Here is a 72,089-nt window from a genome sequence, read left to right as displayed (position 1 = left end):
CTCGCTCTTGCAGCACTAGACTGCCCTATCACTGACAGCTTCTTACATGTATATTTGTTTTGGGTCAGTGGCCCCAGAACCAGATAACTAACAATTTTAAATGGGTGAAAAGTACACACAGGTAGAAAAGATAGAGCAGTTCTTCAACCTTAAAACAGAAAAGTAAAAGTCAGGGGGGCAGATTCATCAAGAGATACGACGGCGGATCTCCTGATCCGCCATCGTATCTGTGAGAGCCGACGGTCGGATATATGAGGCTGATTCATAGAATCAGATTCCTCATAGATCTCCCTTAGATCCGACTGGTGTAAGTGACTTACACCAGTCGAATCTTAGGCTGCAATCTACCGCCGGCCGCTAGGTGTCGTCGCTTTTTTTTACGCGTCGGATATGCAAATGAGTAGAACCGCCGATTCAAGTCCGTACGCCCGCCCGTCGCTTTTTTTTAACGTCGTTTGCGTTCGGCTTTTTTCCGGCGGATAGCTACCCCTGCTATATGAGGGGTAGCTAATGTTAAGTATGGCCGTCGTTCCCACGCCGAGATTCAAATTTTTACGTTTTTTGCGTAAGTCGATCAGGAATACGGATGGCCGCAATTGACGTACCCGCCGCTAACAATGACGTCCTAGCGACGTCATTTGGAGCATGCGCACTGGGAAATTTCGCCGGCGGCGCATGCGCAGTTAAATCGGCGCGGGAACGCGCCTGATTTAAATTGTACACTCCCCCTAGCCGCGGAATTTGCATTCCGCCGGGGGAGTTACGATCCGACGATGCAATTTTCGAGGTAAGTGCTTGATGAATACTGCACTAGCCTCGCTAAATTGCACCGGCGGATCGTAAAACATGTAGATCGAGCGGATCTAAAGATCCGCTGATCTACATGAATCTGGCCCAGTAGCTACAAATGCGATAGCTGCTGACTTTTAATAATAGAACACTTACCAAGGGATCCAGCCCTGTCCTCACCCAAGCTGGCTCTTCGGCCATCTTTGGGTCCAGGCACTGGCATGTTTACTTTGGAAAGCCAGCTGTGACTGCTTGTGGCTTCACAACCGGCTTCTTACTACATATGTGCAAAGGTCCCACGGCTTTCTGGGACCTGTGATGTGTCCCAATAGGCTTTGGGGAATGGAGGGGGGGGGCGGTGATCCTGTCAGAAGTGGGAGTGGGTACCTGTCCAAAAAAATCAAGTGCCAAAAATTCAAGAGGAGCCATGGAGGACGGAGACAAGTGGAACTATCCTTTTGGGGAAAGTTCTGCTTTAATTGAATATAACCGTAAATTAAATGCAAGCCAAAAAGAAGTTCTTGCTAGTATCAAACCAATGAATTAGAATCATATTAAAGTTTTCTTGAACAAAGCTGACCTATATTTGTGCTCTGATTGAAGCAACTGTATCTTCTTTTAAAACAAATAGCATGGAGAGCGGGAGCTTTGCTGGATGGAGAGCCATACTTGTGGCAAGGCAGGGGGCATGTCAGATTGCTGGAGATAGGCTTCTGTGTTCACACACGGCACTGTGGCTCTGTTATCATCAGCCTTCTGCCAGGATCCTGAGGTTTGGGATGGTGCTAAAGCACAAGCACTTATGATAAAAAGAAGATCTAATACTCTAATTTATTATTCTGTTTTATTTTATAAATTGGATTTAAAGCTGATTAGTGTAGTTTAAACAGTTCATTAAGACCAAGCTAACTAATTATTTCACCAAAAATGCAGTGGCTCACAGCACTGTATGAACTGTAGGTAGCCACAGTTACATACAATATACACCGCTGTGTTTTGGCAGTGGGAAGGGGACTTCTCTTTCCAAACCCAATAAAAAATTGGGTCGAGCTTTGTATTTTCGGAATAAATACAAATCTTCTTGTAATTGGCTGAGGTGGAGAGGATGGTGCATGAGGTCTCTGCCTCAGCATCTCTTAGTAAAGTAGTTTGTTTGGAGCAATTATTTAAACTTTACTAGTCCATAAGAGTTTTAAGGGCTTTTCCACAGTAGACCTCTCTATCTGAGCTCTTCTGCATTCGATGGTTTCAGACATGTTGAGGTAAAGTTGTTCTCAGATATTATAGGGCAGCCAGATTTTCAGGCAGGAACTTACCACAGTCAAGCATCTGTGATGGCATCATCAGTAAACACATGTTTAGGCCTCGATCACACAGGGTGTACTATAGTGTACTCCCCTGGAGGGCTGTGTTTACCCACACAGTTGTTCCATGCATCCATATGAAGGCAGTTTCAGTGCTGCTTCTCCCAAATTGATATCTGCGTGGGTGCAGTTGCGTGTCCCTGAACACACACTGAAAATTAGAGGACACACACACCCGCACTCACATGGATGTCAAATTGGGAGCAGCGGCTGTGTCCATGCAGTCATTGTGTCCCAATTGACATCAATGGGACTGCCTGCACAGGGATGCACAGAACACCTGAGGTAAACACGGCCCTCCATGGCTGAAACAGCAGTCCAGTTAGAACAGTGGTTCTCAACCTGGGGGTCGGGACCCCCTTGGGGGTCAAATGACGATTTGCCAGGGGTCCCCCAATCCTGGGCTGTTCCTGAAGCCTGCACCGCTCTACCAGCCTTTTCGCAGCTGCCCAGCAGGGCTGTCCCTGGAGTCTGTGGCTGTTCAGCTTGGCTGTTCCTGGAGCACGCGGCCGCCCACTTAGCCTCATCGCAGCTGCCCATTCAGTTCACGGCATGGCTGGGGGGCAGAGACTAGAGGTCAGCTGACTGGTGAGAAAAGTGAAGTGGGAGGGGCTGGAGGTGACCCTATCTCCTTATTTTCGGCATAGGTGTCACTGCTACGAGACACCACACAGTGAGAGACACAGTGAGTAACACTACCTTTGATTATAGTTGCCATTAAAAGCCCCTACTACAGTTCTCGGATCAGCAGATGACCTTGATCAAGAGCACCAAAGTTGGCTGATGAGAACTCCCCCCAGCACTGCCACTCATCCCATTCCACCTACCCCCCACCAAAAAGTAAGAGAAGGAATAAAAAATAAAGAATACATGAAAAGAGGGGGAGGAACAAAGGAAAAGGGAGAACAAGACGGCTCGAGAGAGAGGGATGGGGGGGGGGGGGGGAACAAAAATTAGGATAGAGAGAGATAAAAGGGGAAAAAAAGGAAAACAAAGAGAAAGAGTGGTACATCCTAAAATGTACCATAAGGGGTTTTAATACTGTACGAGTGGAAGGGACTCTGGGAGCGATAATGTCTGTGGGTTAGGGGCGCAAATTACTTGTCTTGCCTTGGGTGCCTACAACCTACGCTACAAAAATAATTTTACTGTTAGGGGTCCCCACAACTTGGGAAATGTTATCAAGGGGTCACGACACTAGAAGGTTGAGAACCACTGAGTTAGAAGGAATGTAGAGGTATCATGATCCTCAAATAACCCCAAATCTTTGAAGGAAGTCTAATGAGGCCTTGTCATAAATGGTCTGGAGTGCAATTTAGCCCCTGTTCACACCAAATCCGACTTCACTTGAAATCACACAATTTCAAAGCCACAGGTCAGTGCAACTTAGGTGCGACTTGACTGACTTTATGTACAGATGTCTATGCAAGTCACACCTGAAATCACAAACAAAAATGTATAACCAATAAATATATCCGCTTATTGTTTTTTTTAACAAAAATATGTAGCAGAATTGGTCTAAATTCATGAAGAAATTCAGGGCCAAATTCCCAAAAACGTAGCCTAACTTAAATTTCAGCAGTTAAGTTACACTGACTTAAAATCTCTACCTAAGTGCCCGATCGTCAAAGCACTTACCTAGAAATTTCAGGCCGTGTAACTTAAGTGCCGCCGTCGTAAGGCGGTCCTCCTCTCCTGGGGGCGTTTAAAATTTAAATGAGGCGCACTCCCGCGCCGGCCGTACTGCGCATGCGTGTGACGTAATTTTCCCGACGTGCAGCGCGCGAACGTAATTAACGCCGGGCGGCTTTGAGAATTTCGACGGGTCACTAAAGTTGCGACGGGTGAAAAAAAAAAGACGCGCCGGGAAAACAAATAATTTTTTAAAAAAATGACAGCGTCGCTCAGCATGCATTCCTGAGAGGGAGAACTCCATGCCAATTTTCAAAGAAAAAACCGGCATGGGTTCCCCCCCCCAGGAGCATACCAGGCCCTTAGGTCTGGTATGGGTTGTAAGGAGACCCCCCCACGCCGAAAAATCGACGTAGGGGGTCCCTCTACAATCCATACCAGACCCGTATCCAAAGCACGCTACCCGGCCGGTCAGGAAGGGAGTGGGGACGAGCGAGCGCCCCCCCCCCCTCCTGAGCCGTGCCAGGCCGCATGCCCTCAACATGGGGGGGTTGGGTGCTCTGGGGCAGGGGGGCGCACTGCGGGCCCCCCCACCCCAGAGCACCCTGTCCCCATGTTGATGAGGACAGGACCTCTTCCCGACAACCCTTGCCGTTGGTTGTCGGGGTCTGCAGGCGGGGGCTTATCGGAATCTGGGAGTCCCCTTTAATAAGGGGGTCCCCAGATACCGGCCCCCCACCCTAAGTGAATGGATATGGGGTACATCGTACCCCTATCCATTCACCTGGAGGCAAAAAGTAAAAGTTAGTAAACACACAACACAAGGGTTTTTAAAATAATTTATTATTCTGCTCCGGAGGCCCCCCCTGTGTTCTTTATTAGCTCTATTACCAGGGGGGGCTTCTTCTTCCACTCTCCGGGGGTCTTCTTCCACTCTCCGGGGGGGGTTTCTTCTTCCGCTCTCCGGGGGGGGCTTCTCCGCTCTCCGGGGGTCTTCTTCCATCTTCTCCCCTCTTCCGCTGTTGACTCGGCGAACCCCGGTTCTTCTGCAGATGTCCGGTGCCTTCTTCTTCAGCGCTGGCTGCCTGCTATCTTTGTGTGTTAGCTCAATTAGTAACAGGCAGCCGGCGCGGTCTTCTGTGACGTCAGGGTCTTCTCTTCTGTTCTTCTCCCCTCTTCCGATGTTGCCTCGTCGCCTGTTGTCGCTGTAATGATGGAAGCGCGCCTTGCATCCCATTTATATAGGCATCACCGTCCCATCATGCTCCGGTAGGTACCCACGTGGTGGGTGCACGTGGGTAGGCACCCACCACGTGGGTACCTGCCGGAGCATGATGGGACGGTGATGCCTATATAAATGGGATGCAAGGCGCGCTTCCATCATTGCAGTGACAACAGGCGACGAGGCAACATCGGAAGAGGGGAGAAGAAGAACCTGACGTCACAGAAGACCGCGCCGGCTGCCTGTTAGAAATTGAGCTAACACACACAGATAGCAGGCAGCCAGCGCTGAAGAAGAAGGCACCGGACATCTGCAGAAGAACCGGGGTTCGCCGAGTCAACAGCGGAAGAGGGGAGAAGATGGAAGAAGACCCCCGGAGAGCGGAGAAGCCCCCCCCCCGGAGAGCGGAAGAAGAAACCCCCCCGGAGAGTGGAAGAAGACCCCCGGAGAGTGGAAGAAGAAGCCCCCCTGGTAATAGAGCTAATAAAGAAGACAGGGGGGGCATCCGGAGCAGAATAATAAATTATTTTAAAAAGCCTTGTGTTGTGTGTTTACTAACTTTTACTTTTTGCCTCCAGGTGAATGGATAGGGGTACGATGTACCCCATATCCATTCACTTAGGGTGGGGGGCCGGTATCTGGGGGCCCCCTTATTTGAGGGGACTCCCAGATTCCGATAAGCCCCCGCCCGCAGACCCCGACAACCAACGGCAAGGGTTGTCGGGAAGAGGTCCTGTCCTCATCAACATGGGGACAGGGTGCTCTGGGGTGGGGGGGCCCCGCAGTGCGCCCCCCTGCCCCAGAGCACCCAACCCCCCCCATGTTGAGGGCATGCGGCCTGGCGCGGCTCAGGAGGGGGGGGGGGGCGCTCGCTCGTCCCCACTCCCTTCCTGACCGGCCGTGTAGCGTGCTTTGGATACGGGTCTGGTATGGATTGTAGGGGGACCCCCTACGTCGATTTTTCGGCGGAGGAGGGGTCTCCTTACAACCCATACCAGACCTAAGGGCCTGGTATGCTCCTGGGGGGGGAACCCATGCCGGTTTTGAATTTAAAAATTGCCGTGGAGTTCTCCCTCAGGAATGCATACCAAATGCCGTCGCTGGAATGGGCCTTTACAATGTGTGACTAACTTTCCACATTATAAAACCAGCCCTAGTTTTGCGCAGGCAAATTCGGAACTTAGGCAGAAATCACAGTGATGAAATGCTTTGAAAATCTGCTTAAGTCCTCATTTGCATACGCAAAGCTGCATTTCAATGAGAAATGCCCCCAGTGGCGGATGCGGTACTGCATCCTAAAATCTGACCGTGTAAGTGTCTTACACATGTCAGATTTTCTGCCTAACTTTGGAAAAAGCCTTTTGAGAATCGTTTCCAAAGTTAGGCACAGACTGAACAGCAGTTAAGTCTGCGTATCTCTTTTGAGAATCAGGCCTTCAATTTTTTTTATAGGGTATGTTTTATGGCAGAAAGTAAATAATATATATTTTTTTTTCCAAATTGTCTGTTTTTGTTTGTTTATAGCAAAAAAAAAAAAAAAAAAACGCAGAGGTGATCAAATATCACCAAAAGAAAGATCTATTTGTGGGAAAAAAATGATATACATTTTATTACGATCGTGCAATTGTCAGTTAAAGTAACGCAGTGCCGTATCGCAAAAAATGGCCTGGTCAGGAAGTGGGTAAATCCTTCCTGGGCTGAAGTGGTTAATTAGTGACCTTTGAGAAATCAGATTGGACTGAATCTTCAAATGATTTAAACTGTACACTGTACCATAGATTAGGTGGACTTTACTTAAAGTGATATTAATTTCTAAATTTTTAAGCACTTTATGCAGCTGATTTAATCACCTTCTGAGTATGCAGCTTATTTATATTTTAATCCTTGCCTATGTTTGAGTTTAAGCTAGTGCCATGGTCCCAGGTTTCCTGTTTCAGAGTGGCTCCTTTCTGTAGCAGCATCCTATGGAATCACTCTTGCATGCTAGGATTGAAGTTGTGTCTCTCCATACTGTTTGCATCAATTTAAACACACAGCCCTGTAGCCTAGGACAGCAAGGCACTCCCCTTCTACTCCCTTCTCCTCCCCCTTCCTTGTCCAAGCTAACAGATTTGCTTGAGACTGTTTTGTCCACTGTTAACTCCTTTCCTGTGAAGACCGGAAGTTCAGGGAAGCAACATAGAGAGCTAGTGGCAGAAGTATTGATGCACTTAATCATTTTGTGAATTACATCATTGGGATATCTTGTCTCTGCAAAGAGTCTGTGATAACGTATAGCCTGCAATCCCAACCATTTAACATTAATTGGTAGTTGTCTAAAAAAAAGACCATTGGACACAAATCTATACACCTCATAGTTTTTAAAGAGAGGCAACATCTAATGAGGTTCATTTCCAAAGCTCCTTGGACAATGGGTTCTTCTGCACCTCATTTCTGACTTATGAGAATTCCCAAAGCTTGGCTGAGAGCGCTTTGCATTTGGACACAAAGAACCGAATTAGAGAGAAAGAAAGACGGACATGAAAGATGCTAAAGCTCACCACTGAAGCCTCCAACCTTCTTTCTGATGCCACAGTTGACAGTCACCACTAATAGGCATAACAATCTTGACAACCTCAAGGTTCGCACTGCTGTGGGAGTGGAGGAAATTGAGTATGTTTGTGCCGCCTGCTGCTGGAGATTCAACACCTTATCTCTTCCAGAGCACATCCAAAACATATGCGCTGATGGCTTTAGCTGCCTTGTATCAGATGTTTTTGGCCTACTAAAAGAGCAAGATCAAAGTCTATGAATCACCTCAAGGCAAATAGAGATGGGATGAAAGCCATTACAATGATGAGGAAAAAGGGGATGGCAGAACTGATATACTGTATCGAATATGCTATTACACTGTACATATAAACATTTTATCTTTTGTGTATGTAGAAATATGGATCAGTGGCTTGTAGCTGCTACAACTGGCACTGAAGGGGGTTAAACAATCCTACAGATAGAAGTCCTGAAACCTTTTCAATAAATACAACTTCTCTTTTGTGTGCACTTTTGCTTTTTTAAATATGGCCACCATTAAAAGTTGATTGCAGCAAGTTATCACAAACCTTAAAATCCAGCAATGCTTGCTCCTATAGATCAGTCTTTATAGATTACAGAGCATCGTAGTTCACACTTATCTAAAACCTCTGTAAGAACAGACATTCATCCCTGTTTCAAGGCTTATAGATCTGGATCACAACCTGTCTACTTGGAAATAAATAATTCACTGTTGGTCAACAGATACTGATCACATTGTTCCTTAGCTCTTTCCAAAGTTTCTTGAAAGCCAGAGTAAATAAGACACTCACTTTCTTATATAGGCTGTCAAGTCAAATAGAATTATAATGCATACATGTGCATTGTGACTTGTGAAGAGTATGTAGCACCTTGCGCCCAATGAGGGGGCGCTATGTGTTAAATTATAGTTGTCTGAACGGTAGTTTGGCTCAGAAGGATTGTGTTAAATTTACAGTTCTGTTTCAGTTCTGCTGGGTTGCATGATTTTCACTTTGACGGTGGGTGTCGCTGTCAATGCATGGTCAAGGTTGGAAAGGCAACAGGCTGGATGCATTGGGTGCCTCTTTCCAGAAGCAGCCCAGGGGGCGAGGTCAACCTGCTGTGCATTCTGAGGGAGGGTACTTAAGAAACGGACACCGGTTTGGCGGGGTCTTCCGATCCTGACCTGATGGCCCTCCTGGCCTCAGGTGATGCGTGAACTGTCTTATAGTCTCGGGGGCCGGCTTGCCTGAGGCTATGAAACTGAGAGTATGCCCTGGAGGTTGCTGGAGCCTACTAGTCCAGGGATGGTCCTTCACTATCTTGCCTACGTCAAGAACGGAAAGGCTGATGCCTTATCCCGAATGTTCCCCGATACTCCAGAAGAGACGATATCTAGCACAATCCTGTCACCTCAGAACTTTCTTTTGATCCAACCCGATCTAAGATCTTCCCTTGAACAGGCTTCCCTCCAATGCCAGGAACCAGAAGCATCCTCTCTAAGAAACCATGGGGGGTATCTCTGGCATCAGGACAAGATCTTTGTTCCGCAACAAGCCCGAATTCAGGTCCTAAAGACATTGCATGACCACCAACTCGCTGGCCACTTCGGAGTGCGGAAAACTATGGACCTTATCCAACGATCCTTCTGGTGGCCTACCTTGAAATCTGACTGTAAGGAGTTTGTTAGCTCCTGTACTACTTGCCAGCGTAATAAAGGGTCCAACGTCAGGTCTTGGGGTTTGTTACGTCCACTGCCAGTGCCAGAACAACCATGGAGAAATATATCTATGGACTTTATAGTAGAGCTGCCCCCATCCGAAGGATTTACAACAATCCTGGTAGTTGTGGATCGCCTATCCAAAATGGCGCACTTCTTGCCCATGGCAGGAACTCCTTCTGCTGCAGAGACGGCCAAAATTTTTGTAAGGGAGATAGTCAGACTTCATGGCCTTCCTGACAGCATTGTGTCTGATAGAGGGGTGCAATTCACCTCCCGATTCTGGAGAGAGCTCTGCAAAGCACTATCAATTGAAGTGTGCCTGTCCTCAGCCTATCACCCCCAAAGCAACGGTCAAACTGAAAGGACTAACCAGACCTTAGAACAATACTTGCGTTGCTTCTGCTCCTTCTCCCAGGACGACTGGATCTCTTTACTCCCTTGTGCAGAGTTCGCTTACAACAAGTACACTCAACCACCAATCAATCTCCGTTTTGGGCCAACTATGGTTTCCATCCTTCATTTCTACCTAACATCATTCCGGAAGCCTCAGTCCCAGCAGTTCAAGACAGGATAAGTTCCATTCAGGCTAATTATCAAACCCTCCGGCTAACCATGCAGAAAGCGCAAGAGGACTACAAGAAACAATATGACAAGAAGAGGGGAGAGAGTCCTAGTTTTGAGGTTGGAGATAAGGTCTGGCTCTCTTCAGCAAATCTCCGGCTCCCTTGTCCCTCCCGGAAATTGGGTCCAAGATTTATCGGCCCATTTGAAATTAAACGAAAAATCAACCCAGTAGCGTTTGAACTGTTACTACCAAGTTCGTATAAAGTGCATCCTGTGTTTCACGTGTCTCTTCTTAAATCTGTTGTTTCTAGTCCTTTTCCAGGAAGAGAAGAAGACCCTCCTCCTCCAGTCTCAGTGGGAGATGAAACCGAATTTGAGGTAGAATCCATCCTGAACTGTCGCAAGAGAGGTAGGACTATTCAATTTCTTATTAAATGGAATGGTTACTCAGCAGAAGAGAATTCTTGAGAACCTGCAGGCAATATACATGCTCCTAGACTTCTCCAGAGATTTCGTGCCCGATACCCTGAAAGATGGGCCCGGTTGGGCATCCGGAGGCTGCCCCTTGGGGGGAGCACTGTCAGGGAAATGGCCGTGGAAGTACTGGCAATCTTGCCAGTAGAAGAAATGGCCAAAGGCTGTGTCAGGGAAATGACCATGGAAGTACTGGCAATCTTGCCAGTAGAAGAAATGGCCACCAGAGACACATCATGTGACAGGAAGATCCTCCTCCTGCTGGCCTATAAAAGGCTGCCACTGTCTGATCCAAATTGCTGGATTGTCGTCAGCTTCCTGTGTCTGTTTACCTTGTAACTCCTGACTTGATCTCTGCTTTTGGCCTGACCTGTGATCCCGATTATCTCCTCGCTTTGACCTTGGCTTGGCTGACTATTCTTCGATCCACTGCCCACTGTATATGACCTGGCTTGCTCTTGTTTGCTCTCGGACTGTCTCCCGGTATATGACCTCTGGCCTGGCTGCGAACCCTGCTCCTGGTTTATCCTGCATACGCCTACTCAGGACTTCTTGTTGCACGGCTACTGACATTACTACCCAGCGCACCCCAGGTACATTCTGCTTAACAGCCTGTTGCAGCACTACTGGCAACCCGTGCACCTTTGGGCACCGTATCCCCTGTATCACTCCCAGGGGAGCGCTGCACTTAGCCGCAAGGGGCGCCCTCTCTGCCACTCGGCCTCACATCAGAGACGTGACACTGGTGCAGTGGGTCCTGGGTTCTTGCTGGTGCACGACAATACCCGGCCTCATGTGGCGAGAGCATGCAGCCAGTTCCTGGAGGATGAAGAAATTGATACCATTGAATGGCCCCACGCTCACCTGACCTAAATCCAAAAGAACACCTCTGGGACATTATGTTTCGGTCCATCCGGTGCCGCCAGGTTGCACCTCAGTCTGTTCAGGAGCTCAGTGATGCTCTGGTCCAGATCTGGGAGGAAATACCCCAGGACACCATCCGTTGTCTCATTAGGAGCATGCCCTGATGTTGTCAGGCATGCATACAAGCACTTGGGGGCCATTTTGAGTTGTTGCAATGAAATTTAAGCAAAATGTACTAACTAGCTTGCTGCCTAATTTTTTCACTTTGATTTTCAGGGTGTCTTTGAATTCAGCCCTCTGTAGGTGGATAATTTTCTATTCCATCAAATGATCTGCCATCCTTTCATTCCTAACACATTACCCAGTCCATATCAGTATAGATATCCAGCATGAGAATTTTGCCCGTTGAGATCTGATATGTTTTCAAAGTGTTCCTTGAATTTTTTTGAGCAGTGTACGGTACTTGCTATTCTGTGTCCCATTGTACATATAGCAGAATAGACAACCCTTTTGTATCTTATTGAGGTGGCACCCGACCTTTTGTATTGGCTCTAGGATCTGGTCCGACCATTCCCCATTATATATTACTATAATATGCCTCACATACCTGTGAGTACTCCCTGCTGGCTTTTTAATGACACTCTTCTCGCAGAGTCTATGGTCCAAAATGCACTCTCCACAGAAATTATTAATTACCCCGTGTCCCACTCATCTGATACCACTTCTGTCCCCATTAAATGGGAAGCCCTTAGCCCCGGCTTACATATATGCAGTGTGGGAAATGCAGCGAATCTTGAAATTGTACTCTCCTTGTGCATCCGTGACAATGTTAAATTGATCACACCCTGAAACATGTTGCAAAATGCAGTGCGATTGCAAGAATCAGATCACATGTGTGTGAACGTGGTGTGGCAAAAAAAAAAGATACCTGCACCTTTTTTGTGCGGTTGCGGTGCAAATTGAGCCATACAAAACAAAAGGGCTCAAATTGAACAGCAAAGAATCCTGTCTGATTCCTGTCTGAATCACATGGGATTTTCCACACCTCTGTCGTGTGAACCCAGGCTTAAAGTGGTTGTATACCCTCCAATACAACTTGTGCTTTTTCAAATCTGGCTAGCACAGACAGCTGATCGCTGCCTGTGAAGCTGTACTCACTGTTGAAGTTTCCATAGTAATCGCCCTGCAAGAGTGGGTGACATCAGGCACGATTGCGCAGTAGGTTTATTATTTAACGGCACACTGTGTGTGCCGTTTCTGTCCCCCTCTGGATGCCGGTCATTATCACTCATTCACTTCCTTCCTGAACGGCACAGAGGGAAGTCTCGCGATGCTGCTGTTATCCCCTTCCTGCTTCTCCCCCTTGTGACAGAAAAATACGTCACACAGGGGAGTGAATCAGAGCAGCATGCGCACGATTTGTAAAGGGAAATGTAGTAAGGGCGGAAATTACGTCAATACAAGATTCAAGAAACAGCAGTAGAAATGGCGCGGACGATACCCGGAAGTGAAGAGATACAAGATATGAAAAATAAGGTATTTTCCTGCCTCATTTTTTGCCAATATTGATGCATATAAAGTTGCAATACTATATAGTTTTTAAAAATGGAAAGAAATTGGAAATTCGTCCAGGGTTTACTTCCTCTTTAAGTGCATGTTGTGAGGTGTTCTGATAGCCCACGGGTCTTGTATTAAAAAAGAGAAATCATTAACTCTGACTAATCTTCTTCTTTTGAGAGATCCATATACAAGAACTTGCACATAAAGTCAGACTCACTAGGTCTGTTTGTCAGGAATTATTGCAGAAATGTACTGCTTTATTGGAGCTACTTAATCAAAGTGCCCTGAAACATAGAGAACATTTACAACATCTTTACGAACACTGGGAGGAATGTGTCCCATGCACTTATATATCCAAAGTAAGAACGACTGCAAACCAGCTTGTCCATCAGTCTGATTAAACTGCCTAAGCATTCAACGCCTATTACTCTGATTTCTATAATATTTCATATTGCAGACACTGCCCACCCCACCCTGGACACCCTAGATCCTTATGCTGTGGATTCTCTGGCAGCCCCCTTCACCAAAAATATTCTCAAAGATGTGAAATCACTCCCTGCGGGTAAAATCCCTGGCCCTCGTGGGTTTACCGTTTTTTTCTATAAATCCCTTTGTGCAGACCTTACCCCCATGTTGACAAAGCACTTTTAATGCCATTCATCTGGTTGTCACTTTACTGACCAAACCCAAGAAGCCCATATCACTCTACTTCTCAAGCCAAATAAAGATCCTGTCCAATGCTCCAGTTATAGACCCATATCTCCTATTAATGTAGACCTGAAGATTTATGCTAAACTCACCCTATTTATTCCCTGATTAATCCATAGAGAACAGGTAGAGTTTATCCCCAGTCAAAAACTTTGACACTTCTTTGATACGCTCAACTGCATAAGAATTCTTTGTGTCTTTTATCTGTACATGCAGAAAATACATTTGATCGTCCCAGTTGGTCCTTCCTGTTCTTCACTTTGGCCCAAATAGGTATACTCCCTTTTATGCTCTCAAGGATTCAGACTTTTAATCACCATCCAACTGCCAGGATTAAGGTATTCACCTTAATCCTAGCAGTTGGATGGTGATAAAAAGTTGTTGTCACCTCATGTCCATATATGTAACGGGACCGACCAATGCTATCCACCGTATCTTTATATTCTAGCTATGAAACTCTTGGCAGTTGGTTGTCAATGTGTAAAAATCCATATATCTGTGGACTTGCCATTGAGCCATTACATCACAAAATGGGTTTATATGTAGATGATCTGTTGCTATATGTTGCTAACCCTCTTGTTGCTTTCCAACAGTTATTGGTTGAATTCTCTAAGTTTGGATGAACCCTCTGCACACTGCTATACCCTCTCAAGCAAACTTTGCAATAAAAAATAGGGATATTTAGTTCACACATATTGCAATACATGTTGAAGCTGGCCAACTTCATCAAAGTAATCCCTCTTTGGCCAGTCCTCCTCTGCTTTGTTACTGCAAATGCTACTGTGAAGACAATGCCAATCTGGGAAAAAAAGACACAAAATGGGGGAGAGCTAGGACAGTCTGGACACTGACCTGCAATTTAACAGAAACAAGATATACCTGGGCTCAGGTCACAATACCTTGTCCATGCATATAATCTACCAGGTGCTAAAGGGCTGTGATCGCATTAAGACTAAACATACTGGATGAACCCTCTGCACACTGCAATATAGTACCCTTTCAAGCAAAAATAAGGATTACTTTGACGCAGTTGGCAAACCTAAACATGTATTGCAATATGTGTGAACTAAATATCCCTATTTTTTTTATAATAAAATTTGCGTGAAAGGGTATAGCAGTGTGCAGAGGGTTCATCCAGTATTTTTAATGTTAACATGTGGTCACACCCCTTTAGCACCTGGTAGATTATATGCATGGGCAAGCTTTTTGGATCTGAGCACAGGTATATCTTGTTTCTCTAAGTTTGGGATGCTAAGTCATTTTAAGGTCGACTACTCTAAATCGGAAGTGTTAAATGTGCCTTTGGCTATGGGGGGGGGTCAGAGATATGCAGCAGAGCGTTGTTTTTTTAATGGCAGGATAAGGTTTTTACATACTTGGGGATTCAGAAATCCAGAGACCATATTGTCTATATTCCCTAAATTATCTGCCTCTTTCAGAAGGCACTATTAACACTTTGAAAACTTGGGCCCATCTTCAGCACTCATGGTTCGGGCAGATGGCATCTTTTCAGATGACAATTGTTCCCCGTTTTTAAATTCATTTCAAGCAGCTCCTATTCTTTTCCCTCAAACCTTTTTTGCACACTTACTCCATTATATTTAGGAGGAACAAGTCCCCTTGCTTACACTATGATATTCTAGTCAGGTGTGTGGGGTTACAGCATACTATATTTTAAACCTTCATTACTAATGCATGTGGTTAATCGACATCATAACACACCAAACAAAGTTTGGGTGACCACTGAGAAGGTTATCTCGCTGATTTTACCATAATCTCTCCCTTGGATATGACTGACGGAATATCCTAAGTCCTCTATTCTCCCATTTAGCGTCATACTGTCAATAAAAGTCGGGCATTCCCTGCTAAAGTTATCCACGTATATTAGTCCCCTGATTCCTATACGGAGTATAAGTTATCCCCATGTATTCCAACCAAGGTTCCCAGATTTCATAGAAAAGAGTAGACTTATCCAACATGGAGCAGACCCTTTTCTCTTGTTCCATAATCCATGTGACCTTTCTTTTCATATATAGGATGGAAACATTAGTCTTTTTCCATGCAGCTGCGAGTGTAATCCTGGCACCCGTCATAATATATAAGATGAGTTTTCTGGTAACCTTAGAAGTTAGAGGTAACATTCCGTTAAGTAAAGCAATAGTAGGAGATTGATGCAGGTTACAGCCTGTGACTCGTCTGATTATATTGAACACCTTATTCCAGTAACCCCGAATTTTGGGACATTCCCACCAAATATGTATCATAGACCCCAATCCATGGCAGCCTCTGAAACATAGGGGAGAAGTTGTCGGATACATAGAGGTCAGTTTGACGGGAACTAAATACCATCTAGTATAAATTTTTATGTTCGCTTCTATAAGAGAGACATTCACATAACCTTTAATGGATCTGGTATAATTCTTATACCAGTCCGGCGACAAATCCCATTCGTTATTAAGTTCCTTTTCCCATGCCAGCATATGCGGCAATTTGGTGTCATTAGTAGCAAGTGAATTATATATAATTGAAATATTCCCCTTCCTGGACAAACCCTGATCACATTTACTTTCATAGGGTGTCAAAAGTCCAGATATCGAGTCGTTATCCCATAGGCTTTGAGCGTAGTCATGTAGTTGAGAAAATCTTAGTTTTTCTGAGACAGGAAGGTCTAGCTTGTCAATAAAATGTTGCTCGGGGAGGGGACCCGAACGAGAAAAGAAGCATCCTATACGATACAACCCCTTATCATGCCACCATTTAAAGGAATCTTTATCAATTTTAGAAGTAAAGAATGGGTCTATGAAAATATTCGATAAAGGCCTACCTTTAGAGATTAGAGAGGGATTGTTTTTAAGTGAATCCCATAAAACTAAAGTTTGAGATAGAGTCGGAGATAATATAGAAGGCCTTTTCTTGGTATGACTCCACATTAAATCCTCTATCGTTAGATTCGGAATCGCCTGTTCTTCGATGTCTATCCAATCAGGACGTTCATTTTTAAGAAAAATTTCTGATAATTGCGCTAATCTCGCTGATTGGTAGTACCATATCAAATTAGGCACACCTAGACCGCCTTGTTCAGATAAGTTATAGAGAGTGCGAGATGGAAGGCGTGGACCCTTGTTGTTCCATATAAACTTGGTAATTTTGCCTTGAAAGGATTTTAGTTGACTTTTGATTATCGGTATATGTAATGATCGAAAGAGATACAAAAGCCTAGGGAGAAGAGTCATCTTGACCGAATTAATTCTACCAATCCAACCTATATTCTGAGTACCCCAGTCTTTCAGATCCTTCTCAAGTTTTCTATACATAGGGGGATAGTTGGCTAGATATAAATTCTGAATATTGGGGGTCAAATTAATGCCTAGGTATTTAATATAAGAGGCGTCCCATTTGAATCTATAACGTTCTTTCAGTAGAGAAACAGTGGACTCAGTAAGTGAAACATTGAGGGCCCTGGATTTGGCTATGTTTACAGCAAGACCTGAAACCAGAGAAAATTCGTCCATAAGAGAGTATACTTCGGGCAGGGATGTTTCTGGTGCAGTCAAAAAAAGTAAAAGGTCGTCTGCAAATAAGGCGCACTTATGTTCCTTTTTGGCACATCGAACACCCCTGATATTTGCATTTTCACGAATAGCTATAGCCAGGGATTCAATCACAATTGCAAATATCAGGGGAGATAAAGGGCATCCCTGCCTTGTACCTCTACGGATCTCGATAGATTCTGAAAAAATACCTTGAAAGCGTACTTTAGCTTCAGGGGAATAGTAAAGTGCAGACAGGATACCCAGAAATTTAGCGCCAAACCCCCAATGGTTTATCACCTTGAACATAAAAGACCAAGACACTGAGTCAAATGCTTTCTGAAGATCTATGGAAAGAAGCATACCCTTCTGACCAGTATCACCAGACCATCCTGAGTTCAGTATAGAAATCAGATCAATAGCTCTCCTAACCTGATCCGGACCTTGCCTCCCAGTAATGAAGCCAACTTGATCTTTACTAACATATTGACCAATGAAAGAAGATAACCTATTGGCCATTATTTTAGTAAGTATCTTAAGATCGTTATTGATAAGAGATATCGGTCTATAGTTCTCCACCAGGCTATGATCCTTTTCCGGCTTAGGGATCACCGATATATAAGCCAAATTGAGTTGTCTTTCTATAGGATCTCCCTCGGTCATGTGGTTGAAAAATCTCACCAAATAGGGCGTTAAAATGCTTGAAAATGTTTTGTAATATGAACTCGAAAATCCATCAGGTCCCGGGGCTTTATCTAATTTTAGGTGTTTAATCACTGTCGATACTTCCTCAATTGAAATGGGAGCCTCCATCACCTCTGTATGTATTTCAGACAATTTAGGAAGATTCAGATTGCTAAGAAAATCATCTATCCTCTCTGAAGAAGAATCCTCAGTAGAGGTATAAAGCTTAGAATAAAAGTCATGGAAGGCCTCCATTATTCTCCTAGGGTTTAGGGAGAATGAACCGTCAATCATCTTTATTTTAGGGAGAGTTCTTGATTGAAATCTAGGTGACAATTTATGTGCTAGCATTGGACCTATTTTATCTTTAAATTTATAGAAATTAGCTCCAGTCCATTTTATATCTTCCCCCGCCTTAGTCGTAAGTACCAGGTTCAGAGCAGATCTGGCCGCATCAAGTGCCTGAGTAGGAAAGTTATGAGGATCAGTTTTATGTTTTCTACACAGGTCTAAATAGTTGATTTCCAGTCTTTTTATTTCTAGGTTCTTCTGTTTTTTGAGGTTAGCGGCCAATTGTATTATTTTGCCCCTGATAGAAGCCTTGTGAGCAGCCCACAAAGTTTCAGGGGATATATCATCTGTATCATTGTGTTCAAAATATTCTAGAAGGGATTGCTCAATATCCTTCATTAGGACAGGATTTTTCAAAATAGATCTATTAAGTGTCTAATGAGATACTTTAGGAGAAGTATCCTCTCTCCTTAGTGACAAAAGAACCATTGAGTGATCCGACCAGGAAACATCAACTATATTAGATTTAATGGCTGCCGGGACGTGATGGTTTGATATCAATATATGATCTATACGAGAGTAAGACTGGTGGGGGTTAGAATAGTGAGTATAGTCTTTAGTTCTTGGGTTCAATTCCCTCCAGATATCAGTCAGTCTGTTTTGATGTAAAATATGTGCTACTTGTAAACTAATTTTAGTCGGTCTGATGACCTTATCGGCTTTAGATTTGGATTTGTCCAATCCAATGTCGAAAGCCAGGTTAGAGTCTCCTCCCATAACAATAATTCCCTCCATAAATGGACGGAGGGTATCAAGCATCTGAGTGAAAAATCGCTTTTGACCTCTGTTAGGAGCATAATAAGAAACGAATGTGTACATTTTTTCGTCAAGAGTACCTTTTATCAAGATAAACCTACCTTCCAGGTCTCCATATTCCTTGATCAAGTTAAAATTACAGTATCTAGAGAACAAAACGGCCACACCTTTAGTTTTGTTTTCCGCTTTAGCTAGAAAAAATAATGGATAGTGAGCATGCATAAAAGTGGGGTTGTATCGTTTAGGGAAGTGGGTTTCTTGAAGGAAAACCACATCTACATGAAGAGATTTGTAAACTTAAAGAGCTTTGCGTCTCTTAATAGGAGAATTCAAGCCCTGAGTGTTGTGAGTGACAACACTAAGGGGTTTAGATACATCATTTGATCCAGCCATAAGTCTTGTCTACTACTATGGTTAGGCAGGACCGCAAGGATATCATCTGTAACACCGTTATTACGAGCAATGGCAGGCAGGCTAAAGAGAAGAAGAGGGCGAGAAGGAAAAAAGGGAAACAGAAAGAAGAGGCAAAAAGACAAGAATAAAAAAACATACTGCACAACAAGTCACTAAATCGTGCAAGGTCAAATCGTGACCCAGAATGGGGGAAGAGAAAGAGTCTCCTTCCCTCATTCAAACGAAAAACATTAGCATAGTCCCTTAAATGGACTATATTCTTACCCATTGGGTCGACAAAGTGTCGCTCCAAGAGGTAAGTTGAGGTCCAATACCTCACCGTCGTCAGTCGTCGACAGATTAAACTTTACATCATAAAAACTTTTTCAAGAACAATGGCATTCAATTAATAGGGACCATAAAAAATAAAAAATAAATAAGGAGAGAGGGGTAAAAAAAGAAAGGGGGAAAACCATACTATATATGTATTATATTATATATTTCAGAAATGAAGAAGTAACCTCCTCCGTATGTCAGGTCACCTGTGGCCAGGTGACAAGTGCACCCTGTAGGGGTCAGGGACGCACCGCAGGGAAGTGAACCCTATAGCCGACTACTGCTGGCAGGGAGGAAGCGTAACCCAAGATCACCCAGGGCGCGGAGTCTAAGACCCAGTTTTGTATTCACCAGAGCCCTTGGTGGTAGGGATGGTCTTGGCCGCAACTGGGTCCAGGTCGCGTTCCCGGGATTCCTCAGGTCACACTCCGCTGGGAGAAGGAGGAAGCAGCCAGCAGAACAAACAGTGGTGATGGACAGGCCGAGGTCAGGGCAACAGGCAGACAAGGATAACCGTGGAACATGCAAATAGTCAGGGGCACAGGCAGACAGGGAAGTCGGGGACAAGCCAAAACGGTACACGGAAGATGATCGTAGCACTCTGCAACCAGGAACTAGCAATACACTGCAGACAGGAACTGAGCATTGGAACACTGTTGAACAGCACTGCAGACCTGTAGAGCAAAGGTTAATATAGGCTTCCTGGGATGGACTAGGGTGGAGCCATACAGGAAGAGGAAGTGATAAGAAGGGAAACCAGAACAGGATCTGCCTCTAATGAACACATGGAGATCAGGTAGGCAGACAGACATGATGCATATTCATGACAGTACCCTCCCTCTTACGAGGCCTCCCCCTTCCCTGCCTGGGTCCGGGTTTAGAGGGAAACTTCAGATGAAAATTCTTCAATAGACGAGGTGCAAAGACCTCTGATGCAGGAACCCAAGACCTCTCCTCAGGACCAAAGCCTTTCCAATGAACAAGGTACTGAAGAGCGCCTCTACAGAGTCGGGAATCCAGTACTTGACTGACCTCATATTCCTGATTCTCCTCAGAGACTGGTGCCGTGGTGGGGAGAGGACGAGAGAACCTATTAAGGACTAAAGGCTTCAGAAGGGAAACATGGAAGGAGTTAGAGATTTTGAGGTTTTTGGGAATCTGAAGCTTGAAACAAACTGGATTCAGCTTAGCCATTATGGTGTATGGACCAATGAATCTTGGAGCAAACTTCAGAGAAGGAACTCGGAGCTTGATGTTTCTGGTGGAGAGCCAGACTTTGTCCCCTGGTTGAAGAGAAGGCGGTTTACGCCTGCGGCGGTCAGCAAAGCCTTTGAATTTGTCGGCAGCTGCCCGGAGGGAATCATGGACGTCGCTCCAGATGGAATTGAATGACTCTTGAGCTGAAGCCAAAGCTGGGATATCCAGAGAACAGGTCATGGGAAGTGGAAGTTGAGGATGTCTTCCATAAACTGAGAAAAAGGGTGTTCTCTGCGAACTGGTATTCACATGATTGTTATGGGAAAATTCCGCCCATGGAAGTAGAGAGGACCAAAGCAGGAGCAGAAGGCAGACCAGGAAGGGGAACAAAATGTGCCATTTTGGAGAACCGATCGACTACCACCCAAATGACCGTATTACCGTCAGACAGTGGAAGATCGGTGATAAAATCCATGGCAATGTGAGCCCAGGGCTCCTTGGGAATGGGCAAGGGCATGAGGAGACCAGCAGGAGCTTGTGTGGAGGATTTGAACTGAGCACAGACATGACAAGCCTTGACATAGTCTTTAACCTCTGAGCGGAGATTTGGCCACCAATAGTGACGACTAATGAGTAGGAAGGACCGGAGGAAACCAGCATGGCCTGCCACCTTGGAATCATGTCCCCAACGAAGGATCTTGGCTCTTAGCTCAGTGGGGACAAAGGTCTTACCAGGAGGAATTTTTGAGTCCAGGGTGGTAGAATGGGCAACAATGCATGAAGTTGGAATGATCGGCTCAGGTTCAAGAGTGAGATCTTCGTCCAAGGTGTCAAAGGATCTAGAAAGCGCATCAGCCCGACCGTTGCAGGAACCAGGTTTGTATGTAATCGTGAAACTGAAACGGGAAAAGAAGAGACTCCACCTGGCCTGTCTGGGATTCAGACGTTTAGCATTCTGTAAGTACTGTAGATTCTTGTGATCGGTGAAGATCGTTATGGAGTGAGGAGAACCCTCCAAAAGATGACGCCACTCTTCTAGCGCCAATTTAATTGCGAGAAGTTCCCTGTCACCGATGGCATAATTTCTCTCTGCCTGAGAATTTTTTTTGGAAAAGAACGCACATGGTTGACGTCTCTTCTCAAAAAGTTGAAGAAGCACCGCTCCCACTCCCACTGAAGAAGCGTCCACTTCAATAAAGAATGCCTCCTCAGGGTTTGGTCTCCTCAAAAGAGGTCCAGAGACGAAGGCCTGTTTCAGATCGTGAAACGCAGAGACAGCTTCGGGAGGCCAGTCTTTGGCATTAGCACCCTTCTTGGTCAAAGCGATAATAGGCGCGGCAATGGAAGAATAATTCCTGATGAACTGCCTATAATAATTTGTGAAACCAAGAAAGCGCTGTGTGGCCTTGAGGCTAGCAGGAAGAGGCCAATTGGTAATGGCTAAGACCTTCCCAGGATCCATACGAAGGCCCAAGCTTGAAACAAAGCATCCTAGAAACAGGACCTCAGAACATTCAAAGGAGCATTTCTCCAGTTTGGCATAGAGATTATTCTCTCTGAGGCGCTGGAGTACAGTGCGAACATGGTTCCTGTGGACATGCAGATTTTCCGAAAAGATTAGAATGTCATCCAGATAGATGACAACAAACTGGTACAGCAGGTCCCTGAAGATTTCGTTGACAAAGTTTTGAAACACGGCTGGGGCATTACATAACCCGAAAGGCATGACCAGATACTCATAATGGCCGTCTCGAGTGTTAAACGCAGTCTTCCACTCATCGCCTTCTCGTATTCGAATGAGGTTGTACGCCCCCCTGAGATCCAACTTAGTGAAAATGGAGGCACCCCTCAACCTATCGAACAATTCAGATATCAAGGGTAAGGGGTAACGATTCTTAATAGTAACAGCGTTTAATCCTCGATAATCAATACAGGGTCTCAAGGTACCATCCTTCTTGGCAACAAAAAAGAACCCTGCTCCTGCAGGCGATGACGATTTCCGAATGAAACCTCTGTCAAGGTTTTCTGCGACATACTCAGACATGGCCTGGGTCTCTGGGATGGACAAAGGGTATGTGCGACCCCTGGGCAGAATTGCTCCAGGAACAAGGTCAATGGCACAGTCAAAAGATCTGTGGGGAGGAAGCACCTCGGCTGATTTCTTACAGAACACATCCCGGTAATCGCTGTAAGCAGTGGGAAGATCCGAAGATACTGATGTGGTAGCAACCGGAAGTTCCCCCTTAGGAGTCACCTTGGAAAGACATGACGAGAAACATGAAGGACCCCAAGCCAGAATCTGCCCAGAAGCCCAGTCCACATGGGGAGAGTGGAGCTGTAGCCAAGGAAGGCCCAATACAATGGGAGTGGAGGCTTTAGGTAGGATGAGAAAGGATATCCACTCCTGGTGGAGAATCCCTATCGACATCCTAATGGGTAGTGTCTGGAAGCGAATAGGACCCCCTGGGAGAATAGTGCCATCAATTGCCGAGACTACCAGCGGCGTAGTGAGGGGTGAAAGGGTAAGCTTCATAGAAGAAGCAGTTCTCCAGTCCATAAAGTTGCCGGCAGCCCCGGAATCCAGATATGCAGAGATCGATAGGGGAGAAGTGCCTACATGAAGGGACACCGGAAGGAGCAGACGGGAAGGTGATGTTTCTGGGTCCAATACTCCACCTTCTAAATGTATTAGACCTGAGCGTTTCCCGGGCGAAGCGGGCAGGAGGCACGAAGATGGCCCTTGCCTCCACAATAGAGGCACAAGCCCAGAGTTCTGCGTCTAGCACGTTCTTCGGGTGTTAGTCTGGTCCGGCCCAACTGCATAGGTTCCTCAGCAGGCAGGGGGTGGTCTACGGGACGAAGTGAGGGAAGCACAGACTGACTACGACCTAGGGAGTGCTGGTGTCTTTTCTCAATGGACCTCTCCTGAAAACGAATATCGATCTGATTGCACAGGGAGATGACATCGTCCAGACCGACGGGGATGGTTCTTCCCGCTAATTCGTCCTTCACTCGGTCAGAGAGGCCATGTAAAAAGGTAGCAACCAGGGCCTCATTGTTCCAGCTCAATTCAGCTGAGAGTATACGGAACTGAAGAGCATATTGACCCACTGAACGAGATTCTTGGCGGAGACGTAGCAGAGCACTGGCTGCTGAAGAGGCCCGAGCCGGCTCTTCAAAGATGTTCCGAAAGAGCTTTAGGAAGTTGAACAGGCTGGAAACTACCGGATCATTCCTCTCCCACATAGGGGCAGCCCAGGCTAAAGCTTCACCGGAAAGGAGGGAAATAATATAGGCTACCTTTGCCCGATCAGACAAGAAGTTTTGAGGCTGTAGTTCAAAATGGATGGTGCACTGGCTAAGAAACCCCCTGCAGGCCTTGGAGTCTCCAGAAAAACGGACTGGAGGTGGTAGCTTCAGTGAATGCGACTCTGCGACTGGTGCGACGGGCGCAGCCGCTGCCGCTGGTTGTACTTGGGGTTGTAGATTCGGGGCTCCCAACGAGGTCTGAAGCTGATCAAAGCGGGAAGCCAGATCCTGAAGGAAACGCATCACCTGAGCCTGATTAGCTTCATGCGTCTCGAGTCTGTGAACAACGCCCTGTAATGGGTCATCTGCAGGAAGCGGCATGTCGGCCGGGTTCATGGCTGTTCAAACTGTCAGGTCACCTGTGGCCAGGTGACAAGTGCACCCTGTAGGGGTCAGGGACGCACCGCAGGGAAGTGAACCCTATAGCCGACTACTGCTGGCAGGGAGGAAGCGTAACCCAAGATCACCCAGGGCGCGGAGTCTAAGACCCAGTTTTGTATTCACCAGAGCCCTTGGTGGTAGGGATGGTCTTGGCCGCAACTGGGTCCAGGTCGCGTTCCCGGGATTCCTCAGGTCACACTCCGCTGGGAGAAGGAGGAAGCAGCCAGCAGAACAAACAGTGGTGATGGACAGGCCGAGGTCAGGGCAACAGGCAGACAAGGATAACCGTGGAACATGCAAATAGTCAGGGGCACAGGCAGACAGGGAAGTCGGGGACAAGCCAAAACGGTACACGGAAGATGATCGTAGCACTCTGCAACCAGGAACTAGCAATACACTGCAGACAGGAACTGAGCATTGGAACACTGTTGAACAGCACTGCAGACCTGTAGAGCAAAGGTTAATATAGGCTTCCTGGGATGGACTAGGGTGGAGCCATACAGGAAGAGGAAGTGATAAGAAGGGAAACCAGAACAGGATCTGCCTCTAATGAACACATGGAGATCAGGTAGGCAGACAGACATGATGCATATTCATGACACCGTATTAAATAGTAAAAATAAGAGGGGAAAAAAAAAAAAAAATTTCCCTTCTCCCTTTTCCCTCTCTCCTAAAAAAATAAAAAAAAATCATCTCGGACACTGTGTGACATAAAAAAAATCCTGAGAGATACTTCCTGGGTAAGACTATTCAATATTCAGGTGATGGAGTCTTTTCCAACTTTTCTGTATTTGACCTTGTTCCAAGGATTCAGATTTGGACTAGTAGGTGTGGTCCTCTTGCCTGATGGTAGTTGAGGTGAAGTAGTTGTCGGCCCTCATGGACAATGACATCAAATACAAATGGGCCTTTCCCTTCGCCTTAAAGTTCAATCACAATGGCAGACACCATGTGATACATAATATCCGCGAGGGTGAAAAACTTCTAATTGATCTAAAAATTATCTCTCTTAAACCAGCTATGGACACTATTATCAACAATTTCATCGGCTGTTCCACTGTTACTACCGCTTTGAGGAGCTCGTACATGCCCGATTGACACACCGTCGCTGACGAGTGTGTCCACCTTATCTGGTAAGAGTATCCATCTTTTACATTTACCATTTGGATATTTTGGCTGATCCCGTGAGATTGATACCTTGATGCGATACCTCTCACCTGCTCAAATCATTATTGGATTGTACTACGGATCGTACATCTGATTCCTGCCTTGAGAAGACTCGCCTCACTGTATTTGCTTACTGCAAAAAACATTTTGTACATATGGTTTTTACCATATGCAATTTAGCGCTGCACTTTTTTCTTTTTAATTTTTGTATACAACATTGTTCCATTGTTGGTGCTGGCTGCTATACTCATTTATCTTTTCACATGATTAGCGCAAATTTTCCTTTATTTTTTTCATTTATATATTCAATTAAAATATTTGAAACATAAAAAATAAATGTTTTCTTTTCATTTTGGATAGAGTAAGGGAGGATTAAAATCCCTTTCAGGTTTTTTTTTTTTTAGCTATCAGCGTCCCGATAGGAAAATTTTCCTTTACTTCATCTCCCTTAGCTACAATAGGAAGTGAAAAGAAATCACTCTGAAGTGAGAGGATTCCAGATTGTCACCAGGGAACCATTGGAAGATTTCTCCTCTATTCCTGTTCTAGTGGAAAAACAAAAATTTGGGATTTTCATAAATTTTCACTCTTGGTGAGTGGGAGAGAGGGAATATCCCTAAAGACAGTTTGCCTGTAGCTATACTTTAAATATTGCTCCTAGTCAAAGAGCAACACATTTCTGGGTCTCTAAACTGGACCAGTGTTTCATGCATGCCCATTTATCTATCTATATATATATATATATATATATATATATATATATATATATATATATATATATATATATATATATATATATATACATGTTGTAGATACTGGTAAGTGGATCTAAGGGTATCAAATGTCAAAATCCTGGTGAGAGTGAGAAGGAGTGAATGTCAACAAAACCATTGTCCGTCCACCAGGAGAATTGTCTCGGGTCATCTAGCCCCAGGGGGAAAAGTGGGCAATGGAGGAGACAAAGCGAAGATGAGGGGATATCTGCCCCGTAGAAAATGTAACTGAATCCCAGAGGTGGATAGAGTGCAGTAAACAAGGTCCTAGCATATTTTGGCAGTGGATAGGGGAAAGCCAAGGTAGGGATGATAGAGGTACAGGGTAGGAGTCCACAAGATCAATAATGGGAGTTGATAGGTTTCATGTAAGTGAGACAAAGTGGCGATATTAGCCATCAAGTAATAACCTTGAATGTTTGAAACTGAGATGCCACCAATGATCCTGCGATCATTCAAACCCTGTTTATTAATTCAGGGCCGAGTGCACCCCCAAATACATTTCAAAAGCTTACGTTGATGTATACGCAAGATGTGTGAAGGAATCAAGACTGGCTATCTATATATTTTTCTATTTATGCCAGCCTCCGCTCCCACCTATTACTATTGCTGCTGCTTGTGTGGCTTCAAAAAATTTGCGAAAAAATAAAAAATGCATTTCTTCTTTCATGCTGAGGCCAGGAGCACAGTCTATCCCTATGTAGCACAGCTTCAAGAAAAATAATCTTTTTTTCTTCTTCTTAATCCTTGGCTGCCCTGCTGGAGTTACCCAATGGTGTGTCTCTAAAGGAATTTTCATATCTAGCATCAGCTGTTTGCAAGCCAATTGTACACAAAACAAATTGCCAAAATGTACCCCAAGGGGCTTAGCAAAACACTGTTTTCTCCATATGATTTTAATCAGATATTTTTCTAGACGTGTGTCAAAAAAGTAAAGACAGCATTTTTCTCTGACTTTTATTGAACAAAAAAAAATAGTCTGCAGTGGAAACATTGTTTGCTTTAGGGGGGTAGAATGGGCAAATTGCTAGTGGGACGAATTTTAAGACTTTTAAGTTATCTTTTTTAAATTATTTAGAATGAAGGGAAGAAACGACTAGTTTGATTCATTTCTCGTGATCTTGCGTGATTCTATTCTAAAATACCTGCACAAGCACTTCCTACTCCAGTTATCCTGTGACCAGCAGGCTGCACTGTAATTGTTTTTCTGAAGATTCCCCATAGGTTTCTGTAAAACACGGCATAATAAGATCGAATACAGAAAACAGGACTCAGAAGTCCTCTGGAGTGGCAAACTTAGAATTTTTTATACCATATAAGTGTCAAACGTATACTTCACCCCTCTGTCTTAAAATGTATTCTGATCATATTCAATGCTTGCATTACAGCGTATAATTAAAAGTCGACGCACCAACGTGTCAGATTTAGAGATAGACCTGTTGGAGTACAGCTGCCAAGTCCATTTGCTGGGGCTTCTGGTTCACCCATGCCATATCTATCAATAACTAATTTGACAGCTTAGACAGCTAAGCTCCTCCCACATTGCATGACTACTTTTTTTAAATGGTAGTACAATGTCATTTTATTCTAGAGTGTACACTAATCCTAGCAGGGGAGCTTTAGGCTTGCAGAGCCCATTACATTAGCTCTGCTCCCCATAGCTGCCTACTGCGCTCTGTAGGACGCAGGCGGCGTGTAAAATGATGACAGATGATTTCGGTGATGGGGAAATAATTCTTAATTTTTCCTCCTCACAGGTTTGAGAGCATCAGAGCGTGTTCTGAAAGCAAGTCCCACCCTTTCGCTGCTTCGCTAACAGTCCTTTCTCTTATTCACACTCTTAAAACGTGCCTAGCACACAAACACAGCCGTACACACAGATCTGCAATGCAGACTCTTAACCCATTCACTGCAAGTAACCTTGTGCTCCTCCCGTTTCAAACACCGTAGCCAGACTTCCAGTATGTGTAGCAAACAATAGCCTTTCAAACTAGTAGAAGAATGCTTAAACTTTAAACATTGAAATTTAGTTCAAATACAAATAAATACTGCAAGGTAGGTACGTTTCTTTACCTTTTATGAGCAAAAAAAAACAAACAAAAAAAAAACAGGCTTCATAATACTTTAAATGATTATAATTTTTTTCTTCAGTCCTCCTATTTTTTTTTCATCCGCCCCTAAATAATATTAGACAGTGTGCTGACATAGTTCTACTTTGCAAACATTACATTTGCATTTGCCCTCTGAAGAGTTATCCACAATGGATCCCTTTTCCGAATGGATTTGACAGGCCACTGGGAGGCATTATTTCACCTCACCGACTGTTTTATTCCTGTAAATCCAACACCACTGCGCTGAAACTGTGTGCGTTGCATGATGTTGTGTCGCAGTCACTGCCACTTGAATTGGTCTAAGGCTGGCATTGCCCACTGAACACGAGAGGGGGGTTTAATTTTGACATCACACTTGTGGCATGTGTATAATCCCTTTCAGTCGCTGAGTTCAATTTGGGGAGTGGTAAAATCGCAGCCCCCATCACAAATATCAAGAGAGCTAAAAGCCGCGTACACACGGCCATTTTTAATGTCCTAGAAAAAACTACGTCTTTTTCGATGTGATTATTGTCAAGCCTGCCTTGCATACACACGATCGTGAAAAAAAATGCTTGAGCAAAGCGCAGTGACGTACAACACGTACGACGGCACTATAAAAGGGAAGTTCCATTCGGATGGCGCCACCCTTGGGGCTGCTTTTGCTGATTTCGTGTTAGTATAAGTTTGGTGAGAGACGATTCGGTCTTCATGCTTTTCAGTCTGTTACAGCGTGACGAATGTGCTATCTCCATTACAAACGCTAGTTTTACCAGAACGAGTGCTCAAGTCTCATAACTTGCTTCTGAGCATGCGCATTTTTTTTCCACTTCGTTAAAGCCTACACACGACCGTTTTTCACGACGTGAAAAACGACAACGTGAAAAACGACGCGAAAAAATAGAGCATGTTCTAAATTTTTAATGCCCATTTTTCAGGTCATGAAAAATGCTCTGGAGCCCACACACGATAATTTTTAATGACATTTAATAAAAAATGGTGTGTACGAGGCATAAGTCCGCTTTCACACTGTTCTATAGAAAAATTGCGGTTATTGCGATTTTGCTGTGTTTCATATGTGTTTATGGTGCGTTTTTGGGCTGCCTGAACCTGTGAAAAATGAACATGTGTCTCAAAAACGGTGGAGACAGGTGATGCGATGCACTGGATGGACATCTCATCGCTGGATCCTGGACCTGGATGAAGAGAAGATCTTCTCATCGCTGGACCCCGGAGAGGAGATCACCCATCACAGGATACCTACAGCGTTGGAGCGGAGACCGAGAGAGGATTACCACCTCTGGAATCTTTTTTTTTATTTTTAATAAAGGACTAGAGTGTACACTAACGGTGTCTGTGTTTTTTTTTTACAATTGTTACACTTTCTTTGCTAAAGAGGTACAATGTACCCCATTACCAATTCACATAGGGGGGTGTGGGATCTGGGGGTCCCCTTTGTGTGATAGATTCCGATAAGCCCCCCGCCCGCAGACCCCCACAACCACCGGGCAAAGGTTGTGGGGATGAGGCCCTTGTCCCCATTAACATGGGGACATGGTGCTTTGAGGGGGCCACAGACCCCCCAAAGCATCCTCCCAATGTTAAGGGCATGTGGCCTGGTACGGTTCAGGAGGGGGGGGCGCTCTCTTGTCCCCCCTCTTTTCCTGTGGCCTGCCAGGTTGCGTGCTCGGATAAAGGGTCTGGTGTGGATTTTTGGGGGGATCTCCACGCCATTTTTTTTAATTTGGGGTGGAGTTCCCCTTAAAATCCATACCAGACCTGAAGGGTCTGGAATGGATATTTGGGGGAAACCCCACATCATTTTTTTTATTTGACGCGGGATTCCCCTTAATATTCATACCAGAGCTGATAGGCCTGGTAATTGAATTTGGGGGGACCCCCACGCATTTTTTTTATGAATGACTTTTCTCTGTATTGCCCGGAGCCGACAATTCATTATAACCACAAGTGATTTTAAATGGCTTTTTTCCTTCAGAGATTACATTTTGTGCAGGGACAGTTCTAAGCACAGAAAACGAGCGCTACTTTACAGGCATACTATACACCCCCCCCCTAGGTATGAAATTTAAAGGAATATTTTAATTGTATTGTTTCACTTTAAGCATTATAAAAATCACTGCTCCCAAAAAAACTGAAGTTTTTAAAACTTTTTTTGCATTGATACATGTCCCCTGGGGCAGGACCCGGTTCCCCATACACTTTTTAGGACAATAACTTGCATATTAGCCTTTAAAATTAGCACTTTAGATTTCAAACGTTTGAGTCCCATAGACTTTAACGGGGTTCTAAAGTTCACACAAACTTTTGGTCTGTTTGCAGGTTTTGGTGCGAACCGAACGGGGGGGGGGGGGGGGGTGTTCAGGCTCATCCCTACCCACCATCTTACTCTATGAACTAACTGATTATGAACTGCTTATAGATTGCATTCTGTCTTGGTTGCTCTGATTTTTGCACTAACAGTTATCAATACCTTTTTTCTCTGCAATATAGCTCAAGCTCTGTCAGATTGGATGGAGAGTGTCTGTATACAGCAATTTTCAAGTCTTGCCACAGATTGTCTTGCCACATATTCTCACTTGTATTTAGGTCTGGACTTTTACTGGGGCCATTCTAACACATAAATATGCTTTGATCTAAACCATTCCATTGTAGCTCTGGATGTATGTTTAGGATCGTTGTCCTTCTGGAAGGTGAACCTCCGCCCCAGTCTTAAGTCTTTTGTAGACTCTAAAAAGGTTTTCTTCTAAGATTGCCCTGTATTTGGCTCTATCCATCTTCCCATCAACTCTGACCAGTTTCCTGCCACCACCATGTTTCACGGTGGGGATGGTGTGTTCAGGGTGGTGTGCAGTGTTAGTTTTCCACCACACATAGCGTTTTGCTTTTAGGCCAATTTTGGTCTCATCTGACAAGATCACCTTCTTCCACATGTTTCCTGTGTTCCCCCACATGGCTTCTAGCAAACTGCAAATGGGACTTCTTTCAACAATGGCTTTCTTCTTGCCACTCTTCTATAAAGGCCAGATTTGTGGAGTGCATGACCAATAGTTGTCCTGTTGACAGATTCTTCCACCTGAGCTGTGGATCTCTACAGGTCCTCCAGAGTTACGATGGGCCTCTTGGCTGCTTCTCTGATTTATGCTCTCCTTGCCTGTCAGTTTAGGTGAACAGCCATGTTTTGGTAGGTTTGCAGTTGTGCCATACTCTTTCAATTATCCGATGATGGATTGAACAGTGCTCCGTGGGATATTTTTTTCATAACCTAACCCTGCTTTAAACCTCTCCACAACTGCCTGACCTGTCTGGTGTGTTCATTGGCCTACATGAGTGAGTGAAAAACTTATATAGCGCTGCAAATGCGAACTGAATCGCCTCTGGGCGCTTGTTTAACCTTGTTCATGATGCTGTTTGTTCACTAAGGTTCTCTAACAAACCTCTGTATTTATACTGAGATTCATTTACACACAGATAGACTTTATTTACTAATTCATTAATTGATTAAGGCAATTGGTTCCACTAGATTTTAGTTAGGGGTATCAGAGTAAAGGGGGCTGAATACAAATGCAAGCCTCACTTTTCCGATATTTATTTGTAAAAAAATATTAAAAACAATTTATCATTTTCCTTCCAGTTCACAATTATGTGCCACTTTGTGTTGGTCTATCACATAAAATCCCAATAAAATACATTTATGTTTTTGGGTGTAATATGACAAAATGTGGAAAATTTCAAGTGGTATGAATACTGTTTTAAGGCACTGTGTATAGCGCTGTCAATTTACGCAGCGCTTTGCACATATATTCTACATTCAAATCAGTCCCTTTCCTCAAGAAGCTTACAATCTAAGGTTCCTAACTCACATTCATACATACACATACTAGAGCCAAAATATGTAACCATATTGCTACACTAAGGCCCCATACACACGAGAGGATTTATCCGCGGATACGGTCCAGCGGATAAATCCTCTCGAGGATTTGCGCGGATTTCCATGCGATGGAGTGTACTCACCATCGAATCGAAATCCGCGACGAAATCCTCTGGCGAAGACGTGTCGCGCCGTCGCCGCGATTATGACGCGGCGACGTGGTCATATAAGGAATTCCACGCATGCGTCGAATCATTACGACGCATGCGGGGGATCCCTTCGGATGGATGGATCCGGTGAGTCTGTACAGACCAGCGGATCCATCCGTTGGGATGGATTTCAGCGGATAGATTTGATAGCATGTCATCAAATATTTATCCGCTGGAAATCCATCCCAGGGGATAAATATCCACGGAAACAGATCCGCTGGAGTGTACACACCATAGGATCTATCCGCTGAAACCCATTCGCTGGGATTTTTCAGCGGATGGATTCTATCGTGTGTATGGGGCCTTAGAGGCGTCTCTCTTCTCTTTTATACTCAGTTGTGACATTACACTACTCTTATATCAAGACATCGCTTGTATATCAAGGCAAAATTTTAGGGCTGTGCAAATTAACTTTTTTTATCCAGAAGCAAATTAACTTTTAATTAATCGATTAATCTTTAATTTTTTTGATCTATCAAAATCTTTTTGATCGATTAAAATTCTTTTGATTGGTACTCACCTCTCCGCGGGCTTCTGGGCCTTCAGGGAGTTCCGTCGGAGATCCAGTAACGTCACGGACACCGGCGGGGCTTGTCATGTCCATCTGAAGGGCTCCTTTGCTGTGCCTTCATATCTGCATGCCGGCGGGACCTTACTATCTGCCACACGCAAGGGCTGTTACACTTCCCTCTATCAACCTGGGATTCTACAGCCATCCACTTGGAGTTGTGATCGTTCCCTTCACGGGACATCTACATGCTGACGGACTGATGTTAACCTCTCCTCATCTGGATTCAGCAGTGGTATCGTTGTACACATTTTTATACCAGTATCATACTTAGCTACATGTTTTTATGACTGCTTTTGGTACCGTTTGGTATAACTCACACCATTTTTACAGTTTATGTAGCTACATCGATTTTATCTCCAGTGCAATATTTATTTGGTTACCTACTTGAAGACTATAAAAGTTTTAATGCTATTCCCATCGAGCGCTGCCTTTGTGTGTTTTTTGTATCCTACTATCCATTTTACAGTGGTTGGTTGCTGCACTGGGAATCAGCCTGCAAGGAGATCAGTTAAAAGTAGTTGGATCTGTATGTGTGTTATAATTAACCGAAATTAGTCGATTAATCGATTAAAAAAAAAAACCACGATTGATCGAACAGAAAAATTTTGATCAGTAACAGCCCTAATTTTGATAAAAAAGATTTGCTTGTCTTGCAAAACACTCTCAAACCAAGTTACTCTCAAACCAAGGTTTTACTAGATATTCCCCATGACACATCTCTGCCTACAACACATAAAAGATTAATACTAAAATTAACACTTTCTGTGGCAGAATAAAGCTCTAAATTACTAAAAAACCAGCCTGGCAAAAGGATGTCCTGACATAACAACTATATTTTCCACTAAAAAAATACCACCGATATATTTACTGAGTTACCATAAGTGTACACTTTAAAACATAAATCACACCAAGCTTTTCTGGCAAGCTGGTCTAGCTTCTGTAAAACCACAAAAAATGGTAAGGGGGATACCATTTATTTGGGCCCCCTCCATGTGGTGGCCCCAACCCCCTCTGTTTCTCCTTCTTGTCTTTCTGGTAGCTGACTCTTCAAATTTCTTCAGGACTTACTTGTTGCATGTTAGAAGGGGGAAAGGTGTTCTTCTTACCTCTTCCCAATCTTTCTTTGGATGGTGGCACTCAAGGATGGACTGGCCATTGGGACTACAGGGAATTTTCCTGGTGGGCCGATGGCTCAGTGGGTCAGGTTCAGTGACAGCGGACTGCCGCCCCCCTCCGCTCCTCTGTCTCTCCCTCCCCGCAGCGGGGAGGAACAAAGGAGCAGGGCGAGGACCAGAGGAGCAGGGGGGACGACAGAGGAGCATGGGGGGAGGGGACAGACAGCTGACTCAACCGCTATGGCCTGGGAGTTTCTCACTTCTGCCTAATCTTGTCCCATAAGGGGGGCACCGAACTGATTCTTTGCCCCGGGTGAAATAATGTCTAGCTTCCCCACTGGTACTGCCTATAGGAGTACCAGTACCAGCCGTTCTACTCGAATAAAGTAGAACGGCTAGTGGCTAGTGAAGGGGGAAAGGGGGCTTGGGTAGCCGGGGGGGGGGTTCGGGAGTTGTCCGGCCGTCATGGGAGAGACCTGTCAAAGTGGGCCAGTCTGGATGAAGTCCAGGGCCAAATTTCTGTCCCAGTCCAGCCCTGGTGGCACTCCTTAAAAAAAGCTAGGATCAGCAGACCAGCTCTAGTTCACCAGCTACAGCACTGCCAGCTCCACTGACTTTAAAATACAGGGCTATAATGCAGGTGTTCGCAATGTATAGTCTGGTCAAGAAGACATTGATCCATCAGGTCCTGGGAAGGATGGAATAAGCACACAAGGGAGATTAGCTGAAGCTCTTCCTGGAGATATCTGGTTTTGGACTGCCACAACAGTCAGAAAATGTAACTTAGGTTTCCTGCCTTCCTCCAATCCAGACCTCCAGTCCCAAGGAAAACCTTATGAGTGCCAAGATCTTCAGCAGTGGTACCTGCATCATCTGCAGCATGACTGTTTTCAGCAGAGCCACCCTCCATGGCATCTATGTTCCAGGATTGCAGCACAGACATAATAAGGTGGAAAGTGCATCTATCTCAACTCAGCAAGAGGAGGAGCCAAATGATGCCAGCATTAAAGGAGGGCCCACCAAGTGCATTAGCTAGAAGAGAAGAACCTTCTCACAATGTTCACATGGGGCAGGAGATCATTCTCTATCGGCAAGCATTCCCCACAAGCATGGCAGAGTTTCTAGCTTCCATGCTAGTGGATCATCCCTCAGCCACCCAGGCTGAGCTAGTCTCCAGTCAAATTTGGCTGTAACATACCCTCTTTAGTTGGAAATAATCCCCAGCCAGGAGCAGCCATTCATATCTTGGCAAGCCTCCTGCTTAAACCTTATATCTTCCCACTCATATTCCTTTTACCAGTGGGGAAGTTTCAGTACCTCAGCACAGAAATGCTCTGTCAGCTGGTGAGTTAAGTCAGTCAGATATTCTTAATCATTTAGGTAATTCATTGTCTAAGATTGTTGGCAACATTACTTCTATATTTACTTCTACTAACACTAAAACCGCGTACAGACGATCGGACATTCCGACAACAAAACCATGGATTTTTTTCTGACGGATGTTGGCTTAAACTTGTCTTGCATACACACTGTCGCACAAATGTTGTCGGAAATTCCGATCGCCAAGAACGTAGTCATGTACAACACGTACAACGGCACTATTAAAGGGAAGTTCAATACCAGTCGTGTTAGTAAAAGTTTGGTGAGAGACGATTTGTGCTTTTCAGCCTCGTGCTCTTCAGTCTGTTACAGCGTGACGAATGTGCTAGTTTTACCAGACCGAGCGCCTCCGTCTCGTACTTGATACAGAGCATGCATGGAATTTTGTGCTTCTGCAATTGTCTACACACGATCGGAATTTACGAGAACGGATTTTGTTGTCGGAAATTCCAACAGCAAATATCCGATGGAGCCTACACGGTCGGAATTTCCGACAACAAACTCCCATTAAACATTTGTTGTCGGGAATTCCTAGCGTGTGTACGTGGCAAATGGCTGTTTTCCATGCTAAGTTTGATCACGGATATCTAATAACCAAAGTAACATTTATATTGTTACGCCCATTCTTTTATCAGTCAGCGTTACCAATCGTGTTACTTTAGTTAACAATGTATATGATACTCTGCGTTAACAAAATTATTGATCTTAATACAGCACACAGTTTTCCTGAGGTTTGTTATAAAGAGGTTTTACCTTGTGAAATCTTTCCTTTAGGATTTACCTCTTATGCCGTGTACACACGATCATTTTTCGGCATGAAAAAAACTGAAATGAAATGAAAAAAAGTTTTTCAGCATCTCGAAAAAACTTTGTTTTTTCCAACTTCATCATTAAAACGACGTTGCCCACACACGATAGTTTTTAAAAAATGCTCTAGCAAAGCGCGGTGACGTACAACACGTACGACGGCACTATAAAGGGGAAATTCCATGCGGATGACGCCACCCTTGGGGCTGCTTTAGCTGATTTTGTGTTAGTAAAAGACGATTCGCGCTTTTCTGTCTGTTACAGCGTGATGAATGTGCTTACTCCATTATTGCATTTAAAGCACTCTGCCTGACACATAAGTGCATCCATGGGAAGGCTCCGCAATATCTTTGCGACAAGATAGAACCTCACAATTCGAATCGCGTTCTGCGATCCACCGACCAAAATCTGGTCAGGGTACCAAAAACCAAATACAAGTCCAAAGGAGAAAGAAGGTTTGCTTTTCAGGGTCCTAGACTATGGAACGCTTTACCAACCAGCATTCGGTTGGAGGAAAACCACCTGACTTTCAGAAGACGAATCAAAACTCTGCTCTTTTGATGACATGAGACACGAACAACTAGCGCCCAGAAGCGATTCAGTTCGCATGCGCCGCGCTTTATAAGTTTTTCATTCATTCATTCATTCATTCACAAACGGTAGTTTTACCAGAACGAGTGCTCCCGTCTCATAACTTGCTTTTTAACGTCGTTTTAGCCCACACGCGATCATTTTTTACAACCCGAAAAACGACATTGTTTAAAACGTCGTTAAAAAAAGGAAGCATGTTAAAAAAAAAAATTTTCGTTTTTCAGAACCAGAAAAATTATGTGAAGCCCACACAAGATCGTTTTAAATGACATTTTTTAAAAACGTTGTTTTTTTCATGCCGAAAAATGAGATTATGCTTTAAAGAAAAAAATATGCAGAAAATAATTTATAGATTTACTGTCTACTCTTTTTGAATTTATATTTAAAAGTGATAAAAAGAATGAAAAAAAAAAAAAAAACAATATGAGCGTGGGCGTAGACCAACTGTCAGAACTTTTATTAAATGGCTTCAAGTATTCTCCATTTTTGCAAGAGTTTTCAGTGAAAGACACCTGGAAAAAATCAGGGGTTTATTTCAACATTATAAATCCATCTTTGAAGCATACAAAAATGTTGGTAGTGTAGTTTGGTTTTACTATAATGAATCTTTCAGACAGATGTTGTCTACTCAAATCTTAAAGAAGAACTCTAGGGGGTTATTTACAAAAGGCGAATCCACTTGAAAGTGCACTTTATTGGAGTGCGGCTGTCCATCATCTCCTCCCTCTTATTTATGCACAGAAAGTGCACTTGGAAGTGCAGTCGTAAATCTGAGGAGTAGATCTGAAATGAGGGGAAGCTCTGCTGATTTTATCATCCAATCATGTACAAGCTAAAATGCTGTTTTTTATTTTCCTTGCATGTCCCCCTCGGATTTACAGCGACTGATCTTCACATTCAGGGCACTTTCAAGTGCACTTGCAGACAGTGCACTTGTAATGCAAAGTGGATTTGCCTTTCGTAAATAACCCCCAAGGTTTCCTGTCACTTTAAATACTCTGAACCAGGTTGGTTAAAATACATTCTTACCATACCAGAATGATATGGCCAGTGGGGCAGCTCTAAATACTGTAGTAGTATTTGCTACATACAATAGACGCTGCTCACTTCCAGTAGGCATACAACCAACTTTCCCCTCTGCTGCTGAAAACATAGAGTCACTTAGCCAAGGTGGAGAGGCGTGAGGATGATCCCCCATATCTGCCAGAGAATGCCTTGCATTCATTGGAAAAGAAAATATGGCTGTTCCTGAATGGCTGAGGTGCAGTGCAAGCGACTGTCAGCTGGAAGTTAATATGATGCATAAAATATTCTATTGCCCCCGCATACATGAGCCGAGTATTTGACCACATGAAAAAAATGGATTTCCTTCAAAAAAGACTTTGGTTATTGTTTTGGCAGACCATCTGAGCAAACTGTCTTTGCAGTTGTGTGTTTGTAATGAAACTATTTCTTTTTTTACAATCATCTACTTAAAACAGTAGGTGCTTTTGTTCTAAGGCTGAAAACATTTCCTCATTGTAAAAGTTATTTTGCTGTCAAACAAGCTCTTAAAGGCTATAAAAACTCAAAATTCTTGCCAGACAATAATAGATCAATTTTGAGACCAAGCTGAAGCCATTTTTTTTACTAAGAGGAGGTCACTATATGCCGAGGCAGTGTGTCGACAGGCGCCATTTAGTTATAGTCTTCAATTTTGCTAAATATACCTGAAAGCTTTGTTCACTTACCTGTACTCACTTACCTGTTCACTTACCTGTTGCTCAAATTATTAAGTCTTTTAATACTGTATTTATCCTAGCATCCTGAATTGGTTCGTAAGAATAAACGAGGTTCGTTGGGCACCATGTTTAACAAAGTGGTCCTATCAAATTCTTAATTTTGTCAAAAGATCCAAGCCTGGCTAATTTTGTAAAGGTTACTGCATCAATCTACATGGCAGCAATGATTTGGTAATTTGCCTTGTGCTGATAGTTAAAGTGGTAGTAAAGGCTTTTTTATTTATTTATACCTACAGGTAAGCCTATAATAAGGCTTACCTGTAGGTACAGTAAATATCTCTGAAAAAACGCACATAATTTAGGAGATGTGGACTTGCACGCTGCCTCTCAATTGAGGGTGTGTCGTCCATAGAGAGCCATGCCAGGGCCGTGACGTCATTGCAGCTCCGCTAGTCAAATTGCAGCTTTCCGCGAATGCGTAAGGAAGACTGGGTGAAGGCGGAAGCCCTGTCTGCGTTGATAGCGTGCCGCTGGAGGGGTCTTTATTTTCAGGTAAGTTTTTTATAATGTGCTATTATTCAATGTATTTTTAGGGAGAAGATTTTTTGGGTGTTTTTTTTAATTTAGACCTCCATTTTTATTTAAATATAAATTAATAATACATTGTACAATCGTAATAGTGCTTATTACTGTTATGATACTATTATGGTGCGCAACTCAGTATATATACCATTCAAATAAATCCACTATGCATGCATCTGCATCCTGTTATGCGTCCCCTCTAACCTGTAAGTGCGGTCCTAGGCACTACTACCCAGCTGAGAAAAAGAAAGGGGAAAAGAAAAAAGGAAAAAAAAAACAAAAAACCCATGCAATTAAGTAAATGATAATAGAAAAAAAAAATAAAAAAAAAAGGGGAGTTCAAAAAAAATTAAAAAATCCATCTAAGCTCTCTCCGTTATCCCGCACTCCCACCCTCCCCCCCTCCATCCCTTGAGTCCAGGAAGGATTTCCAGGAGGACCATATTCTTAAGTATCTTTCCTTTCGCTGTTGTGCTGTTTGTACTAGTTTACTGATTTCTTTTACTTTGTTTATCCACATCTCTATTGTGGGTGGGGTTGGTGACTTCCAATTCTTTGTTATGCACGCTTTCGCAGCATCTAGTAGATGACCTAGGCTTGTCTCCCTGTATACTTTCTCTTGTATTCGGTTCACGTGTAAAAGGTAAAATTCTGGATCTTCCAGTATCTCATACTCTGAGCATATCTGAAGTATCCTTTTAATCTCCAGCCAATAGCTCTTTATCAGAGGACAGTCCCAGAATATGTGTAGCATCGTCCCTTTACTACCCTGGCACCTCCAGCATTCATCTGACACCTCTGGGAACATTTTGTTTAATCTCTCCGGTGTCCTATACCACCTCGCGAAGATCTTATAATTTATCTCCTGTGTCCTTGCGCATATTGATGTTTTATAAGTTCGTGTGTACATGCATTGTCGCTGTTCCATACTAAATACCTTTTTTAGTTCCTGTTCCCAGTCCTGAACACACTTCAGAGGGTGGTTCCCTGACTGTGCCAATATATCATAGCTTTTTGAGAGAGTATGTTGTAATATTCCCCTCTCATTACACATTTTCTCGAAGCTCATGATTGGTCTTTCAAAAACCCCCGGATTTGGTAGTGTGTTCAGGAAGTGAACTAGCTGGAGTGCATTCCAAAACTTTAAACAGAAACCCCCCTCTTGCTCCATCAGTTCAGTTATTGTTAGCCATCTTCCCCTTTGTATATAGTTCTGTACCTGTCTACAACCCGCTTCCCTTAGTTGCCGAAAGGCTCCGTCCTCGTCCCCCGGGGGGAAAAGGGGGTTTCCCAGTATTGGGTATAGTGGGGAGGTCCTGGGGTCCATCCCTATCATGGAAAAAGCTGTTACACATGTCTTCACTGTGTTTCCCAGTATCGGGTTTTTGTTAATTTCTTTAGGTAGTGAAGCATACCACCATGGTGCCCTTTCTAATGGCGTTTTAGATTGGGACTGTTCAATTTGTACCCAGAGTTTAGTATCTGAATGCCTGTTCCAATCAATTAACCTGTTCAGGTGGACGGCGTAGTAGTACTTCCGTATATCTGGCACCCCCAGTCCTCCCTGTTGTTTTGTATACATTAGTTGTTTTCTTTGTATTCTGGAGTTTTTGTGTGCCCATATAAACTCAAAGATGACTCTCTGACATTGTTTAAAATACTGCACTGGGATATGAATTGGTAATGTTTGCAATAAGTAGAGAATTTTTGGGAGTATACTCATCTTAATCACATTGCATCGGCCTAACCAGGTGTGGTACCCCTGGTTCCACTTATCCAATAGTATCTTCACCTTCTGAAGTAGCGGGGGAAAGTTTAAGTCGAAAATCTTGTCTACTCTCCCTGTTAATTGTATACCAAGATATGTTAGTGCTCTTTCTGTCCATTTGAACTTACATTTTTGTTTTAAATGGGTGTTTTTTTTACAGTTTACTACCGCTTTAAAAACTAGTTATCTTTCTAACTGAAATGTGAAAGAAACTTTCTTGTACACATAGATAGGTCAACTAAGTTTCTTCCAGAGACAAGCAGGAGCAGTCAACCATGAGGCTTAGGGATAGGCCTGACCAGACCTGAAAAATAAATTGCTCCTCAGCTGGGTACAGCAGAGCCATAAGCTACATTTATTTATCCTAGGCCAGGGTGCTACTATATGAAAGTATAACTAAAAGCACTAGCTATAAAGAATATATATACAGTATATATTTTCCAGGTTTGAATAATGGGATGATGGATTAGAACATCTGTATGGTTTATATAGCATTCTGTGCCTCCTTTAGTTGTACTTTAGGCAGGACCACTTTTAATATTGATTGGACACTGGGCAAATTTTTTTTGTCCCCACCCCCTCGTGCAATTTCACTCTCACATCAAACAGGACACCCTCCCCCATACTATGCCCATCATTACACAAGACCCCCTCCCTGCACAGACCCCTGCATTGCCACCCCCCCCCCCCCCCCGTGGTCTCATCTTGACAATATCCAGAGGATGTCAGGCAAACACCATGCACACCCTACTGAACTCTGATGAAGAAGTTCTTCAGCGGGCCGATAGTCTGCGGCTTGTCAGACATGGTGATGGAGAGAGGTTGAATTGACTGTACCCAGGACTAACAGGTGCTCTCCCTAGACAAGGTTTGCCTTACTGAGCTGGCCAATCACTGCATAGGCTGCAGACATGACACCCAAATAATCACAAGCGCCCCCAACATTCAATTCCGCCCTCATCTCCTGAATTATAGCCAAATCCACTTATCGATTATTTGCAGGCAGGGTGGGCTCAAGGGCAGTTCAGTTGCTTTGGGCCCCATAACAATGGCTGGGCCCAGGGCAACTTCCCCTTTTGAAATACGTTACAGGTGACCCTGACTATAAGTAGCTCTAGGAAAAATAGTTAATAGTAGCCTCCTGTAATCTACTGCGTAGCAGCACTCACATTCATGATCCCCATGATTAAGCTCCAAGAAGCGAAGTGTGGCCTGGCTGGAGTCTGGGTTATGGCTGCCATTCCTCTCACTCCATGCACATGAGTCTGCTTCATGATATGTGGCTTATGGATCTTCCCTTTGACATTGTTGGAGCTAGGACGAGCTCCTTGTCCCTACCTGCACTCACAGTGGTCTAAGTGGACTTTACCGCTCTACCTGAGCGACACCTGAATTTTGTCTTTTTGGGTCACAACACTCATACTTATGGTGTGAGAATTAGAACTTTAAGCTAGTCAGAGCGAACGGGAGCGCACATTTTACAAGTGATTTCGGCGACATTGCCGCAATCACTTGTTAACGAGCGAGCGGATTCCCCCATAACTTACCGCCCTTAACTGTATGTTACGGGCGTCGGGGGAATCCATGCCACTGCCGCCCCTTGGCGCCCTGCCGCCCCAAGGCCTGGCCTCAGTGGCCTTGTGGGAAATCCGGGCCTGCTCACATATCCGCATTGCTGTAGGAGTATCCAAAAATGGGAAAATAAATAGTCACGTTCAAGAGGGGGCTCAGAATAGAATTTTTGTATGTCTTACCCGGTATTCTAAAATCATGTAAAAGGAAAATGGTTGATTCCTCAGGTATCTCAAGATCATTACATTTTAGAGTGAACCTTCAGACCTCCATCCAATAGTCCTCTACTCTGGATCATGACTAGAAGATGTGCAGTAGTGTCCCTCGCTCTTTCGGGCAGCGCCAACATCTGTCCGAGACATTCGGAAAAAATCTATGAAGAAGATCATAGAGTGCTTAGACAATTGCCTGGAGTTCAGCTTTTAAAAAAAAGCACAGATGGATGAAGCATCATGACATTGTGTAAACTACAAATGCATCCTAATTTATAAAATTCTGACCTTCGCAATATGTACTCTCATTTGTAAGTGACCTATGCTCAGGGACAGAACTGATATTTTTCATTTCTGACATCATGTTCCATTTTCACATTGTTATACCAAATTCATGTCTTCCTTTAAAAACTGCATAGTGCCTCACTTCAGACTCTGCAGTATTTCTGGAGTAAATCGATTTTTTTGATTTGACATGTGAATTGTGGTTTAACTACTTTTCGAAAATCGTTAGGAGAAATAGATTTAACTTATTGCATAACAAAAGAATACGCTAGCAACACAACTAGAGACCATGTAACCTATTGTTCACTGATATTTAAAGTAGCAGAGCAACAGAGCACATCTGCTTGGCGCTTTATAAGATAACCTTATGAATTATAAATAGACATTACAGCAGAATCTATAATGTTTGTCTAACTCCTAGATTTTTCAGTGCCAGCCACATGTGTGCTGACTGCGAAAGCACAGAACATGACTCTATGCTGCTTGGAGCCACTTAGGCAGTGGACCTCATTCTGTCACTTAGTTATGTTCAATTTGTTGCTATATAGGCTGGTCAACATGCCGACTAAGATTAATAGAGCTCACTAGCCTCTCCACTCATGGAGCTTTGATAAAAACAATCCTGACATATAATTTGCTGCTTCCATTCTATTTGCTGAAAGAAAACAATATGGAAATCTACATTGTGAAGCCTTTCACAGCAACCCGCCCCCCCCCCCCTCTTTTTTTTTTTATACAAGATCTGTCCGAAGAATGAAGATTTAATCCTCTCTAGAAATTGTGGGTCGGGACATGCAAATTAATCCTCTGCTGCATTTGTAGACAGATATTCATACGGAGTTGCTGCTCTAATCGCATCAAAATTTACAGCTATTAATCCAGCTCATGTACATCGACTTTGACAACATCAAATCTTATAACTAAAGGCTATGGGCAACTGGCTTGTGTAAGACAGACTTACAGCACCTAATACATTTTAACACGGTTTCAGAGGTTGATATTTTTTATGCTTTTATGCTTTACAAAAAGGGTACCCCTTCCAAAGTGCCAGTTCTTGATGCTGCTCCCGATGGGGTTGACTGGGCATCATTCTCTGTGCCAGAAGCTGTTTGCTGAAAATTACAAGCACCCAGCTGCTACCATTAAAATATATTAGGCTAAATTTAGAAAGCTAACATTCCAGGATAAGCATCCGTCATTTTTAGTTAAGTCCATTGAGATTTGAAAATTACAGATCCTTTTTCTGTGTTAACACCTTGAGTCCTCCCTAGTGGCTTCTCTTTTCCACCCATTCACTAGATCCAAGCAATTCTCTCCATATGGTAAACTAATGTCATTCCACCTACCTGTCTCAGTTATGACAGCTGAGGCTCACAATAAAAAAAAAAAAAAAAACACTATGTAGCATCATATTTATATACCCGATTGTAGCAAATAAAGCTGAAAAGTGATTTTTTCACTCACCCAAGAAAACCTGATCTCTCTCTCTCTCTGCTATTAATCATGCAGGTAAGCTACATTCTAAGCTGTTCATAGCTCTGAGAAGTAGCTGTGCAAATATTGAATCCTAACAATAATATATTTCTGGGCAAACCTTTGTTAGTATTAATAATTTAATTATTAGAATCACAACATACTGTAAGCTTCCCATAATTTCCAGCATGATGAATCTGGTTGACAGTGCACCAGTACTGTGAAACAATGGGGATGATTTATTAAAGGCCAATAGGCTGTTAACTTTGAAAGAGAATTTCCACTAATGCCTTGTACACACAAATTCCGCTCAAGCTGTCTTGCATACACACGGTCACACCAAATTCCGACCGTCAAGAACGCGGTGACGTACAACACTACGACAAGCCGAGAAAACTTAAGTTCAATGCTTCCGAGCATTGTCGACTTGATTCTGAGCATTGCGTGGTTTTTAGTCTGTCGGAATTGCATCCAGATGAACAGAAATTCCATTTTTTTTTAAATCGGAAAAATCTAATTCCGTCGGAATTTCCGATGGAAAAAGTCCGATGGGGCATACACACGTATGGAATATCCGATGAAAAGCTTCCATCGGAAATTCCGCTCACGTGTACAAGGCATTAGTTTAGTGAATGTGGCGAGAATTCCATTTGCAAAGAATACTAAATCATGTATAAGGAATGTTATAAAAAATAATTAAAGGAATTTTCGCTTACACGTGATTGGGAGTAGAGCTTTACCTTGTTCAAGAAAGTTGGGGAAAACAGTTTATTTTCCCTTCATAAATCAACCCCAGTGTGTCTGCTGTGCCATATAGTGTCATTATTCTAGCATAAATATGGCAGTGCCAGCATAAAGAAAGATAAAAATTGCATGGAAGACCTCACCAGTGGGGTTATGTCCAGTTAATGAGATCACTGAGCAAGTTGGAGGTAGGAATTTAGCACAGAAAGCTGCAAGCTCTGAATTTAACTCTGTGTTTATTGTTGTAATGGCATTGACAGGTCCATATTGTAGGGGTTACATGATTATTAGGTGTTTATGTTTGATTGCTCGATTTGAAATAATTTGAAATAATCTCTTCCAAATGATAATTGGTCTAGGAGCCACCAGTTGAGTGAAATCTGGCCTGTGGGTTGGCATGGGAGGAAGAAGAGAGGTGAGTTATTTGAAAACTATTTTTTTTTTTACAGTTTAATTTGGCTGTATGTACACTTAAACAGGCTTAACAATTACAAAAAAGTTTGTCAGGGCTTCTTGACTTCACTCAAAGATTTATTTATAATAAAACAGGCCGTTATACAGTGAGGGAAAAAAATATTTGATCCCCTGCTGATTTTGTACGTTTGCCCACTGACAAAAAAATTATCAGTCTATAAATTGAATGGTAGTTTTATTTTACCAGAGAGACAGAATAACAACAAAAATATCCAGAAAATCGCATTTTTTTAAAAAGTTATAAATTGATTTGCATTTTAATGAGTGAAATAATTATTTGACCCCTTCGCAAAACATGACTTAGTACTTGGTGGCAAAACCCATGTTGGCAATCACAGGGGTCAGACATTTCTTGTAGTTGGCCACCAGATTTGCACACATTTTGTCCCACTCTTCTTTGCAAATCCTCTCCAAGTCATTAACGTTTTGAGGCTGACTTTTGGTAACTCTAACCTTCAGCTCCCTCCACATATTTTCTATGGGATTTATGTCTGAAGACTGGCTAGGCCATTCCAGAACCTTAATGTGTTTCTTATTGAGCCACTCCTTTTTTTGCCTTGCCCGTGTGTTTTGGGTCATTGTCATGCTAGAATACCCATCCGCAGTTCATTTTCAATACCCTGGCTGTGGGAAGGAGGTTCTCACCCAAGATTTGATGGTACATGGCCCCGTCCATCATCCCGGTGAAGTTGTTCTGTCCCCTTAGCAGAAAACCCCCCCCAAAGCATAATGTTTCCACCTCCATGTTTGACAGTGGGGATGGTGTTCTTGGGGTCATAGGCAGCATTCCTCCTGCTCCAAACACGGCGAGTTGAGTTGATGCCATAGAGCTTGATTTTGGTCTCATCTGACCACAGCACTTTCACCCAGTTCTCCTCTGAATCATTCAAATGTTTATTAGCAAACTTCGAACGGACCTGTACATGTGCTTTCTTGAGCAGGGGAATCTTGCGGGCACTGCAGTATTTTAGTCTTTTTTTGGTGACTATGGTCCCAGCTGCCTTCGGAGAATCTTGTTAATGATCTTGTGTAGTTATGGGCTGATTTCTCACCATTCTCATGATCATTGAAACTCCACGATGTGAGATCTTGCATGGAGCCCCAGACCGAGGGAGATTGACGGTTCTTTTGTGTTTCTTCCATTTGCAAATAATCGCACCGACTGTTGTCACCCTCTCACCAAGCTGCTTGGTGATGGTCTTATAGCCCATTCCAGCCTTGTGTAGGTCTACAATCTTTTCCTTGACCTCCTTGGACAGCTCTTTGGTCTTGGCCATGGTGGAGAGATTGGAATCTGATTGATTCATTGCTTCTATGGACAGGTGTCTTTTATAAAGGTAACAAGCTGAGATTAGGAGTACTCCCTTTAAGAAAGTGCTCCTAATCTCAGCTCATTACCTGTACAGAAGACACCTGGAAGCCAGAAATCTTGCTGATCAATAGGGGATCAAATAATTATTTTACTCATTAAAATGCAAATCAATTTATAACTTTTTTGAACTTTTTTTCAGGATTTTTTTGTTATTTTATCTCCCACTGTTAAAATAAACCTTACAATTAAGGTATTACTGATAATTTCTTTGTCAGTGGGCAAACGTACAAAAGGGATCATATATTTTTTTCCCCTCACTGTACATAGACAACTGTTTTGAACTGGAAATGTAACCCTAACTTTACAAAGAACTTGTATCTTGGAAAGTATTCTAATATCATCCTTAGCTCTAAATACAGTTCTATATGATTATTCCAAGAGTGATGCTGAGGACAGTTGCAGTGGTGTATCTAAGGTATGGCAGCCATGGCAAGTGCCATGGGCGCCATGGGGGGGGGGGGGGGGGGCGGCAGGTAGATCTTTCTGCAAACATACACTGCCTGTAGACTTACTGTTGTTAAACCCTTCCTGACAGGGTTGTTTACCCCCTCTCTTTTGAAAGTTAGAATTTAAAAAATGGCTACTTGATCATCTCATGTAGTCGCATCCGTAGTCTCTGGTCATCTCCTGTAGTCACAGTTTCTGGTCATCTCCTGTAGTTACAGTCTCTGGTCATCTCCTGTAGTCACAGTCTCTGGTCATCTCCTGTAGTCACAGTCTCTGGTCATCTCCTGTAGTCACAGTCTCTGGTCATCTCCTGTAGTCACAGTCTCTGGTCATCTCCTGTAGTCACAGTCTCTGGTCATCTCCTGTAGTCACAGTCTCTGGTCATCTCCTGTAGTCACAGTCTCTGGTCATCTCCTGTAGTCACAGTCTCTGGTCATTTCCTGTAGTCGCATCCACAGTATAGTCATCTCCTGTAGTCACATTTAATGACCAGGGGCGGACTGACCCAATTGGGCACTTTATGTAGTGCCAATCCATAATTTGTTAATTGAAAGATTAAAGAGCTTGACTTGTAGTTTGGTTAGCTTCTTTTTTTTTTGTTTTGACAGGGGCGCAGTTTCAGTGCTTGCCATAGGCGCCATTTTCACTAGATACGCCTCTGGACAGTTGTCAAGCTGGAAATGGTTTTCACCAGCCAGCTTTAAATATATCAGACCTTAAATTATCCTGACTATTCAAAAAAAAAAGAACAGGCTGTCTTTCAACAGCAATCAGAATGGTGGAGTGATTCAAGCTTTGCTCTTTTTGTGATCAGCTTTCTAAGTTGCCTGTTTATATTGAAGACAACCCCAAAATTAATCTCACAACCACATTAAGAAGTCATGGTTAAGGAAAGGCCATACTAGATAGCAGCTATATTGTTCCGCAATTGTAATAGAGAACAACAGTAGTGTTGAGCAGAATATGCCATATTCGATTTTGCGATATATCTCGAATATATATTCGAATATTCGAGATATATTCGCTAAATTCGAATATTCGTGATATTTTATCGAAATTAATTGATTGCGATTTTTCGCTATTGCGAATGCGAAAATAATTGCGATTTTTTTATAACTGCGGTAGGAGCGCTCTGATTGGCTTAGAATATTCGTGATATTTTATCGAAATATCGCAACATGCGAATGCGATATTTATTGCGGAATTTCGAGATATGCTGGAGGAGCGCTCTGATTGGCTCAGAATATTCGTGATATTTTATCGAAATATCGCAACATGCGAATGCGATATTTATTGCGCAATTTCGAGATATGCTGGAGGAGCGCTCTGATTGGCTCAGAATATTCCTGATATTTTATCGAAATATCGCAACATGCGAATGCGATATTTATTGCGCAATTTCGAGAAATGCTGGAGGAGCGCTCTGATTGGCTCACTCTGAAATCGAATATTCGAGATATTTTAACGCAATTTCACAAAATGCGAATGCGAAATTGATTGCAGATATTTCGAAAACTGCTGTAGCAGCACTCTGAAATCGAATATGTATGATATTTTAACCAAAAAACATATTGCGATTGCGATTTTTCGATCGCGCATGCGCAATTGCGCGAACAACACGCGACCATTTCCTGGAGCCTTGCCAGTTTCCAACTTATGATCGCAGCGCAATCACACAGCAACATGGTTGGAAGCAATTTCACTAAGTCTGAGGAAAAGTTGCTGATTTGTGTAAGTATTTTGACCACTGTTATTTCATCATCTTCAACTGCATTTTAGTCTAGTTTAAAAGTTAGTATATATGATCAGATATTAGTATTTCACAAAAAATGTGTCTCCTGCTTTTACAAAACTACAAGTCCCAGCATGCCTGGACAGCTGCAGACACCCTGGTTGGCAAATGTGTATTTAGGCACTTTTCCTTGTTATTTAGCATAATGAATTTAAAATTTTTTTGGACATAGGACGTATGCGAACGTCCTGACTTCAGTGTCCTCAAGGCCCAAGGACGTTCGAATACATATTGCCCTTTAGATGTTGCAGAACTACAACTTCTAGCATGCCTGGGAATGCTGGCACTTCTAGTATTGTAAGTTCTGCAGGCCCCCATTTTTCAGGCCTTTATGCACGGGTCTCTAAACTGTGGCACCCTAGATGCAGCAAAAGTAAAATTCTTAGCATGCACTGACAGACCGTGGCTGATGGGAGTAGTAGTTTTGCAACAGCTGGAGGTGGACTGGTCTTGAAACCCAGAGTTAGGTAACAAACCCGTAGTGTTTTGCAACCATTCTGCCTCCAGCTGTTTTTTTCCTGTTGAAAAGCCTGTGGCGTGCAAAACACAACCCAAAAACTCCACCCGGTGCAAGGAAAAATTTGCACACACCTAAAGAGTGACATCACAAAAAACTGCGGCGGTTGCATACGTCAGTGGTCCTCCGAAAAGGTCCCGTCTCTGACCCCCCGGGGCGTTAGGCTCCTGACAGGGAAAAGAGTTACTGTGGTCCATACAGCCGAAGCCATATGGACCCATCTCGGTCCAAGCAGCGCAATCAACACGCGAACAACACGCGACCATTTCCTGGACCCTTGCCAGTTTCCAACTTTTTGATCGCAACGCAATCGCAGAGCAAGATGGTTGGAAGTAATTTCACTGTATCTGAGGAAAATTTGCTGATTTGTGTAAGTATTTCGACCACTGTTATTTCATTATCTTCAACTGCATTTTAGTCTAGTTTAAAAGTTAGTATATATGATCAGATATTAGTATTTCACAAAAAATGTGTCTCCTGCTTTTACAAAACTACAAGTCCCAGCATGCCTGGACAGCTGCAGACACCCTTTGGAGGCGGACCCGATCACGTGACGTGCCTCCCTGCCTGTACGAGCTGTCAGCTGGGACGCCGAGCCGTGCTACGGAGCTAGCACCGGACCAGACGACCCTGCTTTTTACCGCACCGCAAGGTAGCGGTGACACGCCTGCAGCCCCAGTGCCGGGTAGGCACTTTTAGAAGTAAGAGGCCATCTAGGCCATTTGTCTCTTGTTTTTTACATATGTTTTTTATTTACAATAAATTTTAAGCGATAATACACTATTGGCATCTCCATTGCCTTTCTTTTTTCATCCATATCCTATCTGGAATCCCTGGCATTGAGGCTATCATTGATTTCCTGACCGATGTGCATGCAGGCACAATCCTGCATATGTCTATTAGACTATTGTTTAATTATAATAGTCCACTATTTCTGGTAAGCGCATTTGTTTGCTTCAACACCAATTTAAGGGTGATTAAGAAGATTGGATGGTGACGGCTTTCCTTTTCCTTTTTTTCACTTAAAGAATACTCAAGAAAGAAGATTTGTTTTTTGTTTTTTCTTTTTCTTTTATATGTTATGCATTTGACTGAACACCTATTGGGACTTTTCATAAGATTCTGAGGGGTCTTTTTTTGAACACAAAGACTTTTCTCTTTTTCTTTTTTTGAATTTATTATTATAGTATTACTATATTCAATTTATAATAGAAGTCTATTGTATTGTATTTAAATTTTCACCCAGCACGCTGGTTTACTATTTATTAGCACTGAGTGATCTAGCGCCCTCTACACATTTTTTCAATTATCACAATCAGTATTGTTTCTGAGGTGCAGCTTTATGTATATTTATAGTTTTATTTTCTAAAAATTGTAATTATTATGTTTTGGCGCTGAATGTTAATTTTACACTCCATGGGGTCGTCGGTGCTCATACTGTCAGAAGCACCGACGGACGCCATGTAGTCTGCCACCATGTGGGCCAGCCGCTGGTGGTGACTGCTGCTGCTGCTGGTGCTGGTACTGGGTCGCTCGGTTTGGAAGAACATCCTCATCTCTTCCATTAGGTCCCCTGCTCGGCTGCAGCTGGGTGCAGCCACCTGCTGGGTGAGATGAGGGGGGACAACTGGAGGCCGGGGAGTTGCCTGCTCCAACCGTCTGAAAATGCCTGCCTGCAGTTCCTCCATCCGGTGCTGCCTCCGGCTGGCTGGGATGAACTGCTCCAGTTTCCCCTTGCACCTGGGATCCAAAAGGGTGGCCATCCAGAAATCATCCCTCGTCTTGATGGTCTTAACCCGGGGGTCCCTCCTGAGGCATCTCAGCATGTGGGCAGCCATGGGGAAGAGCACAGCCCGCTGTGACTCCTCAATGCTGGCCAGGTGAATGAGGTGCGACTCTTCATCCCTGAGGCGCTGCTGGTCAAACTCAGACATGCCCAACCCCCGGACTATCGGTGCCCCCAACACCGGCTCTCCCTCCTGACCAGGCCCTGACTCCGGGACGACACCAGCAACCACCTCCTCCTCCTCTTCATCATCATCCTCCTCCTCCTCCTCCTCGTCCTGGCCCTGGTCTCGGTGGAGCATTGCTGACTCCTCCTGCTCCACCAAGGCACTCTCCCCAGCCTCGAGCAGGCGATCTAGTGTCCTCTCCAGCATGAACACTATTGGCAGCACGCTATTGAGGCCGATTTGCTCACTGCTGACCATCTTGGTCGCCTGCTCGAAGGAGGACAACACTTGGCAGACCTGGTTTATCTGCCCCCACTCCGCACAGGCGATGAAAGGGAGTTGTGGTGAAGTCCTCTCAGTGCCTAGTTCCATCAGGTACTCCCTCACCGCCCTTTGCTGCTCCCACAACCTCTTCAGCATGTGGAGGGTGGAGTTCCACCGCGTCACACTGTCCACAATCAGCCTGTGAAGGGGCAGATTGTACTCCCGCTGCAACTTGGACAGGGACGCGGTAGCGGTTGGGGAGCGCCTGAAGTGGCTGGCAATCCTACGCGCCTTTGCCACAATGTCACTCAACCCTGGATAAGTGCGCAGGAACTTCTGCACCACCAGGTTGAGGACATGTGCCAGACAGGGCACGTGGGTCAGACTGCCAGCACTAAGGGCGGCGAGTAGGTTGCTGCCGTTATCGCAGACAACCATACCTGCCTGGAGCCTTCGGGGTGTCAGCCACTTCTGGACCTGAGCCTGAAGTGCTTTCAGCACTTCTTCTCCAGTGTGTCTCCGGTCCCCTAAACTAACAAGCTGGAGCACGGCCTGACAGCGCACGTGCCCCACACTTGAGTAGCTACGGGGGCGCTTGCTGGGAGGCTCAGCAGCTGCGGAGACAGTGGCTTGAGGGAGACCAGCAGTTCTCCCCTGGACACCCCGGGGCGGCACCACAAGATCGGTTGCCGCCGATCCCTCACCGACGCCTCGGAGGGAAACCCAATGGGCCGTGAAGCTGATGTAGCGCCCCTGCCCATGCCTGCTGGTCCAGCCATCCATTGTCAGATGAACCCTGTCGCTGACAGCGTGATCCAGCGACAGGGTTACATTCTGCACAATGTGCTGGTGTAGGGCAGGGACACCAGTCCTGGCAAAGAAATGGCGGCTGGGGACACGCCATTGGGGTTGGGCCTGCTCCAACATCTGCCTGAAGGGGTTGCTGTCAACTATGTTGAAGGGCAGCAGATGTTGGGCAATAACCCTTGCCAGGAGCCCATTGAGGGAACGCACACGTCGGTCTCCAGGGGGGAAGGGAGTGGTGCGGTCAAAGGCGTCTGAAATCGACGCCTGGCGCCGGACGGCAGTGCGGGACACAGACGTGGAGGGTGCTGTGGAAGTAGAGGTCTGGCTGCCGGTACCAGTACCTCTACTAGAGGGAGCGGGGGGGCATGACCTGCTGGAAAGAGATGAAGATGTGGCAGGGGCTGCTGTACCCTGCTCACTTGTGGTGGTGGCGCTGCTACCACCACCACGCTTCATCTCGTCATACACCGCCCAGTGGTTTATCCTCAGGTGCTGGTTCAGGGCTGTGGTACCCACCCGAGCCAAACACTTCCCTCTCTTCACCCTCACTTTACAAATCCGGCAGATGGCCACGGTAGGGTTGTCTGCCACCAGGGTAAAGTAATTCCAGACAGGTGACTTCAGCACCGCCCTCCTGTCAGATGGGGTGACGCTTACTTGCACCTGCTGGGACTCGGTGCGCACAGGTGGAGCTGCCTGCTGCTGCTGCTGCTGCTGCTGCTCCTCCTCCTGACACCTCCTGCTGCCATCACCAGTGGAGACCCTGACGATGGTCTCCCTGGTGGTGACCTGGCGCACCGTTTCACCAGGGTGCCTACCTTCCCCGTCGTCACTGACGTAGTGAGCCGACGCGTCAGATGGCAACCATGATGGGTCACCCTCTTCGCCCCCAGAGATGTCAGACCAAGGGCTGAAATGTGTTGGTCTGAGGGAACCAGCTGACATGGAGCCTCTAGCCTGGCTCCGCTGTCCCCTCACCCACGCCTGGGTCTGACTAGGTGCTGCTGTTTCCTGCACCAAAACAGCAGCACCAGTTTGAAGGGATGTCTCTGGGATACTGCCAGCAGGTATCCCATCCTCCTCATCCATCCCTTCAAAAAGGTCCTGACCATCAGGACAGAGCTGGAGGTCTGCCTGATGCATGGCCTCCCCCAAGATATCCCTATCACTGTCGCTGTCGAACAGTAAGATGCTGGACTCTTGGGGGCTGGGGGGGGTACTACAGGCACCGGAGTAATGGTGGTACTACTGTGAGTCGGGACCGACGACTCAGTGGCACTGCTGTGCCCCATGTAGTCCACCACTACTTCAGCCTGAGATGGCAATATCGGGCGGCTGCCCGATGGGAAGAACTCCCGGATCAGGCGTACTCCCCTTGCACCCGATCCTCTAACACTAGTAGGGGCACGAGAGGTACCCCGTGCTGGCAGCGATCCAGCACTGGGAGTAACTCCCCTACCCCTGCTGCCACGGCCACGGATGCCGCTCATTATTGCTGATATGTGTGTGGGGGGGGTAAACTTTATTGGGGGGGGGAAATGTGAACAAAATGTGTTTTTGTGTATTTTTTACAAGACAGGCACGCAGACAAAGATGTACACAGACAGCTACTAAACTATAAGAAAAGTAGTACACCAGACAAGGACTACAAAATTAAAGAAAAAAAAAAAGCACTAAACAAACACTAACTTTTTTTTTTTTTTTTTTTTTTTTTTTTTAAACACAAAACACAGACACTAAACACACACTAAGCTAAGCTAGATGAAATAAATGTACACTAACAGTGTGTACACTTACTACACAAAATTTAACTAAACTGAACACAAAACTTAGCTTTTAGAAAAGCTCTTTAGGAAAAACTAAACAAAATGTGAACTGAGATGCCTAGCAAATATCACTGAACAGCGAACCTGCAAGATCTAACAGTAACACAAGATGAACAAAACTTAGCTTTTAGAAAAGCTCTTTTAGAAAGCTCAGCAAAATGTGTTCTGAAATCTCTAGCAAATATCACTGAACAGCGAGGATTGCAGGATCAAACAGTAACACAAATGAACAAAACAGCACAAAACAGCACAAAACGTAGCTTTGAAAAAAGCTCTTGGGTCTATTGCTTTGAAAAAAGCAGTTGATATACTGGAAAAGATCCACTGGAATCACTAAATAGCAATGCTGGTGATGATCTAAATCAATCAAGAACAAAGACACAGGAAACCAGGAACACAGAAACAGCCTCCACACTCTATAGCCAGCTTCTGAATCTGCAATGAAATGGTGCTGGGAGTGAGCTTATATAATGTCCATGCAGGCAGGTTCCTATTGGTTGCTAACCTCTGACGAGTGTGGAAGGAGAACTCTGATTGGCTCTGATGCAAAAGGGCGGAGCAAATAATCGCGCAATATTCCTATTGCCGAATATTCGCATTGCGAATATTCGGCAATATAAAATGATCGCTTCAGCTACTCGGCCCAAGGTCTCTAATCATACCAGCAATGCTTTTAGACGTCTATGGAGATCACTAGGATGTGATCTGTTTTAAAAATGAAACTGTAAAAATCGCTCTGATGCGGAAGATCGGGGCGAGGAAAGTAATCGCGCGATATTGCGTTTGCCGAATAATCGCATTGCGATCTTTCTGGAAAATTCAATGAACGCTTCAGCTACTCGGCCCAGGGTCTCTAATGATACCAGCAATGCTTTTAGACGTCGATGGAGATATCTAGGATGTGATCTGTTTTAAAAAAAAAAATTGTAAAAAATCGAATATTCGGAATTGCGAATATTCACCGCGAATTTCGAAATATATCGCGATTTCTCGAATATGCTATATTCGAGTCGAATATTCGCAATGCGAATATTCGTGAGCAACACTAAACAACAGCCTACTTTTGGCTGCATCTTATTTTAATATCACCCTTCTCATCTACTTTCTGAATCCCTAATGTTTGATTAAAAACACCTTTGAAATGAAAATGATCTCTGCTGAGGATAAAATACTTAACCCTTGAAGGAGGGACAGTTACTTAAAAGAACCCTAAGCAGAAATATTTTATTAACTCCAAAGCTATTGTGCAGTCAAATTTTACATTTTGTTTTTTGTTCCTATTTTTTTATAGGGATGGATTAGACACCCTGTCGTGTTATAAATGCTCAGACCATGCACTATACAATATGATTATACAATCTCCTTTAGATCAGTTAACAACTATGTAGTGAAAAGGCCTGGCTGATTGGATACAAATTGAATGGATTGTTTGGACAGAAAATTATATTCTATGTACAATGACAGCACATAGATAGTTCATCCAATGCTCAGTTAACAAGACCATAAACATATGGGCCAGATTCACGGAGAAATCCGGCGGCGTAACGTATTGCATTTACGTTACACCGCCGCAAGTTTTATGGGCAAGTGCTTGATTCACAAAGCACTTACCTGTAAACTTGCGAAGCCCGCCTAATTCAAATGGGGCGTGTATCATTTAAATTAGGCGCGTTCCCTCACCGAACGTACTGCGCATGCTCTGTTTTGAAATTTCCCGCTGTGCTTTGCGCGAAATGACGTCGCACTGACGTAATTTTTTGAACGTCGACGTGAGTTACGTCCTTTCCTATTCACGGACGACTTACGCAAAAAAAAAAAAAATTGAAATTCGACGCGGGAACGACGGCCATACTTTAACATGGCAAGTCTAAAGATAGGCCATGAAATACCAGCTTTAACTATACGACGGGAAAAGCCGACTAGCGACGACATAAGAGAATGCGACGGCCGCGCGTACGTTTGTGAATCGCCGTAAACAGCTAATTAGCATACCCGACGCGGAAAACGACGCAAACTCCACCCAGCGGTCGCCGAAGTATTACACCTACGATCCGAAGGCGTACGAAGCCGTACGCCTGTCGGATCGAAGCCAAAAGCCGTCGTATCTTGGTTTGAGGATTCAAACTAAAGATACAACGCGGCAAATTTGAAAATACGCCGGAGTATCAGTAGAATCTGTGAATCTGTGAATCTGGCCCATAGTTGTCCATCATGAAAAAATCTAGGATGCAGGTGTGCACCTCAAAGGAAACAATCCTGCAGCTTCTCAGTACATATTAGGGGATCCAATCAGCAAATGAAAAAGAAACGTAGTGGCAAGGGCGCAGGGATTAGCATACTACCATGTTTCCCCAAAAATAAGCCCAGGTCTTATATTAATTCTGGCAACAAGGGACACAGTAAGGCTTATTTTTCGGGGTAGGTCCTATCATGTAATGTACTTTCTTCTTCCCCCCTCTCCCTCCCTGCCTGTCAGGAATCCCAAATATGAACCGAATTAAAATGCTTGTAAAATCCTATAATCCTCTCTATAACAGTATTATATAATGTACAATGTGTGTGTTTCTGTAATATAATTGTGCCAAATACCTTTGTTATAGTGGCGCTTAGCGTTTCCGTGACCCACCAGAGCTCTCTTTCCCACTCCGGGTACTGCAGAGGGGGGCCAAGATCCCCCCGCTGACAGCTGGGAGAGGAGGAGGAGAGCAGTGGGAGATCAGCTGAGTGCCGAGGTATTTGGCATAATTATATTACAAAAACACACACATTGTACATTATATACTACTGTAATAGAGTGGAATATAGGAATTTACGAGCATTTTAAATTAGGGCTTATTTTTGGGGAAGAGATTTTTCCATGTGCTGTGTTTTGTGCATAAACTTGCGACTGGTATCCTAATCCCGGCACCCGTGCTACTTTGTTACTTTTTCATAATAGACTGTTTTGGTTTGTCCTTATATTACATATATTATATTACATATTTCTAACTATGAAGGCACAATATGTGACTATGTTTCTTAAAGTGATATTAAAGGTTTTAAAAAAAAGAAAAATCCCCAATCCTCATCTTTCCAGGTCCCCTATCGACGCTCCTGGCTCCTCCCCTTTGACCAGTGCCCTTGTAGCAAGCCACTTGCTATGAGGGCACTGGTGTGTGCTCGCTCCTGAGCCTAGATGTATGCATCCATAAGACACATAGACCTGTGTCTCTGCCCCGCCCCTGCTCTCTCCTCATTGGTTCACTGGTTGTTATTGACAGCAATAGGAGCCAATGTCTCCCACTGCTGGGTCTCAGCCAATGAGGGGAGAGAGACCTGGGACAGATGAGGCTCCTGTGCACATCGCTGGATCAAGAGGGGGCTCAGGTAAATATTGGGTGGGCTGTGGGGGGCAGCACACAGTTTTTTTTTTTATCTTCATGCATAGAATGCATGAAGGTAAAAAAAAACATCAGCTATTACAACCACTTTAAAGCTATTTAGGCAGCGGACCTTATTCTATCACTTATATTATATTAAGGACTGATTAAGATGTCGACTAAGATTAAAAGAGCTCACTAGTTTCTCCAGCAGCAGTAAAGCCAGCAGTAAAGCCATACAGAGGATCTAATCCTTACCCACTCCATCCAAAAAGGAAAAAAACATTTTAGGCCTGACATTACAGTGGTAGTAAACTCTTTACTACCACTTTTACCTACAGGTAAGCCTATAATAAGGCTTACCTGTAGGTATAAAGAATATCTCCTAAACCTGTACGCTGCATGCGCAGCGGGGATCTTCGGCTAAAGGCACGGCAGCCGCTGGACCTTGCCGGAATGGAATCTCCCGCACGCATGCACTGGAGTGACGACATCGCCGCTCCAGCCAATCACAGCGCTGGAGCGGCGATACCCGGAAGACACGCCGAGGCAAGATGACATCTTGCTCGGCGTGGACCAGGTTAGTTCTCCACACCTCGTTCCAAGGTAAGTAATTCATAATGAGCTCGTATGACTTTTTCCTTTCAGGTTTAAAAATAATAAAATAAATTATTGCGGGTATACGTTAAGCATTTATAACACAGTCACCCTAATATCCCAATGTATGCTTATGATGAGCAAGTTATGTGAATACTTAGATGACCTAATTTAAGGGCCCATTTACACTGGTGAATTGGGATAATATACTGTATTTATCGGTGTATACCGCGCACTTTTTTGCCCTTAAAACCAGGGCAAAATCGTGGGTGCGCAATATACGCCGATACTCGCTTCCCGCGCTGTACTCTCGGGTATACTCGGGCAGGCTCGGCTCCGCTCGTGGTCACGTCCTGTGCGTCCTGTACGTCCTTTACGCGAGAGGAGCCGAGCCTGTCCGAGTATACCCGAGTGTACTGCGCTCGGTATATGTCGGCGGAGTGGTTCAAACACAGCGCGGGAGGCAGGGATTCGACTCAGAGACAGCGCAGGAGGACACCACGAACACCACGATGGCCGCAGAAGGACGCCGGACCGGACAAGGCCGCCCTTGCAAGACACCAGAATTTCAGGGCTACATTAGGGGTGCGCGCTATACGCCGGAGCGCGTAATAGGGCGATAAATACGGTACATTATGCTGTGCGCTAATGTGTGTTGCATTAAGGTAGCCCATTTTATCCAAGGCACGAAAAAGGCACCAATTCTTTTTAAATACAGTGCACTACAACAGCTACTATGCATTGTACGCTGAAACACAAATGCATTGCCAAAGTGTGTTGGGGGCAATAAAGAAAGAATAGCATTGAACCAACACACATCACCGCACCTGTGTGAATAGGCCCTGAGGGTGTTATTTACAATTGGATTTGTAGTTTTCATTTTTGTTTGAATGTATGTATCTGCACCTCTGCAACAATCACCCAATGCAATACCCTAAACAAAACAGAAATTATCATTCTCTCTGATACTGACTGAGAGATGTAGTTCTTGCAAGTAGGCAAAATCTGTGACCTAAACTCATGACACCAGCCCTACCCCTGCAGAGAAATAAAAGAATACATTTAATATGCAGAAAGGTATCATGGTACGCCCATTTAAAAAAAAATTTTTTTTTAAGTGCATACATGTGAAAACTATCGATAAATATGGCATAGTGCTATTATTTATAAAAAAATAAAAAATAAAAATAAACCCATAAAGGCAATGTTTAAAACAATCTAAAATGCTTTAGATAACCATAACTGTTAACAAAAAATACATCTTAAGTGTTAGTTCGCCTTTACAGAAAAAATGTAAAAGTGAGCCAACCTTGAACAACCTCCCCACCACTCCAGTCCCCACTGTACTTATCTCCAGTGGTCCGGGGACTTAAAATCTCCGCTCTTCTCGCTCCTCTCTATGCAATGCTTCTGGCATGAACCAGATTAATTGATGGTGCTGACCAATTAGAATCCATCTGTTCCATTTTGGAAGTTTACGGCAAAGAGGGAGAAAAGTAGGGCTTTGAAAAGCCAGCGGGCTAGTGCGCTTTGGGGAAGAGGGGTTCTAAAGGCTCATCAATCCTGTGTGAACAAGGCCTTAGGGTACCAGCAGTCCTTACAAACAATCACTGCAGAGGAGGGGGGTACATGGGCTAGAAACTGACTGGCTGGTTATCCAGATAGAACTGTCACTTAGCCCGGATCTGCCACTGACATCCCTCCTTTTAGAGTGGGTTACTAGGCATAGTGGGTGTAATGCAAGATGGAATGATTGGGCACCAGTCACTTTTTGGATGCGAACAGAAGAGATTTATTGTCTTTGAACTGGAGGAGAGAGGGTTAGGGCCAGGACACCCTTTAGGCAGATGCAATGGTAATTGGCACACTCCGAGACAAAATAGGCAGACAGCTATGCAGGTTAAGGGCCTTCCAGCTGGATACGGCCCCTTTATTTGTAGAACTGCTGTCTCCTATAACAACTGAACTTGCAACAGTCAATAGTGATCCTTACATGTAACTCACAGTAACTTGGTATAGATCTTTTCTTACATCCCAGTGTCCCACTGTAGATCTTCACGCACTGACCTCCCAGTCTCGCACTAGACTTTAAGATCCTAGTCGTCACTGGATCCTCTACTCGTCCACAGCTAACCAGCTGTATACCCCACAAGCGTCACCCCTGCTAACCCGCTGGTTCCCTGGCTTGGCACTTGCTGAAGTTTTCCCACTTCTTCACCATCCCTGGCTAGTGAAAAAGGCTGCTCTGGTACTTCTTTCAGACTTCCATAAACTGGCTTCTGATTACAGGAAGGATGGTCCCTTAGTGGCAACTGCTTTCCCTTTACTTCTGGCCTTGATCCATGATTGCCGCTGACAACCAGAATGATCCTTCCTGATAGCAACAATTTGGTTCCCCTTCCGGGTGAACCTCTGCAACTTGGTCATACTCCAAGCCTGAAGTCCCAACCCTGCGCTGCTTCTCCTACCTCTGGATAGGCCTCAGACAGCCTAGCAACCAGGCCTACCAACCCTGGGTATTTCAACACACGTCCACCCAGACAGTTGTCCAGGTGGCACAGAACAGCAATCACCTGACTCGGCCCAAATAAATAGGCTCTCCCAACAGACCAAGGGCCTAAAGAGACCCCTGCCAATTGGCTGAGACAACTTATCGACTCATAGTCTGACTTTGCTAGGCTCTTGTCAATCCAATGTCACCGGCAACAGTGCCACCCAGTGACAGAGGAGAGAAGTGCGGCAAATCCAGATTTAGAGAGAAAAACCAGTGGATCCTCTAACAATTAGCCAGGACACTTACTACCTGGCAGACTAAATTTGTTAGCGACCCTGCCTAAACACCAGGGTGCTACAGTAGAAAAGAGGCCTATCTAATAATAAAGAGCCTCTGGCATTCAGACTTCATCAGTGGGGAAGCTTTAACTCTCAACATATACCAGGTATTGTTTTTGTCACAAAATGTTCTATTTGTTATTGAGGTGCCATCTAACACGGAGAGCTATAATTATAAAATGATTCGGCTCTCAAGCCATGTATTTAAAGCTGTTATCCTTGAGCTGTTATATCCTTTTGAAACGCACAACTGAAGGATGTAGACTTCTAGTTCTTAGCTATTTTGGATTGATGTCAATCAGTGAAATTATTATATCACAGGAAACATATAGCCAGATTCATAGAGAGTTACGCCGGCGTATCAGTAGATACGCCGTTGTAACTCTGAATCTACGCCGGCGTTAATTTAAGCGTATTCTGGAAACCAGATACGCTTAAATTAGGCTAAGATACGAGCAGTGTAAGTGTAAGTCTCCTACGCCGTCGTATCTTAAAGTGTAATTTTTAGGCTGGCCTCTAGGTGGCGCTTCCGTTGAGTTTGGCGCAGAATATGTAAATGACTAGATACGCCGATTCACGAACGTACATGCGCCCGTCGCAGTAAAGATACGCCGTTTCCGTAAGAGATACGCCACGTAAAGATAAAGCTTCCCCCTAGGAGGCGTAGTCAATGTTAAGTATGGCCGTCGTTCCCGCGTCGAAATGTGAAAATTTTACGTAGTTTGCGTAAGTCGTCCGTGAATAGGGCTGGACGTAATTTACATTCACGTCAAAACCAATACGTCCTTGCGGCGTACTTTGGAGCAATGCACACTGGGATATGTACACGGACGGCGCATGCGCCGTTCGTAAAAAACGTCAATCACATCGGGTCACCCCCTATTAACATAAAACACGCCCCCTCATCCTCATTTGAATTAGGCACGCTTACGCCGGCCCCATTTAAGCTACGCCGCCGTAAGTTAGGAGGCAAGTACTTTGTGAATACAGTACTTGCCTCTCTGACTTAAGGCGGCGTAGCGTAAATACGATACGCTGCGCCGCCTTAAAGATATGCGCCCCTACCTGAATCTGGCTAATTATCTACAATGTGCAGTTCCTTTTCTCCTCTGTGCTTGTTATAGCCTAGGTCTGGACTCTGTGACAGGTTCCTTAACTGCTCTTTAGACCCAACAAATTTTCAGAATAAATTCAAATCTATTATGTTTTTTTCTGGACAAGCTAATTAGCCAGTATAGCATGGATTTTTTTATTGTTATCGTTCCTCACAGAATTTTTAGAAAAATATGGGAAGAGTCAAGGAGTAGAGTATCCTCCATAATGTAAGACAAATGTTAAAACAGTGAAAATTGGAGCACCTTTGTAATGGCAGTATTAGCTGTGCAGGCCTGGGAACACAAGTGCAGAATCCCTGAAGCTTGTACATGTTGGACTTTTATTTTACCAGCCTCTCACAAAAGTGTGATTTGGGTAAATTGACTCTTCACAGGTTATCAAAGAAACATTGGGCCTGATCCACAAAAGGGATACGCCGGCGTATCTACTGATACGCCGTCGTATCCATGGGGTAGATTCAGGTACATTTGCACATTTTTTGCGGAGGCGCAGGGCAACGTTTTTGCCCTGCGCCCCTGCAAATTTTCTGCGCTACCCGTGATTCACGGAGCAGTAGCTCTGTAAATTGCGTGGGCGCTCCGGCAAAATGCCCGGCGTAAGCGCGCGCAATTTAAATGATCCTGTAGGGGGCGGGAATCATTTAAATTAGGCGCGTTCCCGCGCCGATCGTAGAGCGCATGCTCCGTCTGGAAACTTTCCCGACGTGCATTGCGGCAAATGATGTCGCAAGGACGTCATTTGCTTCAAAGTGAACGTGAATGGCGTCCAGCGACATTCACGAATCACTTACGCAAACGACATAAAGTTCAAATTTCGCGACGCGGGAACGACGGGTATACGCAACATTGGCTGCCCCTGCTAATAGCAGGGGCAGCCTTACGCGAAAACCGCCGTATGCAAACGACGTACGCAGGGCTCGCGTAACGTTGTGAATCGGCGTTAGTATGCAATTTGCATACTATACGCTGAGCACAACGGGAACGCCACCTAGCGGCCATCGCAAGAATGCAGCCTAAGATATGCGGGCATAAGAGCCTTATGCCACGCATATCTTAGGCTGCAGTCGGCGTAACAAGGTTCCTGAATCAGGAGCATTCGTTACACCGGTGCAAGTAAGCAATTGCGCTGCGTAACTATGGTTACGCAGGCGCAATTGCTCTCTGAATCCGGGCCCCTGTTTCTATCTATGGAACTGATCCACAGAATCAGTTTCTCATAGATAGGCAGAAGATCCGACATGTGTAAGGGACTTACACTGTCGGATCTTAGGATGCAGTTCCGCAGCCGCCGCTGGGGGCATTTCTCGTCGAAATCCAGCGTCGGGTATGCAAATTAGCACTTACGGAGATCCACAAAGCTTTTACGCTTCGTTTTTTCTCCGTAAGTATTAGTTTGCCGTCGCAAAATTAGGGCTGCTTTTACAAGGTGTAAACTGTTTACACCTTGTAAAAGTATACCCTTCTATCCCACGTCGCTGTCATTTTTTTTTTATTTATTTTTTTTCCCGCCGCAACTCTTTTTTTTTTTCTTACGCCCGTCGCGATTCTCAAAACCCGGCGCAACGTAAAACCGCGCAAAGCACGTCGGGAAAATAACGTCGGGAGCATGCGCAGTACGTTCGGCGCGGAAGCGCGCCTAATTTAAATGGGACTTGCCCCATTAGATTAGGCACGCCTTGCGCCGGACGGATTTAAGTTACACCGCTGAAAATTTCTAGGTAAGTGCTTTGTGGATCAGGCACTTAGGTAGAGATTTTGCGGCGGTGTAACTTAAATCGTAAGATTTAAGTTGCGCCCGGTATTTGTGGATCTGGCCCATTAACCTTTCCATAGCCAATGTCAGTGCTTTCAGTTAATAGTAATGTCCCTTTGCAGACTGCCTAAATATAATTTGTAGTGATGCTAAAACTATAAAATCACAATTTAGCGTGTGATTAGGGCACTTTCAGGGGCTATAATATTAGATTTACTTTACTTTAATGCCACAATTACTGATGTATTCTTTAGTAAACCCACCCATAACATTACTGGGACAAAAGTAGGGCTCAGGAGACAGGCTAAGTCATCAAGAGTGACCCAATATTCTTGGGGCACACTGTAGACAATCTGCCAGGAGGTTCAGGAACTTTATACATGAATTGAAATTCAGCAGGGACCAGCCAAGAATAAATTGATGTATGGGCAAGCTGATTGTACCCAAGTCGATCCATCAATTGACTTGGGTACAACCAGCCTGTCAGATTTTTTGCATTAGATTACTGCCAGCCACTAGCAGTAGATATTGTGTTCTATCGGTCAGGTACGAGATACGACGGCGTATCTCCAGATACGCCGTCGTATCTCTGAGTTGCGGCGTCGTATCTATGCGCCTGATTCTTATGCCGCGTACACACCATCACTTTATGTAATGAAAAAAATGACGTTTTTAAAAACGTCACTTTAATTGACCGTGTGTGGGGGAAAACGTCGTTTTATGTCTTGTAAAAAACGACCAAAAAAAATTGAAGCATGCTTCAATTTTATGTGTCGTTTTTCAAAAGTGCACTTTTTACTTCACAGAAATTGACCGTGTGTAGCAAAAAACGCCGTTTTCTAAGACGTTTTTTCACCCGCGCATGCCCAGAAGCTACTTATGAAGGGAGCTTCAATGGTAAAACGTGGTGGAACGTAACCTCGCTTTGCAAGAACATTGTGAGAAAAACGATGGTGTGTAGGCAACTTCGTCTTTGAAAATTGAAGTTTCAAAAACGTCATTTTTTACTTCACAGAAAATGTCGTTTTTTTTCATCACATAAAGTGATGGTGTGTATGCGGCATTAGAATCAGTTACGCATAGATTTGACTAAGATCCGACCGGTGTAAGTCTCTTACGCCGTCGTATCTTAGTTGCAATTTTACGCTGGCCGCTAGGTTGCGCTTCCGTCGATTTACGCAAGGAATATGCTAATTAGGTAGATACGCTGATTCACAAACGTACGTACGCCAGGTGCATTTTTTTACGTCGTTTACGTTAGGCTTTTTCCGGCGTAAAGTTACCCCTGCTATATGAGGCATACGCAATGTTAAGTATGGATGTCGTTCCTGCGTCGAATTTTGAAATTTTTACGTCGTTTGCGAATAGGGCTGTACGTAAGTTACGTTCACGTCTAAAGCATTGACGATTTGCGGCGGAATTTTGAGCATGCGCACTGGGATTATTTCACGAACGCGTTTGTAAAAAACGTCAAATACGTGGGGTCACACTAAATTTAAATAAAACACGCCCACATCATCCAAATTTGAATTAGGCGGGCTTACGCCGGAGCACATATGTTACGCTGCCGTAAGTTAGGGCGCAAGTTCTTTCTGAATATAGAACTTGCGCCCTAATTTACGGCGGCGTAACGTATCGGAAATACATTACGCCAGCACAACATTACGCAGGGCTATCTGAATCTAGCCCTATCAGTTTTCCTTCAGGTTTTTGTCTTCAGGTTTACCAAAACCATCTAATATGAGGACAAACCTTAATGCGTACGATCATTTTTCGGCATGAAAAAAATCGTTGTTTTTCAGCATGTCCAAAAAACTAAGTTTTTCCAACTTCATCATTAAAAACGACATTGCCCACACACCATCGTTTAAAAAAAATGATGAAAAAAGCGCGGTGACGTACAACACATACGACGGCACTCTAAAGGGGAAATTCTATTCGCCTTTGGGCTGCTTTAGCTGATTCCGTGTTAGTAAAAGACGATTTGCGCTTTTCTGTCTGTTACAGCGTGATGAATGTGCTTACTCCATTATGAAGGGTAGTTTTATCAGAACGAGCGCTCCCGTCTCATAACTTGCTTCTGAGCATGCGCGGGTTTAAAACGTCATTTTAGCTCACACACAATCATTTTTTAAAACCCGAAAAACTTAATTTTTTTAAAACGACGTTAAAAAATGCAGCATGTTCGAATTTTATTTTTTTCGTTTTTCAGAAGCCGAAAAATGATGTGTAGCCCACACACCATCATTTTAAATGACGTTTTTAAAAACTTCATTTTTTTTCATGCCGAAAAATGATCGTGTGTACGCGGCACAAGATAGGGCCGGATTCACGTAGCACTTACGCCGATGTATCTCGAGATACAAAGCGTAAGTGTAAATATGCGCCGTCGTATTTTTGCGCCGTGCCCACAGAACTAGATACGCCTAAAAATAAGCTTCTTCCGACCGACGTAACTTTCCTACGCCGGCGTATCTTGGGCGCATATTTACGCTGGCCGCCTCATTGCAAATATGCAAATAAGCGAGATACGCCGATTCATGATTCAAGGTACTTGTGCCCGGCGCATTCATATACGCGGTTTGCGTAAGGTTTACGTCCGGCTTATAGTTAAGCCTCATAAAGCAGGTGTAAGTCATGGTAAGGTATGGACCATCGTATTTTACGTTGTTTATGTAGTAGTACATGAATAGGGCTGGGCGTAGGTTATCTTCACGTCGTAGGCATTGAGCCGTCGTATCTTAGGGAGAATATTCAACGTGATTCTGAGCATGCGCACTGGGATACGTCCACGGGACGGCGCATGCGCCGTTCGTTCGGCCCATCATTTGCATGGGGTCACGCTTCATTTAAATGGATCACGCCCACCTACTTTGAATTGGGCCGGCTTATTCCGATGAATTTACGTTACGCTAGCACAACGTTGGGAGCAAGTGCTTTGTGAATACTGTGCTTGCCTCTCTGTGTCACATCGGCGTAGCGCATATGAGATGCGCCACGCCGGCAGAAATATGCGCCGATGTATCTGAATCCGGCCCACAGTGTGTATGGGGCTTAAGACTTGAGCTACTGACCAGAAATAAGGATGCTGGGAGTGAGGCCAGAACTCCTGACAAGGAGAGGTTAGTAATGGCGGTTAGGGAAATCGATTTTGCACTGAAAGTGCACTTGGAAGTGCAGTCGCTGTAGATCCGAGGGGGACATACAAGGAAAATAAAAAACAGCATTTTAGCTTGCACATGATTGGATGATAAAATCAGCAGAGCTTCCCCTCATTTCAGATCTTCCTCTCAGATCTACAGCGACTGCACTTGTAGTGCAAAGTGGATTTTCCTTTTGTAAATAACCCCCATAGTGTTTCACTCAGCTCAGTTTTCTTGTAAGAGCAGAGTCTTCATATGTAGTGAGAAAATGTGGGTACCACTATGTACAGTTACAACCTTTGCATGGAGAAAAGGACCTGTAAAATCTGTTATTTGGATTACAGTACAGAACATAGGCATGGTCTGAGACAACTGAAGTTGCCTAATGCCCCGTACACACGATCGGAAATTCCGGCAGCAAAAGTCTGATGTGAGCTTTTGAACGGAAATTCCAACCGTGTGTAGGCTCCATCGGACTTTTGCTGTCTGAATTTCCGCCAACAAAAGATTGAGAGCTGGTTCTCAAATTTTCAAACGGAAAAATTCCTATTGTCTATAGCAATTCAGACGCGCAAAATTCAGACGCATGCTCGGAAACAATTCAACGCATGCTCGGAAGCATTGAACTTAATTTTCTCGGCTCATCGTAGTGTTGTACGTCACCGCGTTCTAGACGGACGAAAGTTCAGAGAACTTTTGTGTGACCGTCGGAAAAAGGATCCAAGGTTTTTCCGACTGAAAATCCGATCGTGTGTATGCGGCATATGACTATTGCCCCGTACACACGACCAGTTTTCACAACGAGAAAACTGCCATTTTTTATATTGGTCGGAAAAAACGAGTGTGTGTATGCTCCATAGCAGTTTTCTCGACGAAAAAACTGCCTGCAAAAAAATTTAAACCAGCTCTCTTTTTTCTCGTCGTGTTTCACGTCAGTCTTTTTCTCGTCATGAAAAACGGTCATGTGTATGCTTTTCCAAGGGAAAAAAAAACATGCATGCTCAGAATCAAGTATGCAGCCAAACAGCAGCCTAAAGGGTGGTGCCATTTGAAAGGAACTTCCCCTTTATAGTCCTGTCGTACGTGTTGTACATCACCGCGCTTTGGTCGGACGTTTTTTTTTGCATGAACGTGTGTATGCAAGTCACGCTGGGGAGGAATCACGTCTCCATGCAGACTCCAAAGTAGGGAGGGGGATGGAAGACTGGAGTGCTTCAACACACAGCCTGTGGTTGACAGCCTTAGCTGTTCATGAGTTGCTTATCAGTTTGCATGGAGGGGGTGTGTCCCTTTCCTCCACTCAGGACTCAGGTCTCAGGTTACACTTGGCTCCATGTAATGTGTGACATCACATCCCCTCCTTTGCCTGCTAGAAATCAGAAATGCTGTGTAAAATGTGTGCTTTAGGAGGCTGTAGAGGGAAGAGGGGTACAAATAAACAGGTAAAACATATGTAGACTAATTTGTTGCATCGCTGTGTATCACTGTAAGGGTTTAAGCTTTACTTTACTTAAACTTTAAGCTAAATGTACACCACGGACCTTCTTCTCACTTGGGTTAATTAACCCTAAACGTATTGTTAATGAAACAACCCCAGCTGTGCCAAACATCTAAAAACTATGGGGCATGGATGCTGTCCTATTGCCCAAGTACATAGTACCTAATACAAACGAAAACCAAGATCGTACCCAAGCTCGACCGATACACAGTATATCAAATGCACATTCTGAAGACCGGTGCACAAGCTGGGATGTCCTGTCCTCCATGCAGTATATCCAAAGCAGAAAAAGATTCGGACACCCAGTATACTCCTTTTGTTACTCTTTATTGGCTACATAACATAAATACAGTTTAAAAATGCTAACACATTTCGTCTATTACAGTCTTCCTCCTAGCATGCTAGGAAGAAAGCTGTACTAGCCAAAACACGTTTGAATTTTTACACTGTATTTATGTTATGTAGCAAATAAAGAGTAACAAAAGAAGCATATCGGGTGGCCAACATATTACCTAATAACTCTGCTAAGTCATACAGACACAGGCTAAAAGGCGGCCATACGTGTTCTGATTTGAGATTGATCTACAGATGAGCAAAAAAGCAATACATCGATTTAAACATCGAACAATGCAACACGCTGACTGAAAATGTTGAATATAAACGATCTATTTTTTTTGGTGTGTTTACAATATATTGTGTAGCACTACCCCCGAAGGAGTTGCTGGTTTGTATTGGGTGGCATGTTACCTTGTGTTCCTCCGCTGTCTATGGGTATTTGGTGAAATTTGCAGTAATGGAATGTCCAACAGGTGTCTTTTTCTGTGCTCTTTATTACCCAGCCGGGTAAAAACAGTAGAACTTGGTGAGGAGTAGAGATATAGTAGAAATGAGGAATAACAGATTCAGGTGCAAATAATAGGGAAACAGTCCTGCTTCCAACGACACTTTATTTTCTCGCCACTCCAGCCGGAATGGGTAAAGCGCACCTGGACAGGTCTTTCTCACAAGCCTGGCAGCCAGAGTGTCACTCGGAACTTTGGGAAAAGTCTCTGCCACAGACCCTCCCTGTGGTTGAAACAATGGAGATAATCCTCCTTAGCAGATTCGACACCTGGATTTCCTTCAGGTAGTTTAAGTAGGTTACCGACTGATAGGCGACCGACATCCAGCCTCTCAGCACCTGGTTACCTTGCTCCCTGGTGGATGGTCGAAACCCTCTTGGAACACCAGCTTCTCTTGGCACTCCTCAGGCAGACTTTCCACTGAACAGCTTCCTCTTACAGGACTAACGCTTGGGATCCCTTTAAATTCGGGACCCAGTCGATCACTGGGCCCCAGCCACAGCTCAAATGCTCCAGGCCAACCTGGTCCCGAAACATGGAACACTGCGTAGCACGCTCACCCCGACCCGGAAGGCTATTTTGCCGGGGTGCAGTGGTATGGCTACCCTGAAGGTGGGCGCCACACGTGAAGAAGACCCAGGAAAATGGAGTCTGCCTCATAAATACCCTCTCCCAGCAAGGGAAACTCCTCCTGATAGGCTGCTGGGAAAAGTATCCCAATCATTGACTCCACTGCTGCCACCTGCTGATCTGGGGTGTGATCAGCACCCCAGAAACAACAGCATGAACCCACAGTACAGCAAAAGCTGAGACAGAGCCTTAAAAATTTGAACTAATTAACCTGGTCAGAGTTACTTAACTCTCTGACTCCCTCTAAATTTACACTAGCACCGGTTCTGGAAGTAACCAGGCACTACAATTGGATATTGTACCCTTGCTGTACTATTCAATGAATTTCATTATTTGTACAGTCTTGAAAAAAAAAAAATCTTTGAAAAATAAACTATCTACTAAAAAAGATAATTTAATAAATATGTATTATGATTGGTTGTTTGACACACATGCAGATATTAATTTGATTGATCAGAAACTAGGGTTGTCCCGATACTAGTATCGGTAACGATACTGAGCATTTGCGCGAGTACTTGTACTCGTGCAAATGCTCCCGATGCTTCACCCGATACTTTTTGTTTTCCAGAGAGAGAGCGGGCAGGGAGGGGGCGGAGAGGGGGCGGAGAGCGGAGCAGAGCAGTCCTCAAAGAGAAAGCCAAGCCCACCCCCCCTCCCCCGCCGCCGTCTAGTTGATCAGTGCGGGGAACATTACAGCTTTCATTTGAATAGCTGTGTGTTCCCCCGCCGTGCCTCGTCATATCTAGCCCCTTCCCCTCCCCCTTGTCCGGGCACTTTGATAGACGGATCACCCATCCAATCCTGGGATGGGTGATCTGTCTATCAAAGTGCCCGGACAAGGGGGAGGGGCTATATATGACGAGGGAACACACAGCTCTTCAAATGAAAGCTGTAATGTTCCCCACGCTGATCAACTAGATGGCGGCGGGGGGAGGGCTTGGCTTTCTCTTTGGGGACATGGCTGCATATTTGTGGTGACATGGCTGCATATTTACATGGTTGCATATTTGTGGGGACATGGCTGCATATTTGTGGGGAAATGGCTGCATATTTGTGGGGACATGGCGGCATGTTTGTGGGGACATGGCGGCATATTTGTGGGGACATGGCTGCATATTTGTGGGGACATGGCTGCATTTGTGGGGAGATAGCTGCATTTGGGGACACATTTTAAAAAAAGTATCGGTAATCGGTATCGGCGAGTACATGAAAAAAAGTATCGGTACTTGTACTCGGTCCTAAAAAAGTGGTATCGTTACAACCCTATCAGAAACTATTGATAAAATACCACCACAACTGATCGAATAGCTACAGCTGAAAACAATCATAAGCTCACTAAATCAAATAAAGCGTGTGTGGTTTACAGTTCTTATTTATTGTGATAATTTAAGTTGCACCAAATGATTGATTTAATTATTATATCAGTATGCGCGGCCACCTTTACAGGCTAGGATGTGTGGGCAAAAAGCCACATTAATCTGAAAAAAACTGAATTCACACAAAAGGCCACATCACACTGTCGGTGACAGAATTAAAAAAATGTGAGCTCAATTA

This window comes from Rana temporaria, chromosome 1 (genome assembly GCF_905171775.1).
Source record: "Rana temporaria chromosome 1, aRanTem1.1, whole genome shotgun sequence".
Lineage (NCBI taxonomy): Eukaryota > Metazoa > Chordata > Amphibia > Anura > Ranidae > Rana > Rana temporaria.
This window is presented reverse-complemented; position numbering follows the sequence as displayed.